At 37.5% G+C, this 72089-nt stretch overlaps 1 long non-coding RNA gene and 3 pseudogenes across 1 annotated transcript; 2 read left to right on the top strand and 2 right to left on the bottom strand.

The window, feature by feature from the left end:
- Positions 1–6007: 6007 nt before the first annotated feature.
- Positions 6008–15814, bottom strand: LOC134478867 (uncharacterized). Its single transcript, XR_010064727.1, has 4 exons — positions 14436–15814; positions 11911–12020; positions 8631–10822; positions 6008–6057 (listed from the first exon to the last, which is right to left on the bottom strand). It is a non-coding gene; the product is annotated as an uncharacterized LOC134478867 (long non-coding RNA).
- Positions 15815–28306: 12492 nt separating this feature from the next.
- On the bottom strand, positions 28307–48149 carry Ralbp1-ps3 (ralA binding protein 1, pseudogene 3; annotated as a pseudogene).
- Positions 48150–62206: 14057 nt separating this feature from the next.
- Txnl4a-ps7 (thioredoxin-like 4A, pseudogene 7) lies at positions 62207–62504 on the top strand (annotated as a pseudogene).
- A 26-nt stretch (positions 62505–62530) lies between these two features.
- On the top strand, positions 62531–63238 carry Naa11-ps3 (N(alpha)-acetyltransferase 11, NatA catalytic subunit, pseudogene 3; annotated as a pseudogene).
- The last annotated feature ends 8851 nt before the right edge of the window (positions 63239–72089 follow it).

Here is a 72089-nt window from a genome sequence, read left to right as displayed (position 1 = left end):
TTCTCCGAGAAACTGCAATTCCATTTGTCATAAACTTGCTTTGTTTATATCTTGAAAACTATGCCTGCTACAAGTGATTCCAACTTGGAACGAACAGAATTCGCTTAGAAACTGCAGCTCCATTCTCGCAAAGTTTCCCTGCCTATATCTGGAGAGCTATGCCTGCTACAAGTGATTCCCCTTTGGAATGAAGACAATTCGCTTAGAAACTGCAGCTCCATTTGTGAATATTTTCCCTCCCTATATCTTGATAACTCCACTTGCTACAAGTGAGTCCCTCGTGGAATGAAGAGAATTCGTTTAGAAACTGCAGCTCCATTCTCAAAAATTTTCCCTGCCTATACCTTGAAAAGTATGCTTGTTACAAGTGAGTCCCACTTGGAATGAAAAAAATTCGCCAAGAAACTGTGATTCCATTCGCCAAACGCTTGCTTTGTCTGTATCTTGAAAACTATGCCTGATACAAGTTAGTCCCACTTGGAAAGAACAGAATTCACTTAGAAATTGCAGCTCCATTCAGAAAACTTGCTCTGCCTATATCTTGAAAACTATGCCTGCTACAAGTGATTCCCACTTGGAACGAAGAAAATTCGCCAAGAAACTGTGATTATGTTCGCCAAACGCTTGCTTTGTCTATAAGTTGAAGACTATGCCTGCTACAAGTGAGTCCCACTTGGAACGAAGAGAATTCGCTTAGAAACTGCAGCTCCATTCATGAAAAAATTTTCCTCACTGTATCTTGAAAACTCCGCTTGCTATAAGTGAGTCCCACGTGGAATGAAGAGAATTCGCTTAGAAACTGCAGGTCCATTCACGAAAACTTGCCCTGCCTATATCTTGAAAACTATGCCTACTACAAGGGATTCCCATTTGGAAGAAAGAAAATTCGCCAAGAAACTGTGATTACGTGCGCCAAACGCTTGCTTTGTCTGTATCTTGAAATCTACGCCTGATAAAGGTGAGTCCCTCTTGGAACGAAGAGAGTTCGCTTAGAAACTGCATTTCCATTCACAAAAATTTTCCCTGCCTTTGTCTTGAAAACTACACGAGGTACAAGTGAGTCCTGCTTTGAATGAAGAGAATGCACTTAGAAACTGCAGCTCTATTCGCAAAAACTTTCCCTGCCTATATGTTGAAAACTACGCTTGGTACAAGTGGGTCTCGCTTGGACTGAAGAGAATTCGCTTAGAAATTGCAGGTCCATTCGCAAAAATTTTCCCTGCCTTTGTCTTGAAAATTATGCTTGCTAAAAGCGAGTTCGGCTGGGATCAAAGAGAATTAGATTAGAAACTACAGATCCATTTGCGAAAACTTGCACTGCATACTTCTTGAAAACTCTGCCTGCTACAAGAGAGTCCTGCATGGAAAGAAGAGAATTCACTTAGAAACTGCAGCTCCATTCTCGAACACTTGCCATGCCTATATCTGGAAAACTACACCTGCTACAAGTGAGTCCAGCTTGGAAGAGTGTAATTCACTTAGAAACTGCAGGTCCATTCGAGTACACTTGCCCTGCCTGTATCTTGTAAACTACGCCTGCTAAAATTGGTTCCATCGTGGAACAAAGAGAATTCACCAAGAAACTGTGATTCCATTCGCCAAACCCTTGCTTTGTTTATATCTTGAAAACAATGCCTGCTACAAGTGAGTCCCGCTTGGAACAAAGAGAATTTGCTTAGAAACTGCAACTCCATTCGCAAAAATTTTCCCTGCCTATATCTTAAAAACTATGCTTGCTACAAGTGAGTCCCTCTTGGAACGAAGAGAATTCGCTTAGAACCTGCAGCTCCATTCTCGAAAACTTGCCCAGCCTATATCTTGAAAAGTACTCCTGCTACAAGTAAGTCCCACTTGTAAGGAAGAGAATTCGCTTAGAAACTGCAGCTCCATTCCTGAAAACTTGCCCTGCCTATATCATGAAAACTATGCTTTCTACAAGTGAGTCCCGCTTGGAATGAGAGAATTCACTTAGAAACTGCAGCTCCATTCACAAAAACTTTCCCTGCCTATTTCTTGAAAACTATACTAGCTACAAGTGGGTCCCGCTTGGGACGAAGAGAATTCACTTAGATACTGCAGCTCCATTCACGAAAACTTTCCCTGCCTATATATTGAAAACTACGCTTGCTACAAGTATGGCCCACTTGGAGAGATGAAAATTTGCTTAGAAACTGGAGGTCCATTTGCCAAATCTTGCCCTGCCTATATCTTTAAAACTACGCCTGCCACAAGTGAGTCCTGCTTGCAATGAAGAGAATTCACCAAAAAATGCGATTCCATTTGCCAAACGTTTGCTTTGTTTATATCTTGAAAACTATGCCTGCTACAAGTGAGTCCCGCTTGGAACGAAGAGAATTTGCTTAGAAACTGCAACTCCATTCGCAAAAATTTTCCCTGCCTATATCTTGAGAACTATGCCTGCTACAAGTGTGTCCCACTTGGAACAAAGAGAATTCGCTTAGAAACTGCAGTTCTGTTCGAGAAAATTGTCCCTGTCTATATCATACTATGACAATGAATTTACCTTGTCAGAGAGGAGTGAAAATGTATGACTTGGACAAGTCAAAGGACTTGCACTGATAAACCTAAAGAGAAATAATAAGACATAATATGTTGAATTTTAAAATGGTCCTTAGGTTTCTGAGAGACCAAATGAAGACCCAGAACTATGTTCAATTCTATGGTAAAAAAAATTTACTTAAGTGTAATCAAAGGGCAGTTGTTTACAACTGAGCTGTTAGTGTCACTTATTGCACCTATTCTGATATCTTGGCCATAGTGGTTATTGTCATATTTCATAGTTGTTGCAGGTGAGAAAACCTATCATTTGCTTCCCCAACATGTCAACCTGCCTACTATTTTATCTACCTTAGAACATTGACGTATAGATAGAGCCTTCTAAGACATATCCATCTACAATCAGTTGATTGCTGAGACATCCCTGTAAGATTTATTTAGGAACAGGCACTTAAGCCGTCAACTTTGACAGAAATCCAAGTGCTACCTAAAGCATCTATATATTTGAAAAAGTCACATGAAATACTTTAACAGTTGGAAGAATTTCTCTCAAAATGAATGAAATCATGGCTGGTGCAAGAAATCTAGTCAGATTTATGGAACTAGTGATGTCATAAACCTTAAAATTTATCACATTAATTTACTAAATCAGCCACGCTTCTTACAGGATTCTAAATATTCGTATTATATCTACCAATACACGGGGCCATCATCCCTCATGAAAGAAGCCTCTTTGTACAGAAAATGGAGACCATTACAGAAAAGAAAAACTGGACACAAAGTGCTTTGTGTAAAACCCAGCACCTGTGAGTACATGTACATTATAGTGAAAATCTCTATAGCTCAGGGAACATTGTAGAAGAAGGATTACAAAGACTTTAAGAGCCACCATACTTGAAAGTCTGTTTTCAAATTTCCTGTGATAAAAATGAGTACAAAAACACAATGTTAGCAATATCAATGCACTAGTAAAACTGGAAAAAATTCATGTGTCAAAAGTTATAGGAATCTAAAGATGACCATCAGAAGGTTAATTTTTACAGAAATGACCTGCATAGGGATTGTCTAATACACACTGTACACCATGGAAACTAAATCACAAACACAAGAAAATGGACTCAAGTTGTATCCATATTTTTAGGATACAAATATACATAAATAAACACATATATGAAACAATATTGATGAGGTCGAGATTGCAGTGACTGAAGGGAGAAAAGTCAGCCTATAGTGCTATAATTCAATTTTTAATAATGCATAGGTGGAATACCTGTGTGGGGGGAAGGGGAGGAAATGGGGGCTTATGGACAGGAAACCAGGAGGGGGAATAACCTTTGATATGTAAGTAAAGAAATATATCTAATAAAAAATTTTTTAAATTTAAAATAATAATAGTAATAAATGAAAACATTTTGAACTTATTATAATTTGGAGGTCAGGAGGGACCAAGAAAGAGTAAATATGGAAATTATCAATTATATTGCTGGAGGTTTTCTCTAATATTTCCATATCTCAAAATTGTATTACAGACCATTTCCACATAGACAATGAATAAAGAATATTTCATGCTGAGGTCTCAGGTTATGCAGAGAGATAAAACAAATATACTGTACGCTTCTGTATATTTCTGAGTGTATGTAATGTATAAGGATGAATATATGTGTGTATGAGTGCATGTGTATGTCTAAAGCATGTTTATTTACATTTGAAAAGAGCATCCAGTATTGGTCTTTCTCAGTTTTTTTTTTTTTTTTTTTTTTTTTGGCATAAGGTCTCTTTTGATCATTGCTGAACAACATGTCAGGAATATCTGGCCAATAAGCTTCTGTTAACTACTGTCTCCAAGTCCCACCTCCATCCAGGTAGAAGCTTCTGGTCTAGAGTTGCTTGTGGAACAATACTCAGTTTTGTTTGTGTTCTAAAGTATGTTTCGATGACCAAAATTCATGTCACAAAGCCTGTATCTCAGTTGCTTAAGCACTGATCTTTTCAGGTCTTTTTGTATAATCTAACAACCGTGATCCATCTCTAACTTCATCATGTGTGATGATTAAGTTTGATTGGTAATGGAATTTTATTTAGAACTTTGTATGGCACAGAATTCTGGGCACAATTCTGAGGGATTATTTAATGTCATTAGTTTTGGCTGCACTTTAGAAACTGAGGTGGGAAAGCAAGTAGTATAACTGGGCTGTAGAGGCAGAGACAGAAAAATGTCACTTTCCAAAGACTATGGAGAATCATGAACAAGGCACATTGGAGTGTAAGCAATAACACTTTTATTTATTATAACATTTATTATGATAGCATATGAATGCTGAAGCAGGATGTTGTAATAATTGTTCTGCTATGATTAAGTGGAAGGTAGAAGGGAACATTAAAATAGAATGACCTTATAATGTCTTCAGTCATCTTCTACCACTTTTATGTGGTAGTTGTTCTGTCCTGTCCTGTTAAATGAACCATAAAATGTCATTGTTAGACAAACATTCTCAGATGATAGATTCACTTCACTTCAGATAAGAGCAATATTTCGGTATATTTTCTTAACTCTATACAAATAATTACTTGCGTTATCAATGTATAGGAATTTGAGTGGTACGACCTTATTAATCAGGTGCGTTTTAGCCTCTTTATCTTTCTTCACGTAGGTTTTGTAGTGGATCCATTGCAATTTCAATATTTATGCCAATGCTAAGCATTTGGCAAGATTGTCTCTTGTAGGAAATTAAAGAAACTTTATTATTTTTGCATTAAAATAAAAAAGCATGTTGACAGTGGTACAGGACTTAAACATGCAGAATCTCTAATGGAGGTATAAATTAAAACATTGTTTCTAAATGATCTTATCAAAAATAATAATTTTATATGCTGAATCCTCTATGACTTAAAGACCATAGGAAGAATGGCAATATTGTGGGATTCTTACATAGGCTGAATAGAGTCTGTCATACTTACATGTGGTATATATAGTACCTAAGTATTTGTGTGTGTGTCTGTGTGTATACATATAAATTATATATACATATATATATGTTTGTATATACATATGCATAAATTTTAGTATAATTTAATTAGTGTTGGTTAAAAAGTTTTTCCATACTCTAATATCATTTTGTGGCCAAAACTACTCTCATATTTACAAATTTATGAAATAAGTGAATGATGTCATCCTTCCACTCATTTGATGACTAAATAAATCTTGGCTCACCTGTAGGACCTTCCTCCTGCAGAGGAATGGATGAAATTTTAAATTTTTCACCATTATCGCATGTTTTCTTGTTGTGGCCAGCTAGGAATTCTTTCATAATAGGTGATTTGCCAGAAGAATTTATTGAATCTGCACAAGTCTTTAAATCCTCAGATCTTCTGTCGATACATTTATAAAATATATTATCGGGGTTGGGGATAGAGCACTTGCCTAGGAAGCGCAAGGCCCTGGGTTCGGTCCCCAGCTCCGAAAAAAAGAACCAAAAAAAATATATTATCATTTCCAAATATTTGATGATAGTTGTCGATCATGATTTGTATAAAGGACATCTGTAACAACACAAGGCAAAACAAGATTGTCATTTCACATGGTTTACAAAATTGAAATTTAAAAATGATATCCAAAACTATGAGGAAAATAACAGTTGCCATAGATAGGAATGCATGATATGAAGTTTCTGAAATGGAGACTCTAAGTTCTCTGCATTTTACCAAAACTTGTCAAAATTTAAGGCATACTGCAAAGAATAGAAGAACTACTAAACCAAAGCAACATTTCAAACCTGATGTGCTGCCAAACAGTGTGAGTTAATCTAATTAATGAATGTCATTCGTTGACATTTTTAGGGGGTAGAAGGATTGGGGGTTTCTGTTGGGATGTTTTGAATGGGATGCCATTCTAGTTCCAGGCATGGCAATACCCTCTTTGTGACAACTTTCTGGTGGCTTAAGTCCCTTGGCCCTCCTGATAGAAGTATGCCATTGCCTATAATTTGGAATTACAAAATACAGGTGCCCATTTTCAATGTACTTTCTCTGCTACATTTTTGCTTCCCAAGACAAGAGACATCAGGTTTCATCAGGTTTGTTTTTTTTTTCCTTTCTGCAGACATGTTCCTCTGTCATGACATTGAAGTGCTATACTCTCTCAGCATTTCTAACACCCAAAGAACTACTTACTTGAACAAGTTTCCCTGGTAATATTGTTTTATTTTTTTATTGACTATTTTATTTATTTATATTTCAAACATTATCCCCCTTCACCGTTCACCTCCACAAACCCTGTATCTCCTCCCCCTGCCTCTATTACATGCTCCCTCCCTCACCTATACACTCTGGCCTCAACACCCTAGCATTCCCTAACCCTGGGTCATCAAGCTTCCTTAGGACTAAGCAGCTTCCCTCCTAGTGACGCCAAATAAGGCCATCCTCTGCTACATATTCAGCTGGAGCCATGGGTTCTCCCATGTGCAATCATTGTTTAGTGTTTTAGATCCTGGTGTTTTATTAAGGCAAAACAAATGTGTCTGAGAAAAGAAGTTGGTGAGAAAAGGGAGTTTAATGGAGAAAATGCCTCCATCAGATTGACCTAATGTATAGAGAAGTCTAAGGGATATTGTCCTGATTAATCTTGGAATTTGTAGGGCCCAGATCTCTAGGATGTTGCCACCCTTGAGCTATTAGTCAGAAAATGAAAGGTATGAGGTACAAGGCAAGAGGCAGAACTCCTACTCAGCTTGTACTTCAGTTCTTGAATCCAGGTTCCTGCCCTGCTTCAGTTTAGGCCCTGATATTTCTCAGGAGTTAACTGGTAACTCCAAGTATATCATGGAGTGTAACCTGTCTTCCATAAGTTGCTTTTTATCAGTGTTTTGTCAGAGCAATCATAGGAAATTATAACACTTCCTAAAGTGAGCAACACTGATAAGTTACTATTCTTCTGAGATGATGGCTTAGGTTAAGTCAACTCTACTCATCACATATTTCTTACCAGCATGCAGCTAAGTTTATGTTTGAGCAGTCCTGCACAAGATAGTCATATTTTATATGCAGATTGCACAGAATAGTTTTGCTTGTTTTCATGCTTGACCATACAAAAGAATATATTTGAAAAGAACTGCCCATAACAGAAGAATCACTAATAGTTATTAAGAGTGAAAAATGAATTTTGTTGCTTCATTTGGACATGCGCTCTGATACAGGCTTGGATTTTAGGTTTCCAGGAGCTTGGTAATAAGAAGTTACCTATAAAAGGTAGGTTTCTAGTCCATGCCAAGTTGAGTCCTGGGTAAGAATATTATTCATGTGTGTGACATCACTAATTCATCCTTCCTATGGACTTAATGACTGGAAACTACTAGTTAAAATGTACCCTGCTTTCTTTCATTTTTTACTTTTTTGTTGCTTTTTATCCTTTTCAAAATATATGTCTGTTTTTGAATCTCTTTAAATTTATCATCATTCTCACAAGTAACTCTCATTTTATTTTTCAATCCTTCCAATTATCTCTTGATAAGAATCCCCCCTCGCAAAACTTCAAAAATTAAAATTAAATAAAGTTTTAAAGGTAAATTAAAAATCAAACAAAAAATTAAAATCCTTTTAAAAAATGCAGTCTGTGTGATGTGGTGTGCTCACTATGTCACTATACTATGTCACAAATTATACCCTTTTGTCCAAACAGGTTTACTTGCAAATGTACATTGAAATAAATCATTAGTCTGCTTCAAGCCGTCTGGATTTTGCTACACCATCAATACCGGAGCCTCCCATACATGCCTCTCCTTCTATATCCTGGTATCTTGCTGTAGCCTTTAAATCATTGTGATCCTTCACCTTTGAATCTGCAGGACCTCCCCCTTCATATGCTCCAGCAGCATGATCTAGGCCCCCAACATATATGTAGCAGATGTGCAGCTTAATCGATAGTTATTCCCTTTCCCGGTTTCCGGGCCAAAATCCCCCTGTCCCCTCCCCCTCCCCTTCTATATAGGTGTTCCCTTCCCCCATCCTCCCTCCATTACGGTCCTCCCCCCAACAGTCACGTTCACTGGGGGGTCAGTCTTAGCAGGACCAAGGGCTTCCCCTTCCACTGGTGCTCTTACTAGGCTATTCATTCCTACCAGTGCGGTTGGAGCCCAGGGTCAATCCATGTATAGTCTTTGGGTACTGGCTTAATCCCTGGAAGCTGTGGTTGGTTGGCATTGTTGTTCATATGGGGTCTCGAGCCCCTTCAAGCTCTTCCAGTCCTTTCTCTGATTCCTTCATTGGGAGTCCCCTTCTCAGTTCAGTGGTTTGCTGCTGGAATTCGCCTATGTATTTGCTGTATTCTGGCTGTGTCTCTCAGGAGAGATCTACGTCTGGTTCTTGTAAGCCTGCACTTCTTTGCTCCATCCATCTTCTCTAATTGGGTGGCTGTATATGTATGGGCCACATGTGGGGCAGGCTCTGAATGGATGTACTTTCTGCCTCTGTTCTAAACTTTGCCTCCGTATTCCCTCCCAAGGGTATTCTTGTTCCCCTTTTAAAGAAGGAGTGAAGATTTCACATTTTGATCATCCGTCTTGAGTTTCACGTGTTCTGTGCATCTAGTGTAATTCAAGCATTTGGGCTAATAGCCACTTATCCATCAGTGCATACCATGTGTGTTTTTGTGTGATTGGGTTACCTCACACAGGAAGATATTTTCCAGTTCCCTCCATTTGCCTATGAATTTCATAAAGTCATTGCTTTTGATAGCTGAGTAATATTCCATTGTATGGATGTACCACAACTTCTGTATCCATTCCTTTGTTGAAGGGCATCTGGGTTCTTTCCAGTTTCTGGCTATTATAAATAAGGCTGCTATGAACATAGTGGAGCACGTGTCTTTTTTTATATGTTGGGGCATCTTTTGGGTATATGCCCAAGAGAGGTATAGCTGGGTCTTTAGGTAGGTCCATGTCCAATATTCTGAGGAACCTCCAGACTGATTTCCAGAATGGTTGTACCAGTCTGCAATCCCACCAACAATGTAGGAGTGTTCCTCTTTCTTCACATCCTCGCCAGCATTTGCTGTCATCTGAGTTTTTGATCTTAGCCATTCTCACTGGTGTGAGGTGAAATCTCAAGGTTGTTTTGATTTGCATTTCCCTTATGACTAAAAATGTTGAACATTTCTTTAGGTGTTTCTCAGCCATTTGGCATTCCTCATCTGTGAATTCTTTGTTTAGCTCTCAACCCCATCTTTTAATAGGGTTATTTGTCTCCCTGGGGTCTAACTTCTTGAGTTCTTTGTATATTTTGGATATAAGGCCTCTATCTGTTGTAGGATTGGTAAAGATCTTTTCCCAATCTGTTGGTTGCCGTTTTGTCCTAACCACAGTGTCCTTTGCCTTACAGACGCTTTGCAGTTTTATGAGATCCCATTTGTCGATTCTGGGTCTTAGAACATAAGCCATTGGTGTTTTGTTCAGGAAATTTTCTCCAGTGCCCATGGATTCGAGATGCTTCCTCACTTTTTCTTCTATTAGTTTGAGTGTATCTGGTTTGAGACCTGAGGAACTTAAAGCTGCACCTGAATACATTAGTGGTAAAGTAATTGAAAGTATACAAAATAATATACACCACTTTGTCACATACATACACACACACACACACACAAATACGCACACACACATATGAAATATATATATATGAAATGTACTTTTATATGACCATTAATTCACTTGATATGAATATTTAATAATATAATAGTCTAATTACTGTAAAATACAAGTATTATATACTCCAAAAATAGGGCTGGAATAAAAAAAAAAACAAGCAAAACCTGGATAATCAGGATTTTTTTAAACTTCACTCTAGTCTTCTTTGACTACCATTATATGTGAAGCATACTGTTGGCCAAAATCAATATCTATGAAGAAAGAACAAAAGAAAGACTGAAATGATTCACTTATTTTAAACTACATTAACCATCTTTCCCCCCCTAATTTTCCTGAAACAGATCGATATATATTCCACTCCACTCCACTCCAGAAGAATGGAATCCTAGGGTTTCCTTTTACAGAAATGATCTTTCCAAAGTTTTCCTACTTCCTGCATTACAATGAGAATTTTGTTCCCAAAGGCAAAAGTCAGATCCCCTTACCTTTCTTGATACATCACTTCCAAACAATGCGTCCTTTGTAGTCTGATCCCACAAAACATAAGGAGCTATCCGGATAGATAACCTGTTAGTGTCTAAATTATTCATGGATGAGTTTCTTATTATTACTATTACCAAATGAGATGCTTTAGAAGGATAAAGTTTGCCTGAGGAATCTTCAGTAGAAGTCTAAACAAAGAAAGGGGACAATTTTTTTTTAGACCGTCTGAAAAATAATGCTAGTTACAAAACTAACTATGAAGAAAACAGGGCAAATGTTTTGTAGACCAACTCATAGTATAAACAGAATTCAAAAGAAGTACAGCTAGAGTACTACAAAAAATATTTTCTGCGAATCACTTTACTGTATAAAATCATGGGAACATTTTAAAAGTATGAATGATTTTCTATGTAATAGAAATTTGACTGCTACCTACAGAAGCCAGAGGAAGCTGTTGGGATATTGGTATTAGAATGAATGAGATTGTTGCAGACTATGTGTTCTGTGTATGAAAACATCTAGTGTTATTAAACATCAATCCATCTTCCCAAGCACCATGGAGTGGAGACACATTTAATACCTAATGTAGTATAAATCCATGTAACATTCTTGTGACACTCTAGAACATAAGGAGCAGAAAGTACTCTAGTGACCCTACACAATGCGATTATAAAAGCTTCGCTACAGCAAGACAGAGATGCATGGCACCTGGGTAGCAAGTGGAGCTCAATGCTCCTGTTACACACAAAATCATTCTCTGGAGTATTGCACAGAAAAAAGATTCAAAGAAGTCAAAGCTATACCTGACCTAGACTGTTTGAGGTAGTTATATTTGAGAAAGAAATATTCATAATAGCTTCATGTTCTAATCAATGACATATATTTAGCATGTGGTATACTCACAGTAACACGGTAATAATACAAGGATGCAAATAATCCACAGGTGTTATACACACCTCTTTCTTTTAATTTGTTTCACACAGGAACTAAACCAATACTCTAGGCTGACCTGCACACAAGGTGTTGCATAGGCTGTCTTCTAAACTGTGACAGTTATAAAGAAGAAGACACCCAGGTGTGATTACAGACATGGTTCAACACTCTAGTTTGAGAAATGAACATGTCTAAAAAGTGACAAGACATGTCTGTGCTAAGGAAACCTCTTGGCATGGGACATCACCCCAGCTTATAATACTCTAAACACAAGCCTATGTATCTTACAAAAACACTGCTTCTACAGTTGGTACAGTTCCGCAAGTGCTTTTTGTATCATTACCTTTGGATGGCATTAATTTTTCCAATCAGAGTTCCTTCATCTGGGACGCTAAGCCAATTCTCTTATAAGTCAGAAATAAGTAAACTTCCTTCAATGTTTGCAATGAAGTCCTTTTTTTAAATTAAAATAAAAAAGTAATGGTCAATGTACATTTTAGAAAGAACATGAAAAGCATTTTTGTTTAAAATTAGCAGTTTAGACCAGTGATTCTCAACTTGGGAGTCATAATCCATTAGGGGTTCACATATCATATATCTTCCATGTCAGATATTCTCTCCACTTTTCTTTACAATTCTTACAAATAGCAAAATTTTAATTGTGAGAAAGCAGCAAAATGATGTAATGGTTAGTAATCACCAAACCATAAGGAAATATATTAGTGTTACAGTATTAGGATGGCTGAGAATCATTGGTTGAAAGCATATAACATAAAAGACTCCCAAACTTCTATCTCCCCAGAATCTTGGATCAAATGTGGAACCTATATGCAGGATCTTGTGTGTTTTCTTCCCTAAGACTAGAATCAATGAAGCAGTGTCCTAGTTGCTATAGCAATGAAATAAACCTATGGTCCGTTCAAATTGCCTCTCCTGACTTCTAGTCCACACTATGACTTGCAATCATAGATCTGCACTCCACTTCGCAGCCCAAAGCTCCCTCTGCCTTGAAAAACGCCAGATGCTATGTGGAATATCCAGACAGGAAACTATCATAACTGCCCTCTGAGAGGCTCCACCCAGCAGCTGACTGAAATAGGCTATGTAGAGCCACAGCCAATCATTGGATCTTATGGATCAATCAAGGACTTGTATGGAAGAAATGGGGGAAAGATTCCATGACCTGGAGGAGATAGGAACTCCACAGGAAGAGCTACAGAATCAACTAAGCAGCACCACTGGGAGCTATCAAAGGCTGAATTAACATCTAAAAATCCTGCAGAAGCTGCAGCATGACTTACAGCACAATTTCTAGCAAATGTAAAGCTTAGTCTCCTTGTGGGTCCCCCAACATGTGGAAACAGGGGCTACCTGTAAGCTGTTGACTGTGAAAACCTGTTCCCACCTGGCCTTAGGGGAAGAAGATGTGCTAAACCTGAAGAGAGTTGATGTGCCTGGGTAGGAGGACAACCCAAGGGTCCCAATTAAGCTCAGGGAAAGAGAGAGTCTGTGAGGGCAGAATAGGTAGGGGGCAGCATACAAGACATAAAATGAACAAACAAAAAAAAATGTGAAATGATGACGAGGATGATGGTGATGGTTTAAAAATCCACCAAAACAATCAAACCAAAACCAAAGTCCTCTTCTTGGAATAGGCAACTATCAAAAAATGACAGCACCCAAAATTAACTCATCCTGACTGTATAATTGTTGAATCTGTACTTTAGGCTCACACAGCATAAACCTGTTGTATACACGCAGACCTTGCTTACAGACCCAGCAGGAATAGTGGTGAAGTTTACTTATTTTCCATGTGAGAAGATCTCACAGTTTCATGTCTTTTTCTTAAAATTTGTAAATATTCAACTATTTAAATTTAGTTGTAAGCATCAGATTGTTTGACGAACAGAAACTGTCTTTTGCATGAAATGCAACAATGAACTTTGATGTTGTACTAAGGATAGCAAGCCATAAAATGGAAGAATCATAGGTGCCCTTGTACATGTAAATTGCTTTGAATACACATGGCTAACTTCAGTAAGGTCTTAAGTTTCTGGCAATGAGAATCAGACACACGTGGCAAGCTCAAAGGCCAAGGAAGGATCATTCAGTACCTTTGCCTAATGTTAGTAAGCATAGTTAATCCCAGAGCATTATTTTTACTATTTATGTCTGGGCCATAGCTGCACAGACTTCTGAAAGGTGAAATCAGATCATGGCCCAAGTAAAAATAAAACAATGATATTTGCTCTAGAGTCACTGCAGCTCCCTGGCAAGTTAGGAGTGTTAGTGTGTTAGACAAGTTAAAAGTAGGTTAGGCTAATACTTGAATATTTGACATGGAATTAGAATGGCAATATCTGGTGAAAGTGAGAGTGCTGGATCATTTTTTGATTGAGAAGGAAAACGATTTCTTGTATATACAAGACAGAGGGTAATATTCAACATGGATAGCCTATTGTAGGTGAGTGTTGGACTTGTCAATTTGAACTTTTATTTGTGAAGGATTTTTTTTGGTAAGTATTATTTAATACATTCATTTGATAAAGCACATTTTACCACCATTATAACTTGTTCAGCTATTAATTCACAGGGTATGTTCAGAGGTGAAATCAGTGGGAATATTTGTAATGCCCAACTAAAGTCCATCTCATATATGAGGATGTTAACTTCCAACAGAAGCTCTTCACCTGTGTCTTTATGATGAATCTTTGGGTTTGTCAGACTTTTACCTGCCATGCCTCTTATCAAGAGGTCACGTGTCCATAGTTCTAGGAAACAGTCATCATCATGTAATCTTAAGGACAGAAAGCACATATGCATCTCTAGAGGGATGATTAATGTTGGTGACATGAAAACCTTCCTTACCTTCAAGACAGATGCTATTACAAGCACGCATTCTTTAATCCTTTCAATGAGTTGTTCACTGTCAATCCTCTCTCTGAGGCCCCAGTGTGAATTTTCACGTAGAATTTCAAATATGTGATCAGATTCTCGTCCTTTCCCTGCAATTATGGATAATATGTCCTGTGTGGGATAAGGATGTAGTATTAGAGATTCACACCTGAAGCACAAATATGTCTTTTATTGTGAACCTGAGCAAGGATAGTTTTGGCTGCACAGCTATAACTGAGAGGAATAAAGTAGTCATTGAACTTTTTTCTGTTTTAGCTTCCAAATACATTTTCTTCCCTAATCCATTTTTTCCCCAATTTGTAACATCATGGTTTTGTTGAACTTCTGTTCCCCAAAGCTTTTTGGTGAATGGTCCTCTACTACTTTGTGTTTCCTTCTATCAATATCTTTCTCAAGCCTGGCATCTTAAGTAAATATTGGGACATTTCCCTTCCAGAGATAAACTCACTATTTTACTTACTGTTTGTCCTGGCCTGTATTATGAATCCTAACTTTTGTGTTTTGAAGAAATATTTTTTCACCATATTTCTGAGACTTTTATATCCTTATTCTGTGACTTCTTATTTTCAACTATGTCTACAGATGCTTTCACAAAAACCCAAGCATATTTCTATCATTCTTCCATAATTTACTCTGTAAACATGACTACCATGCATAGGTTTACACCACTTTAATTTGATTACACGAATACAAACAAGGTTACCAGAAAATTCTGCTCTAAAATCCCTAAGAAATTGGCAGTAATGCTCATGTGTCTGACCGGATAGATTTGTTCACAAACAGCATAAATTCCTATCACAGCTATAGTGCTAAAAGAGATGTTGGATACTAAAGATATGTTTACAAAGAAGTTTAGTAACTCATTTAAAATAGATTAAGCCATATTAGATGGCATTTAAATATAGTCCACTAGGAGAAATGATGTTAATATATATAAAAAACAGTGTGCTCATCTAATTCATTGATAATTTAAAAGAAAAGCCTACAGATATTTTTAAGTATTGAGTAATTTCAGGGGCAATGATATTAAGGGAGATTCCAGAGAAATGTGGAGTCATAAAGAAGCTGCAAGACTTTACAGTTGGGTAATTAGTGGGGCACTTCCATAGAATTATTTCCTCCAACATGCTGGTGGGTTTGAATCTTTGATGCAGTCAGTGCAAAACATGGGAATGGTATTTCTTCTCTTTTTCTTTCAATTACATTATTCAAAATAAGGTAGAACTTATTTGTGTTTTAAAATGATCTTACTCTCATAGATTGGTTATCTAAACATTCCTCAGTTTGATTAAATAGCTTACTGAGAACAAAGGTGCTACAGAAAACCAAAATGATACTCACACGTATTGGAGCAGGCAGCTTTCTGTTGACATAAATGCTTGTAAGATTTTTGCCAAATAAGCATTTCTTTCTTGGTGGTGTTGGATCAGAATATACTGGTGGCTTGGCATATATATATATATATATATATATATATATATATATATATATATCCTTTCTGTTTTTCTGCATATAAGAAGGGAAATCATTTTTGAAACTGAACTCTCTTTAACCTTGTATATCCTTTGCATTTATCACACCAAATCAAAAAGAGATATGTGTTAAAGTACTAGAAGCATAGAAAACATCAAGTAGGGTTGGGGATTTAGCTCAGTGGTAGAGTGCTTGCCTAGGAACCGCAAGGCCCTGGGTTTGGTCCCCAGCTCTGGAAAAAAGAAGAATTCTAGGAAAACATCAAGTAGACACATAATAGTCAAAGGCTAACTGAACATAGAAATAAAAATACAAAAAGCTATATATATATATAGCCTTTCTGTTTCTCTGCATATAAGAAAGAAGGGAAATCATTTTTGAAACTGAACTCTCTTTAACCTTGTATATCCTTTGCATTTATCACACCAAATCAAAAAGAGATATGTGTTAAAGTACTAGAAGCATAGAAAACATCAAGTAGACACATAATAGTCAAAGGCTAACTGAACATAGAAATAAAAATACAAAAAGCTATGAATGAAACAGACAAAGTCACACAACGTTAACTACATTAGACTAATACCTGAATTTTCAATGGATATTCTAAAATATAGTGGGCCTGCATCAACGTTCTCCATGCTTTCAAAGAATACAGATACTAGCCTAGACATTATTACTGAGCAAAAGCATCATTCATATCAACAAAAGAGGAGAAACGTTACATAGTTTAAGCACCACTAAGCCATTTCTCATCATCAATCTTGGTCTACAAAATGCAAACAGCAGGCTGAAGATAACGTACATATACACAAGAGGACAGAAATGATAAATAACCCTGTAATCATTCAAAAAAGAGGGGGAAAAGTATGTGTCAACAAAAAAATAACAAAGACCAATAAATACTGCTCATTAATAACTCTAAGCATTAACTGTCTCACACCAATACTATACAGACTATCAGTTTGGGTCAGAAAGCAGGTTTCATCTATCTCCTGCATCCAAAAAATACACTTGTTTTAGATAAAATCGCCTACTCGTGTTTATGATGCAATTGCCTATATTTCTTTGTCTAGGTTTCAGGGCCCATTTAGTTTTCCATGTTCATTGGTGTTGCCTTGTTCAGTTAATGTTTAGGAAGTGATGTTGGTGAGGCTTTACAGGTGAAGTCAAGGGAACATGGCAGAAGACTAGGAGGAAAGAAGTTTAAAAAAATCACTTCTACAATATTGTTTCTCCTAATAACATCAAGAGTGTTATAAATTTTATCAAGCTTTCAAAGGATAGAATCAAAATGTTACTACAGGATGATTTAGAATTTTTATTGTTTAAATCTCACTGATTCATGAACATGTGGGAATCTTTCCATTATCTGATATCTGTTCAATTTATAAGACATTTTGTTTTGTTTTGGGTTGAATTTATTTTTCATTTTTTTCTTTTGTTTTTGGCTTTGTTTTTTTAATCATGAAAGCCTTTTATTTCTCGGTTAGAATTTTCCCAAGAAACTTAATACTTTTAAAAGTTACTGTTAATGACATGTTTTCATTGATTTACTTTTTAGTAATTCAGTGATTTTTACAAAGAAGGAGTACTCACTTTGTGTGTTAATTTTGTATGTTGCTACTTTTGAAAGAATTTACAAGATATCTGATTATTTTTATGTTATATTTAGGTTCACTTATGTTTACTATCATATGATTTTCAGAAAGACATACTTTGAATTCTTCATTTCTAATATATGTCCCCTTGGTCACATGCAGTTTTAATATTCTCTTAATTGTTTACATATGCTGTATGAAACAAGCGTAAATTGAGGATGACCAAAGATCAGCAAAGGAAGCCATTGGTACCATAATATTTCATAAATAACTTGATGAGGGGCAGCACACACTATAAAAAATTCTAGGTGATAGAATCATTATTATCCTTGCATACATAAGGCACTCACTGTTAAATATTCTTCAATTAACTCAATATGGTAAGCATTCTTATTGCTAGAAATTTCAACTTTTGATGTTTTAGACTATTGTCAATTAAGGCTAATTGTAGATGTGGAAAGAAGAAAACTAAAGTAATCAAAAAGAAGGAATTGTATATTTATATAACATTTATATCATATTACTTTAGGAAAATGAATTTATCTTGTCAGAGAGGAGTGAAAATGTGTGACTTGGACAAGTCAAAGGACCTGCACGGATGATCCTAAAGAGAAATAACAAGATACCAAATGTTGAACTTTAAAGCATACTTAGGAATAACTTTTTTTTTCTGAGAAACCAAATGAAAGACCCAGAACCATGTTCAATTCTATGGTAAAGAAAATACATTTAAGTCTAATCAAAGAACAGTTGTTTTGAATTGAGCTGTTAGTGTCACTTATTGAACCCATTCTGCTATCTTGCCATACTGGTTATCATCGTACTTTAAAGATATTACAGGTGGGTACAACTATCAATTGCTTGCCTAACGTGTTAACTTGTCTACTGTTTTATCTACCTTAGAACTTTGACTTAAACCTAGAGGCTTCTAAGACATATTCAGGTAGATTGCTGAATTCCTTGTAAGATTTATTTGGCAACTGGCACTCAAGCCACCAACCTTGAGAGAAATCCAAGTGCTACCTGACAAATCCATATTTTGGGGGAAAGCCACAGGAAATACTTTAACAATTGGTAGAATTTCTCTCACCAGGATTGAAATCATGGCTGGAGCTAGAAATCTAGTCCGATTTATGTAACTAGTTTGGTCATAAACTTTAAAATTGATGACATTAATTTAATAAATTATCGACGTTTCTTAAAGCATTTACATATTAGTCTTATATGTACCAACAAGTGGGGCCATCATCCTACATCGAAGAAGCCTCTTTGTATAGAAAATGGAAACCATTACAAAAAACAAAAACTTGGACACAATGAAGAGATAATTGCATTATGAAAAATCCAGCACCAGTGAATACATGTACATTAGAGCTAAATGCTCTGTAGCTCAGGGACCATTGTAGAAAAGGGTTTACAAATACTGTAAGACCCAGCATACTTGAAAGTCTGTTTTGAAATTGCCTCTCATAAAAATAGGTGCAAAATCACAATAATAGCAACGTCAATGCAGTGTTAAAGCAATGGTCAAATTTTCACTTGTCAAAAGTTACAGGCAGCTAATTATGACTGACAGAATATTAATTTTTCCAGAAATGACCTGCATATGGATTGTCTAATACACACTGTATATCATGGAAACCATATTCACAAACAGAACAAAATGATCTCAAGTAATATTCATATTTGTAAAGATATAAACATATATATATATAAATATGTACAAAACAATATTTAAATGAGTATGAAAGTGCAGTGACTGTGATGGACTTAAGGGAGAAAAGTCAGGCTACAGTGCTATAATTCAATTTTTGATAAAAATTTAAAATACTAGTAATAAATGAAAACATTGTAAACTTATAGTAATGGGAGTTCAGGAAAGACCAAGAACAGTAAATATGGAAATTATCAATTTCTTTACTGGAGGTTTTCTCTAAGATTTCCATTTCTCAAATTTGTATTACAGACACTTTTGAGATAGACAAACCATGAATAAAGAATATTTCATGTTGAGGCCTCAGGTGATGAAGAGAGATATAACAAATATGCTATATGCTTCTGTGCATTCATCAGTGTACGTAATGCATGCGTGTGTGTGTGTGTGTGTGTGTGTGTGTGTGTAAAGCACGTGCAGATCACATCACTGGTGATATATATTTAGAGCTTAATTAGAGCTTTGAGCTTATTAACATATGAGGAGCCTCTAGTATTGGTCTTTCTCTCTGTCTCTTTTTTTTCGGGGGGGGTCTCTTTTCATCATTACTGAACTACATGTCAGAGATATCTGTCCAATAAGCTTCTGTTACTGTCTCTGCCTGCCATGATTATTCAGGTAGAAACTTCTCGTTTAGAGATGATTGTGCTACAATGCCTAGTTTTGTTTGCTTTTTAATGTATGTTTTGATGACCCAAATTCATGTTACAAAGTCTAAATCTCAATTGCTTTAGACACTGGATTATCTTTTCAGGTCATTTTTTATATTTTAAAACCATGATCCACCTCTAAGTTCATCATGTGTGATGATTTAATTTTGATTGTTAATGGAATTTTATTTATAACCTTCTATGGCACGTGATTCTATGCAGAATTCTGAGGGATTATTCAGTGTCATTAGCTTCTGGCCACACATTGGTAACTGAGGTGGGAAAACTAGTACTATAACTGGGCTGTAGAGGCAGAGACTGAAAATTTTTCCAAAGACTGTGTAGGACCATGAACAAGGCACATTGGAGTGTAAGCAATAACCCAATTTAATAACATTTGTTATAATAGCAAACAATATGAAATATGCAGCATAAAATAAGTACAATGAGTGAAAATTATTTGTAACTAATACGGTGAAATATAAAACTAACAAAGGATCTTGGAATAATTCTTCTAATATGATTAACTGGGAGGTAGAAGGGAACATTAAAATACGATGCCCTTAGACCTTCTTAATTCATCCAATACCACTTATATGTGGTAGCTGCTCTGTTTTGTCCTGCTAAATGAAACATAAAATGTCATCATCAGACAAATATTCTCAGATGATAGATTCACATCACTTAAAATAAGGGTAATATTTGGGTATATTTTCTTAACTCTATAGAAAGAATTAGTTCAGTTAAAAATGTATTTGAATTTGTGTGCTACCACCTGATAATCACGTGAGTTTAACCTCTTTATCATACCTCTCATAGGTTTTGTAGTGGATCCTGTGCAAGTATTTTTAACAATGATAAGATTTTGACAAATATTGTTTCTCATAGGAAATTAAACAAACACTAGTATTTTCGTGCTAGGAAACCAAAGCATGTTGACAGTGGTGCAGGGCTTAATCTTGCAGAATGTTTAATCAATTTTTTAATCAAATCATTGTTTCTAAATGATCTTATCAAAAATAATAATTTCATATGCAAGGAATTCTCTAACTTAAGGACCATGGGAAGAAAGGGGGGAAAGTATAGCAGACAATATTGGTGGATTCTCTAAATAAAGAATGTGTCATACATACCTGAATGAATCCAGATGTATTTCAGTATATGAGTATATGTATATGTGTGTATATAAATATATATACATATATATATATGATGTTAAAAAACTTTTCCCATACTCTAATAATCATTTTGCGTCCCAAAGCTTCTCTGATATACACAAATTTATGACATCATGAAATGATTTGATCAAATGATTCCATTCATTTGATGAATAAATAAATCTTGTCTTACCTGTAGGACCTTCTTCTTGCAGTGCAGCATATGAAATATTAAATTTTTCATCAATATCATTGGTTTTCCAGTTGTGTCCAGCTATGACTTTTGTCATAATAGGAGATTTTCCAGAATATTTGATTGATTCTTTGTATGTCTTTAAGTCTTCAGTCCTTTTGTCAATGTGTTTACTAAATATATCATCATTTCCAAATATTTGACCATAGTTGTCAATCATGATATGTATAACAGACTTCCATAACACCACAAGGCAAAAACAAGATTGTCATTTCACATAGTTTACAAAATAAATTTAAAAATGAAAAGAAATACCAGGAGGAAAATTACAGATAAGAACCCATGAAATGAAGTCTCTGAAATGGAGACTCTAAGTCTTTTGCATCTTTACACAACTTGTTAAAATTTCATGCATATTGCAAAGAACAGAACTACTTAACCAAAGCAACATTTCAGAACTGATATGCTGAAAAAACTGTGAGTGTACCAAATTAATGACTGTTGTGTGTTAATTTTTTTGTGTGCGGGTGGGGGTAGCTGTTTATTGTGATGTTTTGAATGGGATGACTCTCTAGTTCTAGGCATCGCAATACCCTCTCATTGACAATTTTCTGGTGCCTTGGTCTGCCTGGTAAACAGTGCCACTGCTTAGAATTTGTAGTTACAAAAGGTAGGTGCCCATTTTCAATGTACTTTCTCTGCTACATTTTTGCTTCCCAAGATAAGAACCATCAGGTCTCAGCTTCCTGTTTGTTTTTTCTTGTTTTCTACAGTCGTGCTCCTCTGTCATGACACCAAAGTGCTATACTCGCTCAGCATTTGTAGGTCCCAAATAACCACCTACTTCAATACGTTTCCCTGGTCATGTTGTTTTATTTTTTATTGTTTATTTCATTCATTTACATTTCAAACGTTATCCTCCTTCACAGATCCCTTCCACAAATCCTACATCTCCTCCCCTGCCTCTATTGCAGTTTTCTCTCACTTGACCACACACTCCTGCCTCAACAACCTAGCATTTCCCTACCCTAGGCCATCAAGCCCCTCAGGACTAAGCAGCTCCCCTCCTAGTGATGCCAAATAAGACAATCCTCTGCTACATATCCAGCTGGAGCCATGGTTCCCCCATGTGCACTCTTTGCTTGGTCTTTTAAATCCTGATGTTTTATTAAGGCAATAGAAATGTGACTGAAAGAAGTTGGTGAGAAGAGGGAGTCTTAATTGAGAAAATGCCTCCATCAGATGGACCTATTGTATAGTGAAGCCTAAGGGATATTGTCCTGATTAACCTTGGAATTTGTAGGGTCCAGATCTCCAGGATGGTGCCACCCTTGAGTTATTGGTCAGAAAAAGAAAGATATGAGATACAAGGCAGGAGGCAGTGCTCCTACTAGGCTTCTGCCTCACTTCTTGCCTCCCTGTTTTATTTTTGGCTTTGACATTTCTCAGTATTTAACTGGTAACTGCAAGTATATTGTGGAGTGTAACCTGTCTTCCATTAGTTGCTTTTCATCAGTGTTTTGTCACAGCAATTGTAGAAAATTATGGCACTTCCTAAATTGAACAATACTGGTAAGTTACTTTTCTCCTGAGATGATGACTTAGGTTAAGCAAACTCTATTCATCACATATGTTTCTTCTCAGCATGCACCTAAGTTTATTTTTGAGCAGTCCTGCACAGGATAGTCTTATTTTATATGCAGATTGTACAGGATAGTTTTGCTTCTTTGTTTTCATACCTGACCATACAAAAGAATATATTTGAAAAGAACTGTCCATAAAGGAAGAATCTTTAATAGTTATTAAAAGTAAAAATATATTTTATTGTTTCATTTGGACTAAACATGCAGTTTGATATAGTCTTGGATTTTAGGTTTCCAGTACCTTGGTAATTAGAAATTAACTAAAAAAGCTATGTTTCTAGTTCAAGCCAAGTCCAGTCCTGAGCAAGAATCTTATTCAAGCTATCCCTTGGGCTATCAACCTCCATTGTGAGTAACATCATGATATCTTCTTTCCAGTGGACCTAATACCTGGGAGCTACTAGTTAACATGTACCTTGCTTTCTGTCATATTTATATTTTCTTTATTTTTTTCTTTTCAAAATATGTGTCCTTTATTAATTCTCTGAAATTTCTAATCAAGCTACCAAGTAACTCTCATTTCATTTTTCAATCCTTCCATATATCCCTTGGAAACAATCCCCCCTCACTAAATTTCAAAAATTAAAATTAAATAAAAATTTAAATTTAATTTAAAAAATCAAACTAAAATTTAAAAAAAATTAAAAATACAGTGTGTGAGATGTGTTGTGCCATAAGTGGTCACACATTATACCCTCTTGTCCAAACAGATTTTCTTGCAAATGTATAATGAAATAAGTCTGGTTTAAGCTCTCTGTGTTTTACTATACTCGCAATACTGGAATATCCTGGAGATGCCTCTCCTTCTATATCCTGGTATCTTGCTGTAGCCTTTAGTCATTGTGATCCTTCAGCTTTGAATCTGCAGGATCTCCCCCATCATATACTCCATCAGCAGGATCTAGGGCCCCTATATATATGTAGCAGATATGCAGCTTGATCTTCAGTTAGGTCCCCTACCAGTTCGTATGCAGAGTGGCCCTGACTCTGTAGTCTACAACTGGATTGCTTTCTTTTATCTGGGCTGCTTTGTATGGCTTCAGGAGAAGGTGATTCACTTATTCCTGTTGTGAATTGATGTATGAGAGTGGGTTGGTGTCAATGGAAGGTCTACACTACTGAGTTAAAGAAGAATGGAGGGAAGAACAGGTTGCAAAGATGGGACTTGGAGGCAGGGACTGCATTCAGGATATAAAGTAAATAAATTAGTGAAGAATATTGATGTATGTGTGTTTATAATAAAATTAACAGCTATAGTATACCTGAGGATCATAAAACTCTACCTGAAATAGGTTAGTGCTAAAATAATGGAAAGCATATAAAATAATATACACCAATTATTCATCATTACATATGTATATACATATACATATACAAATACATGCACATATACAAGTACACTTTACACGTATATGTACACACACAAACTCACACTCAGACACACACTCACACACACATATATGTATACACACCTACATATATATATGTATATATATGCAATATGCTTAAATATGACCAGCAATTCACATGATGTGAATATTCAGTAATATCATGGTCTCACCACTGTGAAACACAACTGTTCTATACTCCAAAAGTAGGGCTACAATGGAAAAAACAAACAAAACCTAGGTAATCTGGATCTTTTAAAATTTCACTCTAGTCTTCTTGGATTGCCATTATATGTACAGATTATTGTTGGCTAAAACATCAATATCTAAATCAATATCTAAGAAGAAAGAAGGAAAGAACAGTAGAAAGAAATGATTAACTTACTTTAAACTACATTAAAAAATCTTCCTTCCCAAATCTTCCTGAAATAGATCAATACATATTCTACTTCACTCCATAAGAATGCAATCCTAGGGTTTCCTGTTAGAGAAATCGTCTTTGTAAAGTATTCCCAATTACTGAATGATAAAAATTAGACTTTTGTTCCCAAAGGCAAATTTCAGATCCCCTTACCTTTCTTAAGACGTGACTCCTACATAATGAATCTCTCGAAGTCTGACCCCACAGTACATGTGGAGAGCTATGCGCAGAGACAACCTGTAACTGTCTAAATTATTCATGGAAGAATCTTTTATTATTACTAATACACATATGAGATGTTTTAATAGTATAAAGTTTGGTTCTGGGATCTGTTGCAAAAGGCTAAACAAAGAAAAAGGAGAATTTTACGTTAGACCATCTTGAAAATAATAAGTTAGAAATCTAACTACAAAGAACAAATAGGGTATATGTTTTGTAGACCAACTCATAGGTATAATCAGAATTCAAAAGAAGTAAGAATATATACCTAGAGTATTACATAAAATATTTTCTGCAAATCACTTTTCTGTACAGAATCATGGAAAAACATTTTTCAAATTATTTAGGAATTTCAGTGTACTAGATGTATGACTGCTACCTACAGAAGCCAGAGGAACATGTCAGGATCCCTTGTAACAGAATGAGTGAATATTGTTGCAAACCATGTATGTTCTGTGTGTGAAAACATCCAGTGTTATCAAACAGCAAACCATCTTTCTTGCCACCATGGGGACACATTTAATATCTAATGTATTATGAATCGATGACACACCCTTATAACAATCTAGAACATAAGGAGCAAAATCACACTCATTGTTCTACTCAATGCCCTGGTATTAGAATGAATGAAGATTTTTGAAGACCATGTGTGTTCTGTGTATGAAAACATCCAGTGTTATTAAACAGCAAACTATCTTTCCATCCATCATGGAGTGGAGACACATTTAATATCTAATGTAGTATGAATCCATGTAACACTCTTGTGACACTCTAGAACATAAGGAGCAGAAAGCGCATTAGTGACCCTACAAAATGCAATTATAAAAGCTTCGCTACAGCAAGACAGAGATGCAGGGATCCTGGGTTGCAATGGAAGCTCAAAGCTCTGGTTAAGTATGAAATCATTCTATGTATCACACAGAAAAATGATACAAAAAAGTCAAAGCTATACCTGATCTAGACTTCTCTAGGTAGTTATAGTTGAGAAAGAAGAATTCAGTAAGAGATTCCTGTTCTAATCAATGACATATATTGACCATGTGAAATATTCACAATACCGTGGTAACAATTCTAGGATGCAAGTAACCCACAGGTATTATCCACACTTACTTCTTTTAATTTGTCTCACACAGGAACTAAACCAATACTCTAAACTGACCTGAACAGGAGGTGTTACATAGACTGTCTTCTAAATCATGACATTTATAAGGTAAGATTACAGACATGGTTCAACACGCTAGCTTGAGAAATGGGAATGTTTAAAAAGTGACAATACATGTCTGACCTAAGGAAACCTCTTGGCATAGAACATCATTCCAGCTTATAATCCTATAAACACAAGCCTATGTACCTTACAAAAGCATTGCTTCTATATTGGTGCAGTTCCCCAAGTGTTTACTGTATCATTACCTTTGAATGGCATTAATTTTTCCAGCCAGAGTTCCTTCATCTGGGATGCTAAGCCAATTTTCATAAAAATCCAAGGTTAGTAAGCTTCCATCGATGGTAATAATAAAATCCTTTTTTTATTGAAAATAAAACAAAAATAGAAATGGTCAATGTACATTGTAGAAAGTACTTGAAAACCTTTTTTGTTTAAAATTAGCAGTTTAGACCAGTGATTCTCAACTTGTGGGTCATAATCATTACGGGGTCACATATATTTTCCATATCAGATATTCCATCCATTTTTCTTTATAATCACATCAGGAGCAAACTTTGAATTATGAAGAGAAGCAAAATGAAGTAATGGTTGAGAGTCACAAAGCCATGAGACAATATATTAGTGTTACAGGATTAGGGAGGCTGAGAATCATTGGTTGAGAGTGTACTTCCCCAAAAGATTCCCCAACTGCCCTGGCTCCAGAATCTTGGCTCAAAAGTGGAACCTATATATGCAGCATCTTATTTTTTTCTTTCCTAAAACTAGAATCAATGAAGCAGAGTCCTAGTTGCTATAGCAATGAAGTAAACCTACTGTCTGTTCAAATTGCCTCTCCTGGCTTCTAGACTACACCATTCCTTGCAATCATAGATCTCCACTCCACTTCCCAGCTCAAAGCTCTCTCTGCCTAAAGGAAACCAGCTCCTACATGGAATATCCAGACAGGAGCCTATCATAAGTGCCCTCTGAGAGGCTCCATCCAGCAGCTGACTGGAATAGGATATGAAGAGCCATAGCCAATCATTGGATTTTATGGAACAATCAGGGACTTGTAAGGAAGAAATGGGGGAAGGATTCCACACCCTAAAGGAGATAGGAACTCCATAGGAAGAGCTACAGAATCAACTACTCAGGACCACTAGGGGCTACCAAAGGCTGAATTACCATCTAAAAAGCCTACAGAAGCTGTACCATGACCTACTGCACATTTATAGCAAATGTAAAGCTTAGTCTCCATGTGTGTCCCCCAACATGTGGAGCAGGGCTATCTGCAAGCTCTTGACTTGAAACTTCTCCTCAACTGGCCTTAGGGAGGAAGATGGTCTAACCCTGAACAGAGTTGAGGTGCCAATGTAGTAGGATAAACCAGGGCTCCAAAACTGGCTCAGAGAAGGAAAAAGACTTTGTGAGGAGAGAATGGGGGGAGGGAGGTTGTCAGCATAAGAGACATAAAATTAACAAATAAATAAATGTAAAATAATAATAATAATGATTATAATATTGATGATGATAGTAACTAATAAAATAAATGAACAAAACAAAGAAACAAAGACCATAGTCCTCTTCTTGGAAATAGGCAACTGTCAAAAAATGGCAGCACCAGAAATTACCTGATCCTAATTGTATAATTTGGTGAATGTGTAGAGTACACACAGAGTAAAGCTGTAATATACATGTAGACCTCTACATACACACCACCTGGAATAGTGATGAAGTTTCTTTTTTCTTTTTATTATTAACTTGAGTATTTCTTTTTTTTTAAAGATTTATTTTATTTATTATATATAAGTACACTGTAGCTGTCTTCAGATACACCAGAAGAGGGCATCATATCTCTTTACAGACGGTTGTGGGCAACCATGTGGTTGCTGGGAATTGAACTCATGACCTCTGGAAGAGCAGTCGGGTGCTCTTAACTGCTGAGCCATCTCTCCAGCCCAATAGGGTATCTTTTTTTTTCTTTTTTCTGTTTTTTCGGAGCTGGGGTGTGAACCCAGGGCCTTGCGCTTGCTAGGCAAGTGCTCTACCACTGAGCTAAATCCCCAACCCGAGTATTTCTTATATACATTTTGAGTGTTATTCCCTTTCCTGGTTTCCAGGCAAACATCCCCCTCCCCCCTCCCCTTCCTTATGGGTGTTCCCCTCCCAACCCTCCCCCCATTGCCGCCCTCCCCCCAACAGTCTAGTTCACTGGGCGTTCAATTTTAGCAGGACCCAGGGCTTCCCCTTCCACTGGTGCTCTTACTAGGATATTCATTGCTACCTATGAGGTCAGAGTCCAGGGTCAGTCCATGTGTAGTCTTTAGGTAGTGGCTTAGTCCCTGGAAGCTCTGGTTGCTTGGCATTGTTGTACATATGGGGTCTCGAGCCCCTTCAAGCTCTTCCAGTTCTTTCTCTGATTCCTTCAACAGGGGTCCTATTCTCAGTTCAGTGGTTTGCTGCTGGCATTCGCCTCTGTATTTGCTTTATTCTGGCTGTGTCTCTCAGGAGAGATCTACATCCAGCTCCTGTCGGTCTGCACTTCTTTGCTTCATCCATCTTGTCTAATTGGGTGGCTGTATATCTATGGGCCACATGTGGGGCAGGCTCTGAATGGGAGTGATGAAGTTTCTTATATGTTTTCCAAGTGAGAACATCTCAGTTTCATATCTTTTTCTTAAAATTGGTAAATATTCAACAATATAAATTAAGTTGTAAGCATCAGTTTGTTTAAAGAACAGAAACTGTCTTTGTTCATAAAATACCACAAATAACTTTCGTGTTGTACTAAGGGTAGCAAATCATAAAATTGGAAGAATCCCAGGTGCTCTTGTACCTGTAAATTTCTTTGAATGCACATGGCTACCTTCAGTCACTGATCTTAACTTTCTCCCCATGATGTGGTCCTAAGTTTCTGGCAATTTTAACCAGACACACTTGGCAAGCTCAAGAGCCAAGGAGGAATCATTGGGTACCTTTGCCCAATGTTACTAAACATAGTTAATCGCAGAACATTATGTTTTCTCTTGATGTCTGGGCCATAGGTCCAGAGTCTTCTGAGATTTGAAATCAGATCAAGGCCCAAACAGAAATAAAACAAGGATATTTGCTGTAGAGTCACTGCAGCTCCCTGACAAATTAAGAGTGCTAGACAGGTTAAATGTAGCTTAGGTTAATTCTTGACTACTTGACATGGAATTAGAATGTCAATATCCGGCAAAAGTGAAAATGTTGGATTGTTTTTTGATTGACAAGGAAAACAATATTGTTTATCTACTGGGCAGAGGGCAATATCAAACATTGACAGCCTATTGTGGGTCAGTGGTGGACTAGCCATTTTGAACTGTTATTTGTGAGGGATAATTTTTGGTCAGTATTATTTAAGACATGAATTTTGTAAAACACACTTTTATCACTATTACTACTTGTCCTGCTATTACTTTACAATATACAGCCCGAGGTGAATCAATAGGAATATATGTAATGCCAAACTAAAGCCGATCTGCTATATGATTATTTTACCTTCCAACAGAAGCTGTTCACCTGTGTCTTTGGGATGAATCTTGTGACATTCTAATCTTTGTCAGACTTTTACCTGCCATGCATCTTATCAAGAGATCATGAGTCCATGGTTCCAGGAAAGAGAGATGGTATAGCAAGCTCTCGTTCTTCATTCCAATTAATATATTGTTAGGTGTCTATCTTATCCCTCAGGGACCAGTGTGAATATTCAGATAAAGTGAAATTGCGGGTTAGTTTTTTGATTGGGAATGAAAACAATTCCATGTAGGGAGGGCAATATCCAACATCGAACACCAATTCTTTTTTTTTTTCTCAAATGTCTGCTGAATTTATTTCCTTAATCAATAATGGTACTGGCAAAAATTAGTTAACCAACACTGAGACATTTGTAATGAAATTTTAAAAACCCATGATACCTTGATAGAAATTAGAGTTTACACAAACAAAAAGAATTCTTTGATATTGCCAGCAAATATAGAATGAGTGTCGCACATCTGACAGGTGCAGCAATGCATTTATACATTTTCATTTGACACCTGACCATGTTTCCAGTCTCCATAACACATTCTCTCCAGATTTAAAAAAATAGTATGCTGATTTCTATAACAAAGCTATTTTTTCATACAAAAATCAAATAATGGCCAACAAGTCACCACAGTGCAATAGGTAGAGGCTAATGAAAAATCACACAAAACAGGTGCTGAAATAAATACTAACTAGGAGTAGACTGGAGCCCTCCTGTGGGTTTGTTGCTCACTTTAGAGTGTGGGGTCTGTCTTCAGAGCCACAGGGGACCTCCCTGGGGCCACTGATCTGACAGTGAAATCCAGTTGCCTAAGAGTCAGGCCTCCCAGACCGCTGGGAGCAGTTGTCTGGGTTAGAGGCAAACACCAGGTCGGGTCAATTACAGTTATGCTTTCCTTCCTTCTGCTCAGTTCTGTCAGAGTCCTTAAGCAGCCCCTTGAGATGACATGGACAGGTGAAAGTTGTGCATGAGAGCATCTACATTGCTTTTCCTGGCAGAGGTGTGGGTATCCCAGCCCAAGCTAGCAACTGAAGTCACTGTGGAAGGTGACTTTCCTGGAAGGTCAGTGTGGAAAAGGACTCTGGTGTGAGAAGTGTCCTGTGCAACCTCAGGGCCACCTCTGAGAAGAGGCCCTTGCTGCTCCCTGGCAGTGAGTGGGTGACCTGCGCTGCCCAGGCTGGTGGCAGGCTGCATGATAACCTCCGTCTGCAAACAAACTGGGTTATCCTGACTCACACTGACAGACCCCCAGCTGGAAAAGCAAAGTAGTACACACAGGGCAGGTACAGGGAACCCCAGCGAGAGCCTTTTTGGCCAGTCAGAGAATATGAGGCAGCTCCCCATTGAACAATCTGCACCAAAAGGTGTGGAAGGCACAAGCAAGAGTGGCCAGGGACCCTGCAGGGCTGGTGACACCATGAGCGTCCACAAGGCAGGCGCAGAAGTGACCTGGTTTGGTTCCCAGCCTTTGATAAGAAAGAGATCCTGATTCTACTGTGATTTAAACAACAACAACAACAACAACAACAACAACAACAACAAAAGCAAAAAGGTTTTTGGTTTAAAAAGAAGCCATTCAAGGGTGAAAATACTTATTTTTATCAAAGACAATTAATTTTCAAATAAACTGACACTATCTGGAAATGCCTGTGTTCCCTGCAAGCCCTCCACCCCCGAGTGTCCACCGCTTCACCCTCCCAGGACCTGAGCCTGACACGGAGTCAGACGTGTGCAAGAGTGAGCGTCTCTGAGAGTCTTTACAGAACGCTGCCGGGCAGGACAGGCAGTGGACTCTCAGTTACAATATGATGCACAGGGCCGGGGCAGTTCAGATGCGTCTCCTTCGGGTCTTTGCTGGGCGAGGGTTTCACCTGCTCCTTGGCTGCTATCACCTCAAGGACACCTTCACAGGGCAGTCGCCTGTGCCCCCTCACCTCTCAGGCTCCTCCTCCTCCTCCTGGAGCTGTTGCTCAGACTTGGCTCGCTGCATCTGGAACAACTGGAGCTGCACTCAGAGCTCAACGATGGCCTCCCGTTCTTCACTGACTGCTTGGTTCAAGTGATTGATTGTTCTTTATTTCTAACTCTTCATTCTGCCTCTCTAAGTCTTCCAGAATGATCTGCAGCTCCTCCTCATACTTGCTTTCGCACTCGCTGTCAGAAGAGGGCTTCTCCGTCTCGCTGCAGCCATGCTGGTGACTGGATCTCCGAAATCTCAGCTCAGAGACAGTGGACCTTTTCTTTCTCCGAGGCGATCTGACTGTGCAGAAACTGCTCCATGGCCAGGACCTCCTCCTGCTCAGTCAGGATCTCATTCTCCTGGGCAGGGAGGATATTTATGACCTCCTCATTTTCATCCATTTCTTCTTTGGCAACATCCTCGTTCGAAAGGCTGGCTATCTCCTGGGAAATCTTGGTCTCACACTCTTGTCTTTTAGCTTCCCTCAGCTTTCTCTTGAGGGCAGTCAGAATCCTCTATACTTCCCATAATCTTTCTTCTTTAGATAAGTCCTATATTCCGCGCTGCAGATCTCGATGTAAACAGTTCAAAAGGAACTCCTGTCTCCTGATCTCTTCCTTGATGCCTGTCTGGATTTCTGGCAGTGTAGGAATTGTGGCCATGTTGGACCAACGCAGAGGTCTTGTTACTTGCTTCAGGACCACGGTGCTAAAGAGCTCTTGCACGTGTGTGAAAAGCACATACAGGACCCGATTGCTGATCTGGACAGCTGGGCTCAGCACTAGAGAGATGTTTTGGATGTTCATCTTGGTTTCTATCGCCTTTGCAATGATGTGGTCCATGTGCACAATGAGCCAGGAAAGCAGAAGATGGTTATACTCCGGCAGTTAGGGAACTCCTGCACTTTCTTTGTCTCTGTGGTCCTCTGCTGACAAGCCTCTTCAAATCGGAGCATAAGCTCTCTGGTAAGCAAATTCTCTGGAAGGTCTCGCAAATACTGCTTCAGCAAGCTGGCTACAGTGTTAGGTTCATATTCTTCCAAGTTTGGAGTCTCCTCTCCGTCACAGGCTGCTAATCTACCTTTGATTTGACTCCTGACCCTCGGTAGATGCCTTCACACTTCATGCCATGCTGCTCCATGTAGTCCACGCACTCTCAGAAGACAGCTGGCAGCCGGATGACGTCATACATCATGGTCCTCTCTACTGCGTCAGCCAAGGCAACGCCGAAAATGAGTCTGAGACTTGGGACATCCGTCTGAGGCACCTCTGACTCCTGAGTTGGCTTCTTCTTTTTCTTCTTTTCCTTCCACTCTTTAACAACATTGGCTTCTGTCAAGTCTTTACATTTCTTTTCTTTATGTTTTTCCTATTTGTGCTTTTCCTCTTTATGCTTTTCTTCTTTGGGCTTTTCTTTGATTTTAAAATCCTTTTCCTTCTTTTTAGAGAAGCTGGGCTTTTTGAACACATGGATTCCCTTGGACCTCTTCATCTTGGAAGGACTTTCAACTTCATCTCCAGAGCTGTCTTCCGAGAAGACAGCTTAGCATTCAGTCCTTTTCTCCTTTTTCTTAAATTTTCCTTTTTCCTTTCCATGGTCTTTCTCATCATCTGACACGATATCAGGAGGCTCGTGGAGGATGTCATGGGGAGGTGAAGGCTCACCTGTCCGGTACAATCCAGGAAATTTTGTAGGGCTGATCTCCTGAGCGCTGGGAGTCCGGGTCAGCCTGCCGCCTTGCTTGGCCTGGCAGTGTTCACTAGGGCTGCTGGTGGGGGGCAGGAAGGAGCTGAAGCCCTGAGGAGGAAGGGAAGTGGTCTTCTGTTACCGATCCATTCCACCAGTGCCTGCAGCCGAGGGTCATCTGCTCTGATGAAGCCGCTGCCTCCGGTGCTGTCCCCCTGGCCGGATGCAGGAACCCCATTCCCACCTTGCCCAGCCTTTGCCTGTTTACTGTTTCTTGATCAGTGGTGGACTAGCCATTTTGAGCTGTTATTTCTGAAGGACATTTTTTGGTAAGTGTTATTGAAACATGTGTTTTGTGAAACACACTTTTACCACTATTGTAACTTGTTTCACTATTACTTCACATGGTATGGTCAGAGGTGAAATCAGTAGGAACTTTTTTAACACCAAACTAAAGCCCATCTGACATATGAGGATGTTAACTTCCAACAGAAGCTCTTCACCTGTGTCTTTGTGATGAGTCTTTGAGGTTGTCAGACTTTTAAATGTTATGCCTCTTATCAAGATGTCATGTGTCCATAGCTCCAGGAAACCGACATCATCATGTAATCTCAAGGACAGAAAGGACATACGCATCTCTAGAGGGATGTTAATGTTGGTGATGTAAAAACCTTCCTTACCTTTAAGACAGATGCTGTTATAAGCATGTATTCTTCACTCCAGTCACTGTGTTGTTCACTGTCAAGCCTACACCTCAGGGACCAGTGTGATTCTTTAGGTAGAATTTCGAACATGTGATCTGATTCTGGCCCTTTCTCTGCAATTATGGATAACATATCCTGTGTGGGATAAGGATAAGCTTGTATTAATAGAGAGCCACATCTGAAGCACAAATATATCTTTTATTGTGATCCTGAGCAAGGACAGTTTTGCGTGCACAGCAATAACTGAGAGGAATAAAGAAGTCATTGAACTTTTTTCTGTTTTAGCTTCCAAATACATTTTCTTCCCTAATCCATTTTCCCCCAATTTGTAACATCACAGTTTTGTTTGGACTCCTGTTCCCCAAAGCATTTTGGTGAATGGTCCTTTATTACTTTCTGTTTCCTTCTATGAATATCTTTCTCAAGCATGGCATTCTAAGTAAATATTGGGATATTTCCCTTCTAGAGATCAAATCAGTATTTTACTTCCTGTCTCTCCTGGCCTCTATTATGTATCCTAAGTTTTTTATTTTTATAAATATTATTTCCCTACTTCTAAGACTTTAATTTCCTTTTCTCTGACTTCTTTTTTTTTATCTTTTTTCTTTTTTCCGGAGCTGGGAACCGAACCCAGGGCCTTGCATTTGCTAGGCAAGCCCTCTACCACTGAGCTAAATCCCCAACCCTTTCTGTGACTTCTTATTTTTAACTATGTCTAAAGATGCTGTCACATTTAAGAACCCAAGTATTTGTCAATTATTCTTCCATAATTTTATTCTGTAAAAAATGACTACCATACACACATTTATTCCACATTTTCTCTATTTTCAATTGATTACAGATTAAAAACATGGTTACCAGAAAACTCTGCTCTAAAATACCTAAGAAATGGGCAGGAATGCTCATGTGTCTGACGAGATAAATTGGTTCACACAAAGCATAAATTCCTAGCTCAGCTATAGTGCTAAAATAGATGTGGACAGTAAATATATATTTCCAAAGAAGTCTAGTAAGTAGTTTAAAATAGATTAAGCCATATTAGACAGCATTTAAATCTAGTCCACTATAATGAAAGATGTTACTATATAGCAAAAAAATAATGTGTACATCTAATTCATTGATAAAGTAAAGTAAAAGTCTATAGATATTAATTATAAAAGATTGAGTAATCTCAGAGGCAATGCTGTTAAGGGATCGACTCCAGAATAATATGGAGTCATAAAGAAGCTGGAGGACTTTACAGTCGGGTTATCAGCGGTGTACTTCCCTAGACCCATTTCCTCCAAGAAGCTGGTGGGTTAGGATCTTTGATACAATCAGGGTAAAACGTGGGAATATTATTTCTTTTTATTTTGTATTTTTGATTTCTTTCAATTACATGACTCAAACTTCAGTGCAAATTATTTCTATTTTACAATGATCTTACCTTCATGTATAGGTTATCTAAACATTAATCTGTTTGATTAAATAATTCCTTAAAACGAAGGTGCTGTAGAAACCCAAAATGATACTCACAAGTTTTGGAGTAGGCAACTTTTTGTCTTCTAAAAGACCCTAAAGAGATTTGCCAAACAAACATTTCTGTTTTGCTTGTCGTGGATTAATAGATGTTACTCTTGGGTTAGTATATACATTGCCTTTGTGTTTTTGTGAATCTAAGAAAGAAGGGAAATCATTGCTGTAACTGAACTCATTTAGTCCTCATTTAGCCCTAGGATACATGCCCTTTTCCTTTTGCCACCTGCATGTCTTATGCAATATCACAAACACACAGAAAATAACTAATTAATATTATAACATTTATAATGATCTTGCTTCATAAGGCACTCGATACATAGTTCTATATGGCCCATTCTTCATGTATAAAGAGTAAGTTAATGTGTTTGCCTTGAAAGCTATGCTTATAGGTATTAGAATCAAATAGTCATATAGTACCACTCTTTTCATTCTATTGTTTGACTTTCTGACTGCCGTGGACAACAGTAAAGTACCAGCAGTATCTGTACTTCACAACACAATTTGCCTAACTGCACTTTTGTTATATTCCTTGATTTTCTCCACTGATCTGTGAGCTCAAATCTGAGATCGTAGTGTCTATGTCAACCATATGGGTTTATTATGTTACATTTACAGATTTTTGTAAGAGACTAGGATGGTGGCACATGCCTTTATTTCTAGATCTCAGGAAGCAGAGCCAAGAGGATCTCTGTAAATTTGATGTCAGTTTGGTTCACTGATCATGACAGCCAGAGCTGTTACATAGAGAAGATCCAATTTGCTATTGAGTTGCTATTTTCTTTCTTATATAAATCTGTGAGATTCCATCTCACACTAGAAAGAATGGCTAAGAACAAAAACTCAGGTGACAGCAAATGCTGGTGAGGATGTGGAGAAAGAGGAACACTCCTCCATTGTTGGTGGGATTGCAGACTGGTACAACCATTCTGGAAATCGGTCTGGAGGTTCCTCAGAAAATTGGACATTGAACTACCTAAGGACTCAGCTATACCTCTCTTAGGCATATATCAAAAAGATGCTCCAACATACAACAAAGACACGTGCTCCACTATGTTCATAGCAGCCTTATTTATAGTAGCGAGGAGCTGGAAGAACCCAGATGCCCTTCAACAGAGGAATGGATACAGAAAATATGGTACATCTACACAATGGAATATTACTCAGCTATCAAAAACAATGACTTTATGAAATTCATAGGCAAATGGAAGGAACTGGGAAATATCATCCTGAGTGAGGTAACCCAATCACAGAAAAACACACAAGGTATGAACACATTGATAAGTGACTATTAGCCCAAATGCTTGAATTACACTAGATACACAGAACACATGAAACTCAAGATGGATGACCAAAATGCGAATGCTTCACTCCTTCTTTAAAAGGGGAACAAGAATACACTTGGCAGGGAATAGGGAGGCAAAGATTAAAACAGAGACAGAAGGAACACCGATTCAGAGCCTGCCCCACATGTGGCCCATATATACAGCCACCCAATTAGATAAGATGAATGAAGCAAAGAAGGGCAGGCCAACAGGAGCCGGATGTAGATCTCTCCTGAGAGACACAGCCAGAATACAGAAAATACAGAGGCGAATGCCAGCAGCAAACCACTGAACTGAGAATAGAACCCCCGTTGAAGGAATCAGAGAAAGAACTGGAAGAGCTTGAAGGGGCTCGAGACCCCATATGAACAACAATGCCAAGCAACCAGAGCTTCCAGGGACTAAGCCACTACCTGAAGACTATGCATGGACTGACGTTGGACTCTGACCTCATAGGTAGCAATGATTATCCTAGTAAGATCACCAGTGGAAGAGGAAGCCCTTGTTCCTGCTAAGACTGAACCCCCAGTGAACATGATTGTTGGGGGGAGGGCGGCAATGGGGTGAGGATGGGGAGAGGGACACCCATATAGAAGGGGAGTGGGAAGGGTTAGGGGGATGTTGGCCTGGAAGCCGGGAAAGGGAATAACATCCGAAATGTAAATAAGAAACACTCAAGTTAATAAAATAAAAAAGAAATGTAAATAAGAAATACTCAAGTTAATAAACATGGACAAAATGTTAAGAATCAATATATCATTTAAGTATCATTTCTTTACATATTCTTAATTTCTTAATCTCATTTCTGTGTTTAACCTCTAGCATAAACTCAGGACCAGTGGAAAGAGGTACTAAAATTTGGAAGCAAATTCTAACAATAGGATAATATCTATAATGCACAGGTGAAATTTTCTCTCACATGGTAAATCCTTCATTACTGTTTGTTATAAATCATATTTTCAGTGCTCAATGATTTAACTTTAAGTTCTGGGAGTAGAACAACCTATAAGGCCCTCATAGGGAAGAGGAGCAGCTGGACTGTTCGGCATTGTATTATAGCCAGTAGTGCATGTCCTCCCAATGGGGCAGCTGCTGAGTCCATGTTCGGTTTCCTTAATGTTTCCAATATTTGTTGCATTATTCTGGGAACATGAGGACTTTCCTCCAGGAGGATGGTATAGTGATGTTCCATGCCGCACTGCAGCCAAGGCCTCTCAAAAACTTTTGGAGAATTTTCAATCATAAATTCTACTAGAGAAATCTATGAAAAAACAGGGCAGACACAGAGGGTCTCTGTCATTTTTCATGGTTGCAAAATCACATTTTACTTCTGAGTCTTGGAGGCTAAAAATATGCTATTCAAAATTCTGAGAAAAATTTAGCTGTTCTAAGTAGGGGCAGGCTTTTGTCAGAAATTGAAAAGGTTGTGAGATCAGATGTTCAAGTGTGATCATCACAGTGCACTGTTACATAAGAGAATGATTTCCAGTTTTTACATTGTGATGGCCAGTATGTGATACATACTGTACACTGAAATAGCTTTGGTTACATTTTATAATATATGTGTGAGCATGATTATAAGGATGCTTATAGAAAGGCAGAGCTAAGGAGGGAAGATGGCATCTGAATCCTATTGAAAGTTCACATGGGCTGTCTAAAAAGTAAGAGACAGGGAAACCCATCTGAGCAGTGAAATTCATGTGTCTCAGTGCAGTGCAATGGTAACAGCTGCATCAATATATCAGTGTAAGTGCCATTTCTTCACATATTTAGTTAATTACTTAATCTTAATACAGTGATGACTCAGTGCAGATGCAATGGTAACATCTTGATTTTATTATTCATTATATTTGGGTGGTATTTGAAATAAGATCTACTGGGAGGAAATGGGATAATTATGTATCTTCAATGGCCGGTACTTTGGAACCCTGTCTTCTCCTGATCTTTGATTCTTCTACACAATATGAGGAATATTATTGTTTCTCAGTTGAGTTGTTTTACAGTATGTTCCTTACAGGTCCAAGGACAATTGGTCAATTAATAATGGATCAGAAACTCAAATACTTAGAGTCAAAATAACCATTTGATCACTGTACTGCATAAGGTTTGTTAGTTTATTACAGTACTTGAAAGATGGCTAACATAGAAAAGTATACACAATAATTTCTCTAAACCAATCATAACCAGCATCCTGAGGTCAATGGTATTTTACTCACATTAATCAGGAATTCTTAAGGAGCATATCTGATAAAAAAAATCCAAATTGCATTGCCATTTTTGTTGGGGAAACCACCTTGAAAACAAGTAGAATTTCACACATTCTACACTGAATATGTCAGAATTAAGTCTTGATTGCTGAACCCAGTACCTAGGATTTTTTTTGTATCATTTCACAGCATTTGTTCTCTATGGGTTAGTGTAAGGATATTCTAAATGACAAAGACAAAAGACTGAGTCACGGAGCTCAAATACCCATTTATATTTTACTTAGAATGCACCAATGATTCCTTCCCTCCAGAAGAACACCTTTCAAAGCTGTACTTACTTTACAAAATGAAACAAAACAAAAACCAAAACAATCATCATCATCATCATCAACAACAACAACAAAATAACCAAGATTCTCAGGGTAATCTTGTTTTCCTGTCTCATTGTAAAGGCTTATCAATGCTAGGCACAAAGTTCTTATCTAATTACCCTTTTGTCAATATCATTTGTCACTCCATTATTGCAGGAGCTGGGCACAAATAAGAGACATGGGGTTAACCCAACAGATAGGTTGTAAGAAGACATTTCATTAACAGAACAGTTACTTTTAATTCCATATAATGTACAAAAAAGTGGCCTCAGAAGAGCTGCATTTTCAGGGTGGCATTTTATCTAAAAGACTGAACACAGAGACAGTTATTTTAAAACAAGTATACTCAATTTGTAAATATAAAGGAAAGGAACGGAGTAATCGTATCGTATGCAGGATGCACTGTAAATAAAATGAAAGTTTGTACTCAAATTATTGCTTGAAATATTTACCCAATTCAGAAAAAAAGACAAATCTAATTGGAATATGAAAGTAAGATTATAAGCCTGGGCTACTGTAATTCCCACTGTAACTCATACTCTTTTAAAAGTGTCCTCCATGTTTGTGAACAATTGAAAGCTTTTGCTGTCTGTCAGTGTTCTTAGTAAATGTTTCTGTGATATATAATTTCTAATGTGTGTAAGCAAATGTTACTTCTATTTTGTTGAGGTTGTTCACAGTTTCCAATGATTACCTCTGCACTGCAGCTAATTTCTCTTCATCATTGACCTTTTCGGGTACAGCAATCCACTCATCATATAGTTTTGAAGCCATTAGACTTCCCTTGAGGTTTTGGAGGAAGTCCTTATGAAGAGAGGAAAAATATTTTGTGGAGAAAATTAAACATGGAAATTATTCAAAGTACATTCACGTGTAAATTTCAGTTTAGTTCCAACTTACTTCCCAGTTCCCCAAATTTCCCCTAGTTAGAACGTTCCATACTATGTGGGCTCAGTAAGTTTCATCTATTTAAGCTAGAGACCAAAGAGTAAATTTTCAGATTTACTTGGACTATAGAAAAATCTTTCCTTAGCTCAGCATGCCTCTAGCAGACAGCTGAGCAAACTAGCACATATAAGTGATTAATACTACAGTTTGAATACTATTTTTAAATGATAGAAACATACAATTATGATACCCACAATAAAGACAACCATAGCAAGTTATTATCGGATTTCTCAGGAGCAGAAAGCCACGTCTGGTACTGGAAGCATGGAAGCACATGTGGTCATAGTTCTTAGAGAATGCCCTGCCCCTATTTCACTAAACAAGTGTAACTCCGAACTCTATTATAAATATTTAACTTAATGCTCACAGATAACATACCCTTACCCATCAAAAAAGGTTCTCTTTGAAATGGATGGAGACCATTACTGAAAACCACAGCTAGTCAAGTTACAAAGAACAACCAACCTATCCTGTGACTCTGAGTGCCAGTTTATATATATACATAATAACTCCTGAACTGTTGGCTCTGAGCATAGGTTGAGACAGTCAGAAAAATTGTACACCAGAGGATAGGGACATTTGCTTTGAGATTTGGTCTCCTAGAAATGAGGGGAGGGTTCACTTTTGATAGTTCAACAATCACATTGCTTAAACAATTTCTGAACAAAACATCATCCATGTTATTAACACTAACAGAGGAGACTTTGAGCATATAAGATTTCTCTCATACATATCTACTGTCACTCAAGGGAATGCAAAAAGAAGACAACTACTCTCATAGACTCAGAGGAATCCTGAGGTGGATGATGGAAAGACATTCCCTACCTTAAAGATCCACGCCATTACATTAACTGATTGCTTGTTTATATCCACCTCCTCTTCCGAATCCAATTTGTCCTTTACTGTTTGGCACAAAGTTATACTCGGAGGTTCTAAAAAGACACCCGTGGTTGTGAGCCCTTTCTTTTTTAGTAGGTACAGCATGTCCTGAGAATAAGATAGAGAAATACCTATCAGGCTTCACACACCACAGACTACTATTTGTTCCTTAAGAACCAGACCAATGGTGTGCACAGGTGCAGTGCACGTGCTGGCCTGGACACAGATGACCTCACGCTGGTTTTGTGCCTCAATCTTTTGTTGTACACTTCCCACCCTAATATTATCCATTAAGGATCAGGCAACATTTCTTTATATCAGATTTTCCAAAATAGTTAAGGGATTAAATCCAACTTTTCCAATAGATGGTTTCTGAATAGCCCTCTCTCATCTTCCTACTGGAAAGCCAATGATTTGAGAAACAATTCTTGCTCCACATGGTGATAGAAGTGAAGGGGTCAGGTATTTAAGAAGCAGGATTTTGTCTTAGGATAGCCAGAGAAACACTATATGAGACATACCAGAATTGCTGCAGGCAGGATGCCATCCTGACAAATGGAACTGAGTTCCCTTCCAAACAGTTTTCTTCCCTTTTTAAATGGTGGGGTGGTGCATACTTGGTCCTGTGGGGTACAGAGCCCCTGTCCAACTGCGATGTTATAGAAGTTCTTTTTTTCTTAAAAGTTTTTTCCTTCATATCTGAGCAGGAGTTGAGATCATTACATGGTATAATATAATTTATAAAGATCTTTTACAAAACCAAATTTCAATTGCAAAATGTCCGTATTATAATGGGTTAATCATCTTGTTGTGCTTATGTAACCTTCTTCTCATATGCCTTACACTGTTATTAATCTTAGTGATGTCTCTAAGACATGGTCTTGTGTTCTGTAGTGGGAATTCTCACAACATGATGATGTCTAACTCCATACTGTATCATGAAATACTAGATACATTGGTTGAACGAACTCCCTGAAGTATGTATAGGCTGTTGCTTCAATAATTACATCCATTTTCATAGCCACGCTTACTTTTATTCTCATTTAAAAATTTTCTATTTTTTCAAATGTCACAGTGAAGCTCTTTTCATCCTTACTTTTCTTGTTCAGCATTTTGAAGAACGATTGTTAAGTTTATTTCAGTAGCAGCATGTCCCCCTCATGAGAAAATATACATGACTATACACTATAGTGTCAGTTCAGAGCTGAAATTAAGTTTCTTTTTCGCTTCTGAGTTTTCTTTTAGAATATTGGACTATAATACAATTTTAAACATGTTACTTAAAACAAATAAATTAAAAGTAAACAAATGAGTCTTATAACACAATATAAAATAGTCTTCTTCACTGAAAAACATATTGCCTGCCTGGCTATCTAATGCAAAATTATGAGGGCTGAAATCACAAGTAATATTAGATAGATGGACAAAGATGTTTGAGTGTGTGTGCGTGCGTGTGTGTGTGTGTATGTGGTTTTTTTAATATATATGTATACCAAAACACCTATCAAAATTTTTGATTCAGAATTGTTTATGTTTAAAGAAAATGCAGGGACAAAAACTGGAGCAGAGACTGAACGAAAGGCCATCCAGAGATTGCCTCAACATCTGATCTATCCCATCCATAGACACCAAACCATGACAGTGTTGATGATGAAATGATATGCTTGCAGACAGGAACCTGACAGGGTTGTCCTCTGAGAGGGTCTACCAGCTTCTGACTGAGACAGATGCAGATACTCCAGCCAACCACATGACTGAGTCCTGGGACCCCAATGAAAAAGTTAGGGGAAGAAATGAAGGAGGAGAGAGGGATAGCAACCCCATAGGAAGAACAATAATATTAATTAACTTGACCCCTCAGAGCTCTCAGGGTCTTAGCCAACAACCCAAGAGCATACATTGCCAGTCTGCAGTCCCTGCTACATATGTAAAGTAATGGCTGTCTTGTCTAGCCTCAGTGGGAGCGGATGTTCTTGTTCCTGTGGAGGCTTGATGCCCCAAAGAAGCGGGGTGCTAAAGGGGTAAGGTGGGAGTAGGTAGGTTGGTGGGGGAGCACCCTCTTACAGGCAAAGGGGAAGAGGGATGTGGTGGGGTATTCTTGGTAGGGGGACCAGGAATGGAACATTTCAAATGTAAGTAAAGTAATAAAAATAAAAAAAGCAAAGTTTAAAAGAAATCAGGGGTATAAGTGGGAGGTTTTCAAGAAAGGAGAATAAGGAGAAATAATAATAGTATTCTATCATTTGAAAAAATAATTAAAAAGCCCCAGTCTATCACTGTTAGGGCCATTTCGAATCTAGATAGAAGTCTAAAAGGTATTTGTTGTATGATTTGAAATGAGATTAGAGACTGGGCTACAAGCCTAAGGTGATTTCTAGTCAAGCCTGCAACAGATTATCTGCAATACCATAAATCTTGTTTTTCTATGTACATTTCATTGCAATAGATTGTCAAAATATAGTTCATGAGTAATTTTGTGCTCTAATCACAAAACCACTTAATGGGAACATATCATGATCCATGTCTTAGACGTGCTTATTCTAATGGGACAAAAATGTGTGTACACAGCGTTTTGACATACCAGTTTATGGCAAATATCTGCCTGGGAAAAATGAAATATTCTCCCTATACCAAGATTAGTCTTTACATCGGAATTTAGAGTTCTCTTAATATGGACCTGAAACATACTGCTTTAGTGTGGTTTTGTTTGTTTGTTTGTTTGTTTTTACAGTGCCCCATTCCTAAGCAAGAAAATTATAGTATGCTACGATATTTTATGACAAATTAAAATAGGAACTAAGAAAAGCCACCTGAAGGAAGATGGCAGACTCACTCTTTTGCTGCTGGTTTCTTGCTGAGTTTCTGGGCTTCAAGATGAATTTCCCATGTACATCAGCATTTAGGTATTTCATGATTACCCCAGGTAGGGAAGGAAAAGCTGTAAAATTTCTTAAGTCCCGTGAACTGAAGTTCTTTTGAATATTTATCATTCTAAAGTCATGCGGATACTCATGCCTTATGAGAAAAAAAAACATGAATTGTAACTACTGTAACTGAATATAGGCAACCCTTCTGATACAATTTAGAATGCTTTGCTGCATTTCTTCTCCTTGTCCTCCCCCTCCCACTCCACCTCTTTCTCCTCCTCCTCCTCCTCCTCCCCCTCCCCCTTCCTTCCCCCTGCCCCTCCCTCCTCCTCCTTCTCCTTTTTCAGGATAATGTAGACTGTACATACTAGAACATTAGAACCCTTACAGGGATACTATAATAAATTAAGCTGAAAACTCTAAAAATAATGAGGAGAAAATTTTCAGTGTATCACTTTGTTTAGACCTAAGAATGCACTGTGTAGGGGGACTTTTGCTGTATTCTTCTCTAACCCTTTTAAGACAGGCCTGTTGGAGTATTAATACCTATAATATTTTTACATCATAAGAATCCTACTTCACCGGGGTTGGGGATTTAGCTCAGTGGTAGAGTGCTTGCCTAGCAAGCACAAGGCCCTGGGTTCGGTCCCCAGCTCCAAAAAAAAAAAAAAAAGAATAGAAAAAAAAGAATCCTACTTCACTCCTCTAGCTTCATATTAAGCAATTTAAATATTTCACACTGCATACATAAAATAAAATATGAGCACTAATTGTCTTCACAAAGATAATTGTGATATCCTATACTAGCAACTTAAAAGCACAATGAGAAACCCAGATCAAAAATAAGAAAATACACTAAAGAGAAGCAGACAACAGGAAATAATATTAAGTCTGAAATCAATTAGAAACAGAATCCATAAAACCAAGATCCTGTTCTTTGAGAAAATCAACAAGACACATAAACCTAAACTAACTAAAAGTCTCAGAAAAAGTATGCAAATTAACAAAATCAGAAATGAAAAGAGAGACATAATGGAAATTGAAGAAATTAAAAAAAATCATCAGGTTTTACTACAAAAGACTAACTTGACAAAGCTTTGAAAATCTATATGAAATGAATGATTTTCTAGACAGATACCACATACCAAAGTTAAATCAAGATCAGATAAACTAATCAATCCCATAACCCCTAAGGAACTAGAAGAGTTCATTAAAAACAACCAACAACAATAACAGTAACAAAAAGACTAGGGCATGATGCATAATTCAGTGCCTAATTCTACCAGACTTTCAAATAAGAGCTAATAGTAAAACTCCTTAAACTGTTCTCAAAAGAGAAACAGAACTACAGAACTTGCTGGTGAGATTGTAGAGAAACAGGAATGCTCCTCCATTGCTGGTGGGATGGCAAACTACCACCACTCTGGAAATCAATCTGGCTGTTCCTCAGCAAACAGGAAATAGTTGTACCTGAAGACGCTGATATACTGGTCCTAGGCATATAGCCAAAATATGCTCCACAGTACCACAAAGACGCAAGCTCCACTATGTTAATAGCAGCCTTATTTGTTATAAGCAACCCTGATGTTCTTCAACCAAAGAATGGATACAGAAAATATGGTTTATTTACACAACGGAATACTATTCAGCTACTAAAAACAAATGACATCGTGAAATTTGCAGGCAATTGCATGGATCTAGAAAATATTCTGGGTGAGCTAACCCAGACTCCAAAGGACATGAATAGTATATATTCATTAATCTGTGACACTACACAAAATATACAGAATATCCATGACACTAAAAGTTAAACCATAAGGAAAGCCTAAGTAAGGATGCTTCAATCCCACTTAGCAAAGGGAAATAAATAACCATGGGAGGCAGAGGGAAGGAGAGATATGTGTGAGAGTGGAATGGGAAGAGAACAGGTCAGGATCAGGTATGGGAGAAACATGAGAGAGGACAAGGGACCCAAGAGAATGAATGGAAATATACAGCTCTCGGGGTTGGTGGGAACCCCTAGAATATCCCAGAGTCATGGGATAGGGGTGCTCCCAAGAGTCAAGGTAGAAGTGAACGTGATTGTTGGGGGGAGGGCGGCAATGGGGGGAGGGTGGGGAGGGGAACACCCATGAAGAAGGGGAGGGGGAGGGACTAGGGGGATGTTTGCCCGGAAACCGGGAAAGGGAATAACATTCGAAATGTAAATAAGAAATACTCAAGTTAATAAAAAAATTAAAAAAAAACACTAAAAAAAAAAAAAGAGTCAAGGTAGGAAATCTTGCCCAAACACAAAATCACACAGATGTAAAATTTGAAGAGACCACCTTTTTAAATCAGACAGGACATCTGTAGATGGATAGGGACACTAACACACCTACAAAACTTTCAACCTCAAGTTGCTCCTGTCTAAAAGAAATGCAGGACAAAAATGGAATAGAGTCTGAAGCAGTGACCAGTCAGTGACAGGCTCAACTTGGGATCCATCCCATTATTAGGTACCAATCCAAAATATTATTACTGATGCAATGTTGTACTTGCAGCCAGTAGCCTAGCATGGCTGTCCTCTGAGAGGCCCTGCAAGCAGCTGACTAAAACAGATATAGATAGTACCTCTAACCATTGGACTGAGGTCAACAAGCCTTATGGAAAAGTTGGGAGAATTGAAAGAACTGGAAGGATTGGAAACATCATAGAAAGACCAGTAATATCAACCTGGACCCCTGGGAGCTATCAGAGACTGAGTCACCAACTAAAGAGCAAGGGCTGTTCAGAGGTCACAGGCACCTATGTACGAGAAAGTTTTCTTATCTGGCATTAGTGGGAGAGCGTGCCCTTAAATCTGCAGAGACTTATGCCACTGGTATGAAGGTCAACTTTATGGGTTAGAGCTTCAAATTTTCAGTAGCTTTTAAAAGATCAGCTTTGCAAGAATACTTGGTGATCTCAAATTTTATTTCTTATTCAAACTTTAATGATAATTTTATTACTATTATTTATTTGGTAATAATCTGGTGAGAAATAAAAGAAGGCAACAAACAGTATAGCTGTAATTAAGTCAGATTGTCTCCAGAAATGAGAATATGATTTCATATTCAGTTGCAGAATTATTGGTCATAGGAGATGTGAACTGAATATTTTACATGGATTCGGAGAGAGGGCTATATTTCTAATATTCATTACAAAACAATCTACATAATTTGGAATAAATAAAAAACTGAAGATTTTACATTTTAGATTTAAACTTGTTTCTCTGTGTAACTCATTCACTCACATATATACCCGATCACCATGTTAGACTTGGTGTCTGGGCAGGTCAGATGTGGGAATTAGAACCCCTGAAACTGGAGTTATAGATGGTTGTGAGCTACCATGTGAGTGATGGAATCCCTTGAGATATATAGCTAGGAAGAGTTTCTGTAATGATCACCAAATGACTTTTTTAAATTGTTTTCTCCAGAAACAATATGTCTAGATTTTTGTTTTGTTTGCCTTATCAGGAAAATTCTGTTTCTGAAACAGAAAGCACAGAAAAATTCCTGTCATTCTAAGGCTGTTGCTTATGAGGTAATAAATTGTTTCTGAATGTTATATTATTAATTAATTATGATTTAAATGAATGAAATTATACTTAAGTCATTTTGCTTTAGTGTTTATTCAAGTTTAAGACTAAATAATGAAAATAGTGAGGATTCACCAAACTCAGCTCGTCCCTCCTTAGATTTCCCTGTTATTACCTTGGAGTACTCTTGGAGCTTTCCCAGGGCCAGTACAGAACCGCAGTTGGTAATCTTCAATGTTCTGGGAGGCAAAAAGAACCAACCATCACAAATAAACTGACATCAGAGTCTTGAAGAGTCTAGCAATTTCCTTTACTTACCATTTCTAGCTCTTTAGCAGGGAAATTATTTAAACCAGTACTAATGGTATTTCTTCTGACCACAGGTTTGAGAAACAGGACTGATTTCAGGAGAAAATCTATGGGTACTTGCCTTTCCTCTTGGAGGGAACCTTGATCTACTGATCCACAATAAAATAAGAAGTTGCATTCAGCCATTACCACTAACCAAGACAAATAGTATTATGAAATTTCTTACATCTGTGCAGACTGTGTGTGGTATATTGAATTTCGACTTAACATGAGTACAGAACCTAATGTCCACAGAGGCATATACTCATGGTGGCTATGATGAGTTTAGCAAAGTTAACATTCAAAAGATATGATAACTTTGAGAACAGTGAACACAAGAGTCAAAAACAGAGTCTTTGAGGGTGCCTAGAAGTGAAAACAGCCCTTGGCTTTCATTCAGAGATGTCCAGTCTGTGGAGATGAAGGACATGTGTCTATCCTGGAAAATAGGCCTGATGCTGAAAAGAAGTTCTAGAACATAATTACTGCACACAGTGTTATGGATCCATTTGAAATGATTATCTAAATAGAATGTTGAAATATTGCGCACCCTCCAGGAGTGGCTCTAACTGGAATTATTATTAATTTTATTTTCTTGTAGACTCCTATTTAAAACCAATGTCATCGTCCCATAGATTTTTTCAGTGTTAAACTTGCAGACAAAAAGCACTCAAGCAGACACACCACCAAATACCCATTTACACACAAACATACATGGAGAGGTGATAATGAAACAGAAAGAGAAAGAGAGTGAAAGAGAGAGGCAGACAGAGGTAGAGGGGCATAAAGTTAGAGAGGCAGACTGACATGTGGATTCTCATTGTACAAAATTACAGAAAGAGATAGACAGGGATGCATAAACACAGAGAAACACACACACACAGTTACAAAGAGATACACATGCATATTTAAAAATAGAAAGACAATATATACACAGATATGTATGCAGAAAAGACATAGAAATGTAGACTCATTCATTAAAGATTTATTAAAAGTTAAAAATAAATACACTAGAACATGTACACTTACACATCCACACAAGAGAAATAAAAACAGGAAGAAATGGGAAAGACTACAGAATTACATACCAAATAGGCAGTATAGTCTAATTAAAAAAAAAAGAAAGAAAGAAAAATATTCCCTCTAACATTGGCATCCTTTAAATTAGGTATGAGCACATGACAAATTAATCACAGTTTATTACAGTGGATATGTATTATCTAGTGAAACTACACATACAGCTCAAACCATTGGGCTATGACTTTCATTTCACATAAAACTAGACACGAATTCAAGAAAAACTGTTACTCAAAGGACTATTATTATGTCTTCAATAAATTCTGATTAAAAAGATGCCAGTTGGTTTTAGTGGGATTCCCAAACCTGCGGATCCCTGCCCGCAGCAGCTCACTGCTCCCAAACCCCGTGGGAGAGAGACCTCACCACCTGGACAGGTGGGCACTCCTGAGACTGCAGAGTGGAAGAGACCACCAACACTGCTCATACCTGCCCACATCCCTGGCCCAAGTGGAAACTGGACATGGCCTCTGGGTTCCCTTGGATAAGGCCACAGCAGCAGCAGGTCCCCTGCGTCTGAGACACCACCTGAACCTGAAGAGACCGACCAGCTAAAAAGTTCTCTGCACCCAAATCCCGTGGGAGGGAGAGCAAAACCTTCAGAGAGGCAGACACACCTGGGAAACCAGAAGAGACTACACTCTGCCCACATTACTGATTCCAGAGGAAAACACCAAACGCCATCGGGAACCCTGGTGCACGGAAGCTACCGGAAAGGGCAGCGCAGATCTTCCTGGTTGCTGACCCCACGGAGAGCTCAGAAGCAACAACCCACGAGCAAACTTGAGCCTCGGAACCACAGGTAAGACAAAAATTTCCTACTCCAAGTGACCTGACTAATGAACACAGGACAAAGGCCCACAGAAACAGGAAGACCTGTAGATAGGAAAAACTACACGCCCGAAAGCAGAACACTCTGTTCCCATAACTGGCTGAAAGAAAACAGGAAAACGGGTCTTCGGCACCCGTGACACACAGGCTTATAGGACAGTCTAGCCACTGTCAGATATAAGTAGCAAGTAACACTAGAGATAATCTGATGGCGAGAGGCAAGCGCAGGAACACAAGCAACAGAAACCAAGACTACATGGCATCATCGGAGCCCAATTCTCCCACCAAAGCAAACACGGAATATCCAAACACACCAGAAAAGCAAGATCTAGTTTCAAAATCATATTTGATCATGATGCTGGAGGGCTTCAAGAAAGACGTGACAAACTCCCTTAGAGAAACACAGGAAAACATAAATAAAAAAGTAGAAGCCTACAGAGAGGAATCGCAAAAATCCCTGAAAGAATTCCAGGAAAACACAATCAAACAGTTGAAGGAATTAAAAATGGAAATAGAAGCAATCAAGAAAGAACACATGGAAATAATCCTGGATATAGAAAACCAAAAGAAGAGACAAGGAGCCATAGATATAAGCTTCACCAACAGAATACAAGAGATAGAAGAGAGAATCTCAAGAGCAGAAGATTCCATAGAAATCATCAACACAACTGTCAAAGATAATGTAAAGCAGAAAAAGCTACTGGTCCAAAACATACAGGAAATCCAGGACTCAATGAGAAGATCAAACCTAAGGATAATAGGTATAGAAGAGAGTGAAGACTCCCAGCTCTAAGGACCAGTAAATATCTTCAACAAAATCATAGAAGAAAACTTCTGTAACGTAAAGAAAGAGATACCCATAAGCATATAAGAAGCCTACAGAACTCCAAATAGATTGGACCAGAAAAGAAACTACTCCCGTCACATAATAGTCAAAACACCAAACGCAAAAAATAAAGAAAGAATATTAAAAGCAGTAAGGGAAAAAGGTCAAGTAACATATAAAGGCAGACCTATCAGAATCACACCAGACATTATGCCAGAAACTAAGAAAGCCATAAGATACTGGACAGATGTCATACAGACCCTAAGAGAACACAAAAGCCAGCCCAGGTTACTGTATCCTACAAAACTCTCAATTAACATAGATGGAGAAACCAAGATATTCCATGGCAAAACCAAATTTACACAATATCTTTCTACAAATCCAGCACTACAAAGGATAATAAATGGCAAAGCCCAACATAAGGAGTCAAGCTACACCCTAGAAGAAGCAAGAAACTAATCATCTTGACAACAAAACAAAGAGAGGAAAGCACACAAACATAACCTCACATCCAAATATGAATGTAACAGGAAGCAATAATCACTATTCCTTAATATCTCTTAACATCAATGGCCTCAACTCCCCAATAAAAAGACATAGATTAACAAACTGGATATGCAACGAGGACCCTGCATTCTGCTGCCTACAGGAAACACACCTCAGAGACAAAGATAGACACTACCTCAGAGTGAAAGGCTGGAAAACAACTTTCCAAGCAAATGGTCAGAAGAAGCAAGCTGGAGTAGCCATTCTAATATCAAATAAAATCAATTTTCAACTAAAAGTCATCAAAAAAGATAAGGAAGGACACTTCATATTCATCAAAGGAAAAATCCACCAAGATGAACTCTCAATCCTAAATATTTATGCCCCAAAAACAAGGGCACCTATATACGTAAAAGAAACCATTGTAAAGCTCAAAACACACATTGCACCTCACACAATAATAGTAGGAGATTTCAACACCCCACTCTCATCAATGGACAGATCATGGAAACAGTAATTAAACAGAGACGTAGACAGTCTAAGAGAAGTCATGAACCAAATGGACTTAACAGATATTTATAGAACATTCTATCCTAAAGCAAAAGGATATACCTTCTTTTCAGCTCCTCATGGTACTTTCTCCAAAACTGACCATATAATTGGTCAAAAAACGGGCCTCAACAGGTACAGAAAGATAGAAATAATCCCATGCGTGCTATCAGATCACCATGGCCTAAAACTGGTCTTCAATAACAATAAGGGAAGAATGCCCACATACAAGTGGAAATTGAACAATGCTCTACTCAATGATAACCTGGTCAAGGAAGAAATAAAGAAGGACATGAAAGACTTCTTAGAATTTAATGAAAATGAAGGTACAACATACCCAAACTTATGGGACACAATGAAAGCTGTGCTAAGAGGAAAACTCATAGCGCTGAGGGCCTGCAGAAAGAAACAGGAAAGAGCATATGTCAGCAGCTTGACAGCACACCTAAAAGCTCTAGAACAAAAAGAAGCAAATACACCCAGGAGGAGTAGAAGGCAGGAAATAATCAAACTCAGAGCTGAAATCAACCAAGTAGAAACAAAAAGGACCATAGAAAGAATCAACAGAACCAAAAGTTGGTTTTTGAGAAAATCAACAAGATAGATAAACCCTTAGCCAGACTAACGAGAGGACTCAGAGAGTGTGTCCAAATTAACAAAATCAGAAATGAAAAGGGAGAGATAACTACAGATTCAGAGGAAATTCAAAAAATCATCAGATCATACTACAAAAGCCTATATTCAACAAAACTTGAAAATCTGCAGGAAATGGACAGTTTACTAGACAGATACCAGGTACCGAAGTTAAATCAGGAACAGATAAACCAGTTAAACAACCCCATAACTCCTAAGGAAATAGAAGCAGTCATTAAAGGTCTTCCAACCAAAAAGAGCCTGGGTCCAGACTGGTTTAGTGCAGAATTCTATCAGACCTTCATAGAAGACCTCATACCAATACTATCCAAACTATTCCACCAAATTGAAACAGATGGAGTACTACCGAATTCCTTCTATGAAGCCACAATTACTCTTATACCTAAACCACACAAAGACCCAACAAAGAAAGAGAACTTCACACCAATTTCCCTTATGAATATCGATGCAAAAATACTCAATAAAATTCTGGCAAACCGAATCCAAGAGCACATCAAAACAATCACCCACCATGATCAAGTAGGCTTCATCCCAGGCATGCAGGGATGGTTTAATATACGGAAAACCATCAACGTGATCCATTATATAAACAAACTGAAAGAACAAAACCCCATGATTATTTCATTAGATGCTGAGAAAGCATTTGACAAAATTAAACACCCCTTCATTGTAAAAGTCCTGGAAAGAATAGGAATTCAAGGCCCATACCTAAACTACATAGTAAAAGCCATATACAGCAAACCAGTTGCTAACATTAAACTAAATGGAGAGAAACTTGAAGCAATCCCACTGAAATCAGGGACTAGACAAGGCTGCCCACTCTCTCCCTACTTATTCAATATAGTTCTTGAAGTTCTAGCCAGAGCAATCAGACAACAAAAGGAGGTCAAGGGGATACAGATCGGAAAAGGAGAAGTCAAAATATCACTATTTGCAGATGATATGATAATATATTTAAGTGATCCCAAAGATCCACCAGAGAACTACTAAAGCTGATAAACAACCTCAGCAAAGTGGTGGGTATAAAATTAACTCAAATAAATCAGTAGCCTTCCTCTATACAAAAGAGAAACAAACCGAGACAGAAATTAGGGAAATGACACTCTTCATAATAGACTCAAATAATATAAAGTACCTCAGTGTGACTTTAACCAAGCAAGTAAAAGATCTGTACAATAAGAACTTCAAGACTCTGAAGAAAGAAATTGAGGAAAACCTCAGAAGATGGAAAGATCTCCCATGCTCATGGATCGGCAGGATTAATATAGAAAAAATGGCCATTTTACCAAAAGCGATCTACAGATTCAATGCAATCCCCATGAAAATACCAATCCAATTCTTCGAAGAGTTAGACAGAACAATTGGCAAATTTATCTGGAATAACAAAAAACCCAGAATAGCTAAAACTATCCTCAAAAATAAAAGGACTTCAGGGGGAATCACTATCCATGAACTCAAGCAGTATTACAAAGCAATAGTGATAAAAACTGGATGGTATTGGTACAGAGACAGACAGATAGACCAATGGAACAGAATTGAAGAACCAGAAATGAACCCACACACCTATGGGCACTTGATTTTTGACAAAGGAGACACAACCATCCAATGGAAAAAAGATAGCATATTCAGCAAATGGTGGTGGTTCAACTGGAGGTCAACATGTAGAAGAATGCACATCGATCCATGCTTATCACCCTGTACAAAGTTTAAGTCCAAGTGTTTCAAGGACCTCCACATCAAACCAGATACGCTCAAACTAAAAGAAGAAATACTAGGGCAGCATCTCAAGCACATGAGCACCGGAAAAAATTTCGTGAACAAAACACCAATGGCTTATGCTCTAAGATCAAGAATTGACAAATGGGATCTCATAAAACTGCAAAGCTTCTAAAAGGCAAAGGACACTGTGGTTTGGACAAAACGGCAACCAACAGGGAAAAGATCTTTACCAATCCTACAACAGATAGAGGCCTTATATCCAAAATATACAAAGAACTCAAGAAGTTAGACCGCAGGGAGACAAATAACCCTATTAAAAATGGGGTTCAGAGCTAAACAAAGAATTCACAGCTGAGGAATGACGAATGGCTGAGAAACACCTAAAGAAATGTTCAACATCTTTAGTCATAAGGGAAATGCAAATCAAAACAACCCTGAGATTTCACCTCACACCAGTGAGAATGGCTAAGTACAAAAACTCAGGTGACAGCAAATGGTGGCGAGGATGTGGAGAAAGAGGAACACTCCTCCATTGTTGGTGGGATTGCAGACTGGTACGATGATTCTGGAAATCAGTCTGGAGGTTCCTCGGAAAATTGGACATTGAACTGCCTGAGGATCCAGCTATACCTTTCTTGGGCATATACCCAAAAGATGCCCCAACATATAAAAAAGACACGTGCTCCACTATGTTCATATCAGCCTTATTTATAAGAGCCAGAAACTGGAAAGAACCCAGATGCCCTTCAACAGAAGAATGAATACAGAAAATGTGGTACATCTACACAATGGAATATTACTCAGCTATCAAAAACAATGACTTTATGAAATTCGTAGGCAAATGGTTGGAACTGGAAAATATCATCCTGAGTGAGGTAACCCAATCACAGAAAGACACACATGGTATGCACTCATTGATAAGTGGCTATTAGCCCAAATGCTTGAATTACCCTAGATGCCTAGAACACATGAAACTCAAGACGGATGATCAAAATGTGAAATCTTCACTCCTTCTTTAAAAGGGGAACAAGAATACCCTTGGCAGGGAATAGAGAGGCAAAGATTAAAACAGAGACAGAAGGAACACCCATTCAGAACCTGCCCCACATGTGGCCCATACATAGCCACCCAATTAGATAAGATGGATGAAGCAATGAAGTGCAGGCAGACAGGAGCCGGATGTAGATCTCTCCTGAGAGACACTGCCAGAATACAGCATATACATAGGTGATTGCCAGCAGCAAACCACTGAACTGAGAACAGGACCCCCGTTGAAGGAATCAGAGAAAGAACTGGAAAGCTTGAAGGGGCTCGAGACCCCATATGAACAACAATGCCAAGCAACCAGAGCTTCCAGGGACTAAGCCACTACCTAAAGACTATACATGGACTGACCCTGGACTCTGACCTCATAGGTAGCATTGAATATCCTAGTAAGATCACTAGTGTAAGGGGAAGCCCTGGGTCTTGCTAAGACTGAACCCCCAGTGAACGTGATTGTTGCGGGGAGAGTGGCAATGGGGGGAGGATGGGGAGTGGAACACCCATAAAGAAGGGGAGAGGGAGGGGTTAGGGGGATGTTGGGCCTTAAACCGGGAAAGGGAATAACACTCAAAATGTAAATAAGAAATACTCAAGTTAATAAAAAAAAATAGAAAGAAATTTATACCTAACAAATAAAATAAAAAAGGAGCCTTTTGTAAAATATGATTTGTAAATGTATCATGATCTAATTTCATCTGTATTTACACATTTCCACTTATGTGAATCTCAAAAGCAAAATTCAATTTTAACTCAAAATAGATTGAAAGTAACTTACATGCTTTCTTATCATTGGTAGTACATTGCTTATTATGTCATTCACCATATCAAAGTTTGTTGCTGTCACATACAGAGGGTATTGAATGCACAGAGAGAAAAATGCTATAAAATAACCTGAAAGCTCATGAATACAACATTAATATGATCTAATCATTATTTACAATTTATAATCTGTAACAACTCCTCTAATGTAGAACTCATTTTCTTCCCATAGGCTAAGTCTGGAAGACACTCAGTCTAACATATTTATATTAGAATTTAGTTCTTGGGTACTGAAAAATCAAACGTAACTGTAACAGGTTGTGTATGATAAAGGACTGAGAAGCCATGGGTGCTAGAGCTCAGCATCCTGATTTCTCTTTCATTATGGCAGAACGTAGTCAGGGAGGTCACTTAAAAAGAGAGCAGAGACGTTTGCTTCCTCTCCAACTGGACTTCCATCATTACAGCCTTACTTCCATGTGCTTCATATGCACAGTTCTAGGAAAATGAGGTTGGGAAGCAGCACAATTATTTTTATAAAAATTAAAATTAGTGAGCACTCTTATCATATCAGGGTTTGTAAATACTTAGATGGCATACAGATATAGAGTGTTGAATTCTTTTATGGTGATAGATCTAGGGATCCAAAATGAATATATTAGAAACAAGACCCCATTTCTTAACACTCCCAGGAAAAAACAAGGTACTTGTTAGCTCTCTACTGCCTCTCACATTTAGGATCTGCTCCAGAGACCAAGGAAGACAGCAGCAAGAATATAGCATGAAATCAAAGCATAGTAATCGGACAAGAAACCACTGATGTACTGGAAATCTAATAAATAACCAGACAGTGAGTACATAAGTATATTTTTATGAAGTTAGTATCTATATTATCAGTTATCTTTGATGAGGATTGTAAGTATCTATCTGTAAGTATCTGTTTCAGTCCCTTAAATGAGAAACACAGCACATGTGCTCTCTCCCTATCCATAACAACCATGAACCCAAACCTAAGAAAACCACTTCACAAGCCATCTCTTTTACAAAGGTTTCATTCATTACTTTTTAATTTTTACTTTTTATTAATCAACTGCTATGCATAATCTATTACTTTGAAAATAATATGAGTGAGTGTGTCTGTGTCTGTGGTGTGTTTGCATGTGTGTGTGCCTGTGTGTGTGTATGTGTGCGTGTGTGTGTGTTTGTGTGTATGTTTGAGTGCTTCTGATGATTCATCCAAGACCCCAATGTTACATGTCAGCTTAGTAGAATTTTATGAAAAGGACAACTTACACTAACTGACTTTGTATCTTTTTATGCAGAGGCTAACAATTATGCAAAAGCATCTTAGAATATGAAAAAAAAACCAGCTCTGATCTTGTGGTTGGAATGTAACTATAAAGGAACAAATTTAAGTTTTTGTTCAGAATGTAAAATTAATCACCTATGGGTGAAAATATAGATCAGGGCTCAGAAATCATACATGCCAGAAGGAAATAATCACCTGCAAGTTTCCTTCTTACACCAATATGGCACATTGAAATATGTACATATATTCATAAACCACATACTCATAGGAACACACACACACACACACACACACATAGAGACAGACGCACACACACATGGAAGCATTGAACATTTAAAGAAAAGTAAAGCTTCTGATATTTTGATGAATGTCTGAAAACATTGGTATAATTTTAAGATAACAAAGTTTTATTATGAAGAATTCTGCACATGAGATAGAGTAATAATTCACACGGGACTTTAATTCACATTATTGTAAACATTTTGTTTTCACAGCATTAGAAACATATTAATGTCTAATTAATGGTTGCAAAGATGTGTACATCTCTTTCTGATGGTGATTTTGTTTGTAAAACAGATTTCAAGACAAAGAGACTTTTTAAATAAAATATTTCTACAAATAACATTTGTAAAGCATGAAAACTAAAATAGAACTGGTAGTTTTATTATATATGCTAAAGTATTTCTTGACTCATGATGAACCACAGAAAGGTAAACAATTCTTAAGAGAGAAGATCAACCTTAGGATAGTTCACATGCTCCTTCTATGAGGAATAAAATGTTTTAATTTTTCAAAGACAAATAAAAAAAATTTAACGTAAATATATTTGCCTATATGTTCAGATAGAAATAATAACTGTAAATATTGAAATTACATATTAATAGACTAAATGTGCAACAGTGAGGTGATACTATCAGTAACAAGGTATGAATTTTAAAACAGATTACTAAAATCATGGAGGCATGTAGTAAAATACTGTCCCCCAGCCATGGCATAAGCATTGACTCATGAGGACAGTGCAGTTGTTTTCTATACAATGCTAAGACCAAAAGTCAATATTTTATACATTGGTAATTATTAGAGTCAAGAAAAGGAAAGAACATGAATATAGGGAAAGGTTTGGGGATATCGTGTGATTGTGCGGGGGATTTGGCATTTCTATACTTACACGAAATTATCGAATAAAGATAATTCTAAAATCATCTGCATCTATCTATTTTAAAATATAAGAAGTATCTGAGAGATCTACATTCAATCTTAAGAATAAAGAAAAAACAAAAATTAGGCGGAAAAATCCTAATATAAAAATAGGATTAAAACATTTTCCTAATTTATCCATAGAAAAACTTTACAGGTTTATCTTAAGTGTAATGAAATACATTGATGATTCAAAGAATTTTCAAACGATAAAAGAAGAGGCTAAAGTATAAACAAAAAAATCAATGAAAACTACTAAAAATTGATATATATATAAAATATATATGAAGAATTATTTCTGAATACTGACTAGAGAATATGAAGAAAGAAAATAAGGGAAGATATCTAAGAAAGGTAGAAGAATGTTTTGATGATCTGATAATATCTCTTCAAAGACAGAAAGGATATAAACATATAACATGAATAAAAGTTATAATTATCTATTACCAATCTTCTGAACTACATGAAAGGTTTTTAATAATTATGGTAGGATAAAATATTAAAGCACTAGAGTCATGGGAGAGAATTAGTAAAAATGTTCATGTTGAAGCAAATGGATCTAAGTCACAAAAGTGTACAACGCTGAGCATTTGCCACAGCTAAAGTCAAACAGCAGAGGCAAGAGACCATTTCCCTATGGGACATTCTGCTCTTCTGCTCTTCTCTGTCCTGAGGACATATATGGTTCAGCCAAACTAATGAGTGTTCCCTGATTTATGTCACTGACTCAAAATCTATTTTATACTATTTTTAGTTACTGTTTTGTGTAACGTGGACCTGGTATGAGTAAGAAATTGCTTGGTGATCTAAAATATCTTCATTATAGTGCCCTTTGTAAGTCGAGTGCAGTGTCCACAGTGACATGTTAGAACACTGACTCTAGGTGTACCCATTAGCATTTATGAAAGGCAGAGAGGTGGTGATCCCTGAGTCACAGTATATTCTGCTTTACAGTAGGAAATGTCTACATGTTACATAGTAGTTAAATTTTTGATCTGCACTAAACCCAATACTGGGAAGTGAACAATAATATAAGCCTGAGAAAAGTAGACAATTATTCAATAGATATTTATGTTTATCTCAATGATAGAACTACTGTATAGTATTGTGAGGTTGTGAGTTTTATCCTAAACACCATACACAAAGATGAACACACACACACACACACACACACACACACACACACACACACCACTGTTAAATTTATAAAGGTAATTTCTGAACAGAACCACATGCAAAGCTACCCTCATGACTAGATTATTCAAATAAACATGAGGATGAAAGCCATGACTTTGTAGCTGGTATTCAGAGGAAGGTATAAGGATGCATAGTAAGAGACTTAGAGAAAGAGCACAGAATGGAGATAAAGAGCTAATATGTCATTGAACACTTAGGAATGGAGATAAAGAGCTAATATATCATTGAACAGTTAGGTATGGAGTGTTATGGTTATAACACTTAGGTATATCAATAATGCTTTATGATAATATTATATAATAAAAATTGTTTTCTAGACATAAATATTTTAAAATGAATAAGGAATAGAGGAAACAACACACAAGTTTATATATAAGCAATAAGGATTCAGGAGGGAGCAGTTTAATTGTACTAATAATACTCCACTTGGAAATATATGCTGTTGGAAATACTTGGTTCAATTTTCAGTGATTTAACAAAAAGTATTTCCTCTTTTTGGATCTCTAGTACATGAATCAGTCTTGTTTCATGTTGCTCTCTACACATCACATATGAGAGTCCTATGTCTGCATTGACTACAGATATAATTTAATATAATTTAATGTAAAATAATTTAATTAGTTCCACACAATACTGTCTAAATTCTCTCCCTCAGTCTCTCTGTCCCTCTGTCCTCTCTCCCTCTGTCCCGCTCTCCCCATCCATGCTCTTCTTATGTCTCCATCTTCCATTACTTTACAAACTGTCTCTCTCCTAGTCATGAACATGGAATATTATTTTGGTTTTGTATTCACATACAGTGTCACAGCCTGCAATGTTCTCAGAGAATATCCGCATGGGAAGTTCCATTTTGTTGTGTTTCTTGGCTTCACGAATGGATCTGTGAAATGCAACAAAAATATACAATACAGCAAGATTAATTAGGAGCATATTTCAAGCTAATCCCTGCTAATATTTTTTCAGAATCATCTTAGCTTTCAATATAAGAAAATAAGTTCAGCAATATTCATTATTTGACTGGTGAATAGTGAAAAATGTTTCAGAAACAGATATAGTCAGGTAATAACACATTGACCTAAGTAGTATAGCCAGTCCTCAAAATGATGTGCCTGAAACAGACAGAAGGATAGAAATTTGCTTGACCTCAAGGAGGAAGCAGCAGATGGTTGGAATGTGTATGATAGAGTGACATCTACTTAGTGGAACTTAAAATAAGACTTGAGAGTACTGTTTACTCTAATACGAAGAGGAAATAATAAATGCAGAACTTCCACCAAATTAAATAAAATAATGAATGGACAGGAGAATGCAAAGCATTTTCCATTGACCATCTAATTAACAACTGATTTCGAGACAGATTATCAAATGTGTATATATATATATACATATATATATACATATATATATATATATATATCGAAGCACATACTACCATTCCTATATCACCAAAGAATTAAAATATTAACAAAAGTAAAATACCTTTGTAGAAAGAAATACCACCAAATGGTCTGTTCCATGGAACTGTGAAATTGAAAAATATTAGAGTCATGATAAATGGTAAGATTTTTAAGGTTATTATGCATAAAAATATCTTACGTCTGTGGTCATCAATTATGGTATAGGTATATTTGGCAGTCTCTACATGATTCCACCTCTAAATGACCTAATTTTTGTACTGCTGTGCTGTCATGTGACACTTTACCATCCGTAAATATAATATTTCTCATATTTGATAAGAGAGAAACCCTAAGTATTAAATAACAAACTTTTGAGATTTTACCGGAGGAATAGAAAACATTCAGAGAACAAAAGGTGATCTTCTCTTTTGTCAGAGTCTATGACAAATGCTTTTCCATGTAAGAGCAAAGTCACAGAGCCTAGAATGCTCATAAAACTTGTGTTTGTGTTATTTGAGTCAACTGTGTGATGACACTAAGAATTTGGATAGAAGAATGAAAAGAGCCCAAATATGGAGTATGCATGAACTTTTCATGTGGAAAAAAATTCGAATTTTAGTGTATGTTTGATTAGAGCAGAAGGCACATGCTACACAATCCCTGTGATTCCATCAACTACACTCAATATAATATCAATATGCCATGAGCACATCTTCTCATGAAAGATTAGAATGCAAATTTGAAATTTTCCTGAACTCTGAAAATTATACCTGACTCTGATGGTCTAATGACACCAGTCCTTTTTAATTGACTATAAAAACCAGTGATATTCTTCTGCAGAGACATTCAAATACTTGAGTATTGCATGAGTAACTTTTCATCATTCAATTAAATACTAATTTTTAAGAAAATGTGGGAGTATATAAAGTATTTTTCAAATTTAATTATACTACACAATATTATTGGGAAGAGATAGATCTGTGTACTTTTAAGACACAGATAAAATCAGATCATTTTGGGAAGAAGAATGTGTAGGATAAATAAGATCTTGTCTTGTTCACATTCTTCTAGGACAATGCACCTCTGTCCTGCCCCATGGATCTTGTGGAGTCTTGAACATCGCAGATGAAAACATAAAGCACACTGGTGCTTTGCCCATTGATCCGGCACTGTGGGCTCACACGAGGTTAGAGGTAGCTCGCGAGGTCATGCTGTGCAAGCGCGTCCAAAATGTTGTACATGCTTCCGCATCTACACAATGGCTGGCAGGTAGACCGGCCAATCCTTTCAGAGGAGGACTGCGTGGTCATCATTTACTTCGGACACGACTAGGACCCCACTTGCATGAAGATATACAAAGTTCTGTACAGCATCGCCGAAACGAAATGGAAGATAGTGAGAGATCTTCCTCATCTCGTATGAGTTCCGTTTGGATAACCCAGGTGTCTTAAAGCAAATGGTGCTGGTGTCGCTTGTGCTCTGTGGCATCCTCTCTGATTCTCCCGAGTCTGATAGGCTTTTCTGCCGCCAATATGAGCATCTGCTGGGCTCGGCCATATGACCTGATAAACATACAACACTGCAACCTGCTCTGCCTGCCCGAGAACTACCCGATGAAGTACTACTATCATGGCCTCTCGTGGCCCAGCTCTCCTACATTGCTGAGGATGAGGTTGGGAAGATTGTGGGTTATGTTCTGGCCAAAATGAAAGAGGATCCTGATAACGTCCCTCATGGACACATCACCCCACTGGCTGTGAAGCGCTGCCACCTAAGCTTTGCCCTGGCCAAGAAGCTAATGGACCAGGCCTCCCAGGCCATGATAGAGGACTTCAGTGCAAAGTATGTCTCCCTGCATGCCAGGAAGAGCAACTGAGCAGCCTTGCACCTCTGTTCCAGCACCCTGAACTTCCAGGTTAGTGAGGTGGAGCCCAAGTACTATGCAGATGGCGAAGATGCATATGCTCTGAAGCGAGATCTCTCACAGATGGCAGATGAGCTGAGAAGGCAACTGGAGCTGAAGAAAGGCGGATATGTCGTTTTTGGTTCCAAGGAGAATCAGGGTAGCACACTTCCTGGTTCCGAAGAGGCCTATCAGCGGGACAACCTGGCTAGAGGTGACAGTGGCAGTAATGGCAAAGATAGCACTGGTGTCCAAGACAGCTTGCAGGCCTTGGGGTCCGCCTCTTAGGACCTGCTTGAGCACAACAGGTCCTCGTATTTTAGTCATATTGTTCTTGGGAACCTTGTTCTGCAGTCCTGTGACGCAAATGGCTCTCCTTTTGATGCTTAGCAACCTTCTGCATAACCTGTGTGATCATGGACGCACACCTGGACACAGAACCTGTTGTGCGGGAGTCAAGGAGGCCTGAGGACTGCCAGGCAGCGCCTTTCTTGGCTTCTTCATGCTGCCATCAGATTCTGTTCAGTGCTGTACTGGTTCTGTATATCCTGCTGGTTTCCAAACCCTAGAATGCTAAACAGGAAGTGAGGACAACTTGAGAATACCCCAGCATCCTGCATTTGCCAGTGTTTATCTGGGTTTCCCTTGGAGTAGAACCGTCAAGCTAGTCCTCATGCCCTCTCCCTTGTGGGGAGTTATCCACTCTTGCTTTCTGGGGAACTGCCTGGCCTTGCCCTCCCTTCTTTTGAAGAAGAATGCTCTCTTTCCTGGTGGAAAGTATTACCAGTTGTAATACTCCTAAGTTAGTTTTTAAAAAATGCTAGAAATGTGGGCACATGTCTGCATAACTGTCTCCTTTGAAGCTTGTCGCTAATCTTTCACCAGATTCAAACAGCAGAGTAGTACCTTAATTAATTAATTTTTTAAATGTGTCCAAAGAATGTGTCAAAACAAATTGAGAAATATATAGGAATAGTCCAGTAAGCATCAACCCTACTCAAAGAAGTATATGCCACTAAGGAAGCTTGAGAGTAAGAGAAATCTCCCCTAGGATTGTCAATTAGATTGCCTATCTAATACCAAATACACATTACTGAAAACACAAATACAAGCAATATTATACTGACTGAGTAGGTTATATTTAATTGCTTAGAAACTGTACATATATATGTATCCATGCATATCTATTATATATGTTTATCTTATGTTAGCTTACATATAAAATAATGAGTAAGAATGAGTAATAAAAAAAACCAGAAAGCCATGATTTCAAAAGAGAACAAAGAGGGGTATATGGAAGGATGTGGAAGGACATGGACGAGGAAAAAGAAGGAGAATGTAACGTAATTATAATCTCAAAAATAAAGGAAGTTATAAACAGTTTTGTGCCTTAAGGCCTTTCCACTGAGTAGCCTCTTATAGTAAGCAAAGCATGATGTGTATACTTACAGTTTACTGGATACCACCAAAATGTCATTGAACAGGTCAGATATCGTTTCTTTCTTTTCCAGCCTCTTCAGATAACCGCAGCACCTTGGCAAACCACGGTTTGATTTTCTTCTCCTACATCTTCCTCCTTAGTCGTGTCCATATTGGAGAAAAAAAAATTCTCCTGATGCAGAGCTCCACCTAGAGAACAAGTGTTCAGTGGATAAGTTAAAAACCAATGTTCATACTGTATTTCAAAGGGTGAACGGAGTTAAAATGCAGACTCAGTTTTCCAAGCATGATTCTGTTGAGCTATAGACAGCTTTAAAATGTAACAGAAACTATGTCATGGATGAAGGGAACTATTGGGAACGTATTGAAGAAGTAGGATCTTTTCAGAAATGGGACCCTTTTCAGAAGTGTCATGGGAATAGTTTGAAGAAGTGTAGTTGGTAGGATATAGAGCAATGGTTCTCAAACTCTAAATGCTACAACACTAATTCAGTTCCTAAACTTGTAGTGATACCCTCCAATAAAATTATTGCATTGCTACTTTACAACTGATTTTTTGAAACTTTTATAAATCCTAATGTAGATATATATTATGTCACATATCAGATATGATACTCTGAGAAAATGCTATAAGTAAACCTTTGTGAGCTAACATTGTAGATTGTTGCGCCCACCCTGACCAGCAAGGAACAAACAACACCGTCAGATTTTTCTCAGCAGCCTTTATTGGAGGAACACCTAATTGTTGATATGGGGACCCCGAGGAACAAAGGCACTCACCTTAAATACAAGACAGACAGTGACTGTAAATTTATCCTCTGGGGATTGGTGCAGTATGAGATACCTTATTAGCATGTATATCACCTTGGCCTTGTAAATGCCAGAGGAAGGCCAGGGACACGGCCTTAATGGTTGTATACCACAAACGACCACTAGATGTCAGTGCTATCTTTAGCCGCTCCCAACAGTAGATGTGCTGAAAATAATCAGGTTATCTCAATTGCCAGGCTTGGTCCAGTTCAAGACACAAGAAAGAAAGATTCCTGATAGTTACAAACAAAAAAACAACAAGAACAATAAAAGGAAAAATTAAAAAATACAAGCATTATCTCAAAGAGATGGGGGTGGGAGATATGAGAGAAAGCTGAAAGGAGAGGAAAAAGAAGTCACCATGAAGAAGATGATGGACCATGAGGAATTGCCCTGGCAAGTTGCCAAGGGAGTTTCCATGAAGACACACATGGAGCAAAGTGAGCCAGGGCAAGACTTGTGGGGATGTGACTAAGGATAGAAAAGTACTTTTTCCCACTTTGAGACAGTTCTTTTTTCCTGTCTAATGGCCTGGCTGTCCTGAAACTCATTTTGTAGATCAAGCTGACTTCTAACTCACAGAGATCTGCCTGCCTCTGCCTCCCTGTGGGAGATGTGGAAGTCAGCCTTGTGAAGGAAAGGATGGGATGGAGAGCAAGGCACCACAGGCTTCTGCAACTCCTAGAAGAATCCTGATCTGCTTTACACGGCATTAGATCTAAGATGGCTCCCAGCACACTGGTGAGACAGCCGAAAGGAACTGTGGCTAGGGTGGTGGCTGCTTCCCCTGTCTTCATGTAAATCCTCATCTGTAATTATACTCCCCTCCCCCCTCTTTTTTCTGAGTTAACTCATCAGACAGAGTTGTCATGGGTACACAATGACTGTGTGGTGAGATATGATTGGCCAAGGATTTAGGAGCTTGGGTTTAGCTCAAACACTGTATATAAGCTTATGTGCTATGCAATAAACTCAGATCTGTACTCTAAAAAAAAAAATACAAGCATTCATCAAAAAATTTGTGAAATTGGTCTTGTCTAGCAAAGGTAGACATTTCCCCTGACTGTGGCAAAAGGGACATATGGCTCTCCATTGACTTGTTCATATTAGGATATCAATTTCCATTCTGACCTTCTTTATTCTTGAAGGGGGTAATCATACTTGGTATAAATTTAAAATCCCACATCTAGGTTACAGACATTTTCCAACATCCTCATCCCCTTCTTCATTATACTAACTCCTAACATGTGCTATAATCCCCTTCCTCTCTTTGTGAGTCCTTTTCCGTGACCAAGCTATCTCCATTCTCTCTTCTGATAGTCTTCTTTGTCTTTTCCCAGACTTGGTCAAGCCTGTTTCTGTTTTCTATATTCTGAAATTTTCCATGTGCCTCTGAACATTTTTCTCTCTTATTCATAACAAAATTGTTTCCTATAATAAGGGAGTGGCTTCTGTTTTGGTGGTTTCTTTATTGTGCCCTGCTCTTTCAGTTTGGATATTTAACATATATAACATATAGTCACTCAAGTGACTATAATTCATCCCACAATATATGTTACATCTTTCAAAGAATATGTACAGAAATGTCATAGCTTTCACTTAGAAAGGACTTATGACTCACATGAATCAAAAGGAGAACAGACAATAGTTGCCATCACACACATCAAGCAGTATTGTAAAGATATGTTTAAAAAATAGTAGTACCTCAGCTTCATGAACAAAATTTTAAGTTAATGATCATGTCATGAAAGTTGTGCATGTCTCATCTGAGTCAGTGTTAAATTCTGAGCATTAGATTCCAAAGGGCACAATGTGTGTCGGAAACAATAACGATGTCTTAAAAACCAGAGAATTGTTAGATTGTGGGTTAGATTTACCAGTTTCTTAAAATAAAAATCTACAGCCATGGGGGGAAAGTAATTGGATTGAGCATAAAATAATCCTCACTTCTAACTTGTACATTTTTTTAAAACTTTACAGAAATTATTCTCCTGTGTAGCACAAAATATACCCCTCTCCATGTGATAACTTTGTTTCTGTAGAAGATTGGTACTGAATATTACTACAATGATTACCCTATCAAGAAACCACTGATGAGTTGAATTATCGCATATGATCTTGAATAATCAAGACAGAACACTTCATGGTACCATAAGTCTATCATGAGAATCAAATATATAAATATATACCTTTTTAGTAGAGCCTGCGATGAAGAACTTATCAAACAATGTGAAATTTTCGTTTGCCTTCCTGCCTCTAGACACTGAACTGGTGACTACAGTGGCTAGAAAACTACTGAAGTCTGAGGATTCTGTAGTTGTCAGGCTGAAGGACTATTGTGATGTGAATATTCTAAGGCACATGTCATCTGGCAAAGTGACACGTGCATTTAATTTACTCACCTTGTGACCTTAAAACATAATTTTTGTACACAGGTGGAACCACAAGTGTTTGTAATGAATAACATTTTCACAACTATAAATATACATATAGATGTATATATACTTATAAGATATAGATGAGATAGAAGACAGATACATGGATGGATGGATAGATAGATAGATAGATAGATAGATAGATAGATAGAATGATAGAAAGATAGAGAGAGATGGATGGATGGACGGATGGATGGACAGATGGACAGGCAGATAGATGGATAGACAGACATGTGTATAAGAAGATATTGGTTTAAAATATTGTGAAATGCATATGAATCTTCAAAAATTGTCAATTTTTATTTTTTCAACATAAGGTTCCTTATGAAAAAGGTAGCATGGAGACTTCTTTAACACTGAGAACCTTAGAACTGAATAGACACAAAATCACAAGGAACTTTAAATTGTACTGTGCTTTCCTGACATAGAATCAGAAACCTTCACACACTTCTGTGAAGCCAGACATCTTTGAAGGATACAGAGGAGGACACACAGCTATCAATATATAGTAAGTTTTATAGAGTAAAGCCTAGATTAATCTAATAAATTTGTAAATTAAAATTATTACCTATTAAATTAGTTAAATTATTATTACTAAATAACTCAAAGTATTTGAACTTATACCCAATTTGTCAGTGAAGTTTGTTTTTAAAACAAAACACAGTAAAAAAAAAAAACAAAACAAAAAAACAGAAGAAATATAAGACCAGCATACACTTTTGAAATTCTCAGGAAACTTGATTTTCCTAGTTTGTGTCCAAAGATTAACATCCACAGGTTATCTTGTCTAGGCATTTTCTGCCTGTCCAAAGGACTTAGATTTGGTTCCTATTGTTGACTTTTGGTGGCTCACACATCTTATAACCCTATCTTCAACTCACCCTGCATCCTCTTTTGGTCTTCATAGAGAGTTCCATGTGTGCCATACTTTTATATAAAAATTAAAATAATTTATAAAAATATTAGCACTCCCTTAGTCATAGAATATGGTAACACATCTTAAAAGTAATTTAAATGAATTATAATTTTGTACTTTTGTAATTAACTGAAACTTCACTTAATAAAATACTATAAAGTTTCATAAATTCAGTAATCCTGCCATAACTGGCACATCAGTCATATAGAAGGACATTCTGGAGTATGGTGTTGATAATGATTATATCAAGAGAAAAAACAGTTAAGTGGTGATATAGTCAGCTTATATTAATCTGATTTTGTATGAGAAGTTCAATGGAATATGTCTTCCATGATATGCTGCTTCTGGTTAAATGTAAGAACCTATGTTTAATTCTATATTTTCTTTTCTATCAAGCTTTGGATTACCTCTTAGAGATCAATCCCTTTCAAAACAACATTAATTAAAGTCCAGATTTAACCTAATTTTTTCAGTAAGTAGGAAAATCTCTGCCCTGCAAAAGATAAATCATATTTTCCCATATAGAAATATTCCATGTTTTAAAAGTCTAATTGTTTCTATTCTATACATTCAGTAAAGCTTGGTTCTAATTTGCTTAACAGCTAATATCCATGTGTAGGTGATATAGGACATACTTGTCTTTCTGGGTCGAGGATACCTCACTTGGGATGTTAATTTTCCAGTTCCATCATTTGCCTGCAAATTACATGATGCCATTTTCTTTAACAACTGTGTAATATTGGAATATGTAAACTATCAAATTTTATTCATCCATTCTTCTTTAGAGAGGCATCTAGCTCATTTCCACTTTCTGGTAATTGGGAATAGAGCAGCATTAAATATAGTAGGGAAAGTCTCTCTCTGATATGATGAAATATGCTTTGGGTTTATGTTGAAGTGTGGTATAGCTAGATCTTGAGATAAATTGATTTCCAACTTTCTGAGGAACCTCCATACTGATTTTCATAGAGAATGAAAAAGTTTGCATATTTTTATTGAAAACCAATTTTTTTATTTTTATGTACTTAGTATATTTGTCCTCTACAGAATGTATTGTTGATTAAATATCTTTTCCCATTTTGTAGGCTCTTGATTTGCCTAATGACAGTGTCTTTTGGCATGTATAGCTTCTTGGTTTAAGGTGGTCCCATTTTTATTAAATTTTGGTGTTAGCACTTTCACTAATAGAGTCTTGTTCAGAAAGTATTCTCTTCTGTCAGTGAGTTCAAGGTTATTCATTACGTACTCTCCTATCATATTGAGTATATCTGGCTTATTGTTGTAGTTTTCTTGCATTTGTAGTTGAGTTTTATACAGGGTGGTAAGTATAAACCTATTTTAATTCTCCTGCATGCAGACATTTGATGAAATCTACCATAGGTATGTAAATTTGCGTCTGGCTTATCAGGTCAATTCTTTTTATCACTGTGTCTGTTTTGTGCCAATACCATACGTTTATTATATCACAGTGTTTTAGATATCTACCTCTCTCTCTCTCTCTCTCTCTCTCTCTCTCTCTCTCTCTCTCTCTCTCTCTGTGTGTGTGTGTGTGTGTGTGTGTGTGTGTGTGTGTTTACTTTCATTTGAAGTTGAGATTTGTCCATTCAAGATCTGTTGATCTACTGGAATTTTGATGGGGCCTCACACTGAATCTAATGAATACTTTTGGTAGAATGACCATTTCTTTTTTTTTCTTGGACATTCTCTTTATCTACATTTCAAATATTATCCCCTTTCCTGGTTTCTCCTCCCCAAAAAAACTCTATTCCATCCCCACACCCCTGCCTCCATGAGGGTGCTCCCGCAACCTACCTACCCACTCCCTCCTACCTCCCCAAACAGGCATTCTACTATAATGAAACATCAAGCCTTCATAGGAGCAAGGACCTCTCCTCCTATTACTGCCCAACAAGGCTGTCCTCTGTTACATATGCGACTGGAGACTTGGGTCACTCCATGTGTATTCTTTGGTTGGTGGTTTAGTCCCTGGGAGCTTTGGGGTATCTAGTAGGTTGATCCTATTCTTCCTATGAGGTTGCAAATCCCCTCACATACCTCAGTCCTTTCTCTAACTCCTGCGATGGGGACCCCATTCTCAGTCCAGTGTTTGGCTGCAAGGATTTGCCTCTGAATTTCTCAGGCTCTGACAGACCCTATCTGGAGACAGCTTCTGTCAGCATGCAACTCTTGGCATTCCCAATAGTGATTAGGTTTTGATGACTGCATGTAGGATGGATCACCATGTGTAGCAGTCTCTGGATGGCCTTCCCTTCAGTCTCTGCTCCACACTTTGTGTCCGTATTTTATTCTGTGATTATTTTGTTCCCCCTTCTAAGAAGAACTGAAACATCCACACTTTTGTCTTTCTTCTTGAGCTTCATGTAGTCTGTAAATTGCATCTTGGGTATGCCAAGTTTTAAAATTAATATCCACTTCTCAGTGAGTACATATCGTGTGTGTCCTTTTCTGATTGGGTTACCTCATTCAGGATCATATTTTTTACTTCCATTCATTTTCCTAAAACTTTCATGAAGTCATTGTTTTCAATAGCTGAGTAATTATTCATTGTCCAAATATACCACAGTTTCTGTATCCATTCCTTTGTTCTGTGACATGTAGGTTTTTTCCCAGCTTCTGGATATTATGAATAAGGCTGATATGAGCATAGTGGAGCATGTTTCCTTGTTATATGTTGGAGCATCTTTTGGGTATACGCCAAGGAGTTGTATAGCTGGGTCCTCAGATAGAACTGTCTAATTTTCTGAGGAAATGACAGACTAATTTCAAGATCATTTCTTAAGACTGTTCTAAGATCAAGAGTCGACAAATGGGACCTCGTAAAATTGCAAAGCTTCTGTAAGGCAATGGACACTGTCCTTAAGACAAAATGTCCACCAACAGATTGGGAGAAGATATTTACCAATCCTACATCTGATAGAAGACTAATGTCCAATACATACAAATAACTCAAGTAGTTAGACTCCAGAAAAATCAAATAACCCTATTAAAAATGGGATACAGAGCTAAACAAAGAATTCTCAGCTGAGGAATATGGAATAGCAAACAATTACCTAAAGAAGTGGTCAACATCTCAAGTTATCCGGGAAATGCAAATCAGAACAATCCTGAGATTCCACCTAACACCAGTTAGAATGGCTTAAGATAAAAATTTCAGTTAAAGGCAGATGCTGGCAAGGATGTAGAGATAGTAGAACACTCTTCCATTTTTTGTGGGATTGTAAGATGGTACACCCACTCTGGAAATCAGTCTGGAGGTTCCCTAGAAAAGCTCTGGTGGATAGGGGTTTGTAAGCCTTCTTTTGGAGACAGTAGGAGGAATTGGATGAGGAACCATTGGAGAGTGAACTGGGAGGAGGATAATGACTGGATTGTATAAAACAAGCCTAAATCAACAACAACAATAATAGTAAATAATAATAATGAGAAGGAGGAAGAGGAAGAATTGGAGGAGGAAGAAGAGGAAGAAGAGAAGAAGGAGGAGAAAAATTGAAAAATTTCATGGAAAGGGTGTGGTAAC

The sequence above is a fragment of the Rattus norvegicus genome, chromosome 3 (assembly GCF_036323735.1).
Source record: "Rattus norvegicus strain BN/NHsdMcwi chromosome 3, GRCr8, whole genome shotgun sequence".
NCBI lineage: Eukaryota > Metazoa > Chordata > Mammalia > Rodentia > Muridae > Rattus > Rattus norvegicus.
This window is presented reverse-complemented; position numbering and strand designations above follow the sequence as displayed.